At 44.0% G+C, this 72,089-nt stretch overlaps 3 long non-coding RNA genes across 5 annotated transcripts; all 3 read left to right on the top strand.

The window, feature by feature from the left end:
• The first annotated feature begins 2,733 nt into the window (after positions 1-2,733).
• Positions 2,734-10,555, top strand: LOC119265272. 2 transcript variants are annotated; one of them, XR_005131548.1, is made up of 10 exons: positions 2,734-2,794; positions 6,677-6,772; positions 6,948-7,090; positions 7,177-7,260; positions 7,364-7,507; positions 8,048-8,241; positions 8,345-8,504; positions 8,691-8,819; positions 9,206-9,503; positions 10,395-10,555. It is a non-coding gene; the product is annotated as an uncharacterized LOC119265272 (long non-coding RNA). The 2 variants fall into 2 exon arrangements; XR_005131547.1 differs by having other exon boundaries at positions 9,206-10,555.
• A 9,690-nt stretch (positions 10,556-20,245) lies between these two features.
• On the top strand, positions 20,246-28,682 carry LOC119265270. Its single transcript, XR_005131546.1, has 11 exons — positions 20,246-20,306; positions 24,406-24,501; positions 24,676-24,818; positions 24,899-24,982; positions 25,086-25,229; positions 25,768-25,961; positions 26,065-26,224; positions 26,414-26,542; positions 26,929-27,226; positions 28,118-28,184; positions 28,348-28,682. It is a non-coding gene; the product is annotated as an uncharacterized LOC119265270 (long non-coding RNA).
• Positions 28,683-38,146: 9,464 nt separating this feature from the next.
• LOC119265269 lies at positions 38,147-46,433 on the top strand. Of its 2 annotated transcripts, XR_005131545.1 has the most exons (11): positions 38,147-38,184; positions 42,358-42,453; positions 42,621-42,763; positions 42,856-42,939; positions 43,043-43,186; positions 43,727-43,920; positions 44,024-44,183; positions 44,370-44,498; positions 44,885-45,182; positions 45,869-45,935; positions 46,099-46,433. It is a non-coding gene; the product is annotated as an uncharacterized LOC119265269 (long non-coding RNA). The 2 variants fall into 2 exon arrangements; XR_005131544.1 differs by lacking the exons at positions 45,869-45,935; positions 46,099-46,433 and having other exon boundaries at positions 44,885-45,361.
• Positions 46,434-72,089: the final 25,656 nt, after the last annotated feature.

Genomic DNA, 72,089 nt, shown 5'->3' with positions numbered 1-72,089 from the left:
CTACCCAGAGAAAACAGCAGAAGAAGGTCTCCAGTGGTGGCGTGACAACAAGAAGAGCCGTACTGTTGATCACAGCTGGCCGCCAGAATTCTTGCGTGAGGCTTGTAACGAAGTACCCTTCAACCTCACATACTGGACAACTGGATTTTTCCGGAACGGTGCTAATGAACACCTCAAACCAGGGACACCGACAAAGGAAACATTAGCACAAAGTCTCCAGTGGTGGTGGGAGTTGAAGCTGAGAGAGCCATAGAAGCGTAAGAAAAAATGTCACACAAGCACACACCATAGACACATTCAGACACCCCTCTGACACACAAACAATGCACACACACCCCTCTGACACACAAACACACACCACTAAAACACACACACCATAGACACACTCAGACACCCCTCTGACACACAAACACACACCACTAAAACACACACACCATAGACACACTCAGACACCCCTCTGACACACAAACACACACCACTAAAACACACACACCAAAGACACACTCAGACACCCCTCTGACACACAAACACACACCACTAAAACACACACACCATAGACACACTGACACCCCTCTGACACACAAACACACACCACTAAAACACACACACCATAGACACATTCAGACACCCCTCTGACACTGAAACACACACACACACATACATATCACTGACACACACAGACACAAACATCAACAAAAAAAAATCAATAAAATGTGAAAAAGAAAAAAAAAAGACTTTTTCTTAATTAAAGAAAATTTAAAAAAAGAAATTTTCTCAATTTCAACATCTGATGGGTAGTACTTTCATTGAAATACAGAATTTAAATGATGTGCACATCATTTCATTTTTTTTTTTTTGCATTTTTGCACAGCGACCCAACTTTTTTGGAAATAAGGTTAGTTAACACAGAGTATCCCAGATGTATCTAAATAAATACTGTGAACTTTGCAATTCAACCACATTTTAAAAAAAGTTCTTAAAAATATACACAAAAAGGCTTCAATGTTTGGACAAAAAAAAAATGTTACTTTTATTATTGTTGCTTATTAGTGGGACAGTATTAGAAGTGTTCAATTAGAATTGGCTTAAAGAGTAAGTTTGGTAGATTGGGATGGAGCCATTCAGCCATATCCTCCACTGACATCATTGCCATCATATCTCTGGAAAATGGTCATTTCTAGATAATCCAGCTGTTTCAACTAGTCATTATGACTTAAGTAACTGTTTTCCAGAAGTGCTTATTTGTAGGGTGCTATTTTCTTTCTTTTTTCTTTTTTTAATTCCCAGGCCAACATTCCTTGGCCACACCACCGTCCCCCTTTTCCAAGGGACATATTATTATTATTTCTTTTTCACGTTAATAACAAAGTCACAGCTCTTCATTTATTAATGATCATACAGATATAAGGTGGTGTGGCACCACAACCACCCAAACACCCCCCCCCCACCACCCTCACCCACCCCTAGATTTGAGCAAAACACCACCACACCACACCACCGTCCCCCTTTTCCAAGGGACATATTATTATTATTTCTTTTTCACGTTAATAACAAAGTCACAGCTCTTCATTTATTAATGATCATACAGATATAAGGTGATGTGGCACCACAACCACCCAAACAACCCCCCCACCACCCTCACCCACCCCTAGATTTGAGCAAAACAAAAAAACAAAAGACAAAAAAGTAAAGAGAGGATGAAATAACAATAATAGTAATAAGCATAAGAAGAATGATAACAATAACACTTAACAATGGACAAACTGGACATACAGGACAGACAAATGCAGAAACTTAACAATGGAACTATCCCAGCGGTCATCGGGCGGAAGGCAGCTATCAATATATTGTAAAAATTGTGACCAGGTTTCCTTGAAAGATTATGTGTTATTTTTGAAATTTGCTGTAAGTCTCTCCAGGTTACAGTGATCCGTTCGGAGGTTCAGCCAAAGCTTTATTGAAATTTGGGTTCTGTCCTTCCAGTTCAGCAGTATAGCTTTTTTAGTAATGGAAAGTGGAATGAAATATAAAGGATTTGAGGTGATTGGGTGGTGAAAGTGAGGAAAGGTCATTAAGTAGCGCTACAATGAGACATAAAGGGATGACCAGGCCTGTCCATGACCTCTGACCAAAACTGCTGGATCGGGGGACCATTCCAGAAGGCGTGATAACTACTATCTGTTAAAGCTGGACGATGTTGGCATTTATCACTGTGCCTGAATTAGTTTAGAGGCTGTAATGTATATTCTGGGAAGGCTTTGATATTGAATTAGTTGGAGTTTTGAATATATATATATATATGGAGATTTTTCGCTGTTATACATATGAATTACATTGAATAACCTGCGTGTGTTCTCTGAGGACTGTCTCCCTTTGATGAATCTGATTGATAAAGCTTTACTTATGATTTGTATGTCTGAATCGATCAGTGAAATGGGACGGTAGCTGGAGCAATCGTGGATTTTTTATGTGGTATTAAGATAAGTGTGAGGAGTATTCATATGATAGGGTATGGATGTATTTTCGGACATTTCTGAGATTACTTTTAAAAAGAGTGGTGAAATAAGAGGCCTGAATTGTCTGGAAAATTCTGCTGGCTAAAAAATGCTGGGTTATTTAAACAACCCAAAAAATATGGGTTATTTTTCCGTTTGTTGGGTCTGCAGTGCGGACGTCTAAAGGGAACGTACACGTAACGGAACTCCCCGGACGCCCGTTTCCCGCCTGTTTCCCGCCTACGCCGCTTCCCTCCCGCTGGAAGAGGCACCGGCAGCCGGACCACAGCCGAAAGAAAGTAAGTTGCTAAACTGATTAATCTTAAATTTGCCCCAAAATATTGATTATAAGCTAGTTACCAGATATCTTAATTAATTTTCTCTCACGAATTGAGGTAAAAAAAAAAAAAAAAAACGTATTACGAGCATTAGCATGTTAGCTATGCTAGTTAGCTAATATGCTAACTGACGTAAGCTTTACGCAATACTTATAATATATTTTTTATTTAACCTCAATTTGTGAGGGAAAATTAGACGTTAGGCGGTTTGCCTGAGGTAAAATAACAGTTCCACGCAACAACTGTCCTGCGAACGAGTGGTGACCGACGTTTTAGCTAGCTAACCTACCGTTAGCTAGGAGGCTAACGGAATAAAACAGTGGAGTACCCACGAGCATCGAACTATTTCTAAACCACATTTTCTTCAAACACAGTCTTTACATACCACAGAAAATACTAGTGTGCTTTTTTTTGACAATTTACCGTTTTATAAGGGACACAGACGTTGTGAGGCGGCGGCTATTAGTTAGCTTACACATAGCTAGGTTAGCTAGCTACATTGTTCAAGATTCAAGAGTTTTATTGTCAGGAGCGGAGCAGAGCAGAGCAGGCAGTACTCTTAAGAGAATAAAAAAAGAAAATATAAGAATAACTAAAAAACAGTTGTAAAAGGTAAAAGCAAAAAAGTGTACAGCGTGTGCAAACTTGAAATAAAATTAAAGTTACATGTGCGTATGTACAAATAAGTGGAGCAGCTGTTCATAAAGTGCATCAAGTGACAGATGTAAACAATAAACAATATTACTCTGTGCAGTAATAGATGTAAACAGTGTTGTTCTAACAGCAGCAGTGCAGTGTAGGTAAGGTGCAGATGTTGAGTCCAAGGTTAAATCAGTTCAGATTGGGAGGGGGAAGAGGTAGTTTCATTAAAAGAAACGGGTTTCACATACCGAACATGTCCTTTATTTTTCCGCTATTACTCTTCTTTTACTTTCAGTGCCTCTCTGTGGTTTCAGTGAATGAAATAAGGAATGAAGTAAGTGTAAGTTATATTAGCTGAAGCTTAATGATTGGTTAGCTTGCTTTTATCATAGCCATTTTGATGTCCTTATTGATAGCCAGCTATTCTTCATCATCGCCCATTTATGGTGTTGGGTTAGAAGCTGTTGGATTTTTTTTTTCTTCCCCTTTTTTTTTCTTCTTTTCAATATAGACAGTAGACTCAACCAATCAGGATATAGGACGAAAGCGGCCCCACCCTTTCTCTGCTTGGTCCGCTGTAACTCCGGCTAGTTTCAGTGTTGTGTGTGTGTGTGTGTAAAACGAGGGGCAACATGGCGAAACTGAAGCGGCAGAAAGGGGGTGCGGAGAAGTTACATGCGAAGAGACTCTGTAGGTGCTGCAAAATGTGCTAAGGTCACAGACATGTTCACTGCTTAGCCTCCACGTCCTCTGTGAAAGCAGTGCTCCAGCAACAGCAGGTTGTAGGTGAAGACAGCAGCGTGCAGGGAGAAGAGTCCCTAGAGATATCATGATAAAGAGATATCATGCATGACATTCTGGAAGGAATTAGAGGATATCAAGTCAAGTTTGTTCTCAGTTCCCTCATTGAGCAAAAGCTTATAACCCTAGATCAGATCAACTACAGACTTACAAGTTTTGATTATGGGTTCATTGACAGTCATAACAAGCCGTCCCCTATTAAATCACATGAGCTCAAAAACCCAGATGGAGCTCTCAGGTAGACTGCATCACAGACCTGGTGTCTGTTAAGATTACTTCCTCTTGTCATCGGTGACCTTATCCCAGAGGGCAACCAATACTGGGAGTTGCTTCTTCTTTTACTGAGTTGCATGGAGTTCGTTTTTTCTCCATCATTAACCAGAAGCATCAATTCTCTTAGGTTACCTCATCCAGGAGCACCACAGTCTTCTGGAGCTTTACCCTGGTAGGCACCTAAAACCAAAACATCACTCTATGGTCCATTATCCTGGTGCAATCAGGAAGTTAGGCCCTGTGGTTCTGTTGTGGGCTATGCGATTTGAGACCAAGCATGGCTTTTTCAAAAGACTCAGTCATGTTACTTGTAACTTTCGCAACATCTGCAAAACAGTGGCTTACAGGCATCAGATGCTGCTGTGCTACCACCTCCTCTCGGGTAATTTGCTCAGCCACAACTTAGAAGTTGGTCCAGGATGCACAGATCTGTTGGGCTGTGTTGATGGATATGACAGCATCAAGCACAAGTTTGAAATGCCGCTTTTCACTGAAGTGTATGTTCCATCTTGGGTGAGATGGAGGGGCACTGAATATAGGCCTGGAATGTCTCTTCTAGTCTCTCACGCTTGTGATGGTGAGCCTCAGTTTGCTATGGTAGAGCGCATTGTATCCGTGGAGTCCTCTGTCAAACTGATTGTGAGGAAGTATGATACAGTAGGATTGGAAAGACACTATTTTTCTTACAGTGTGTCTCCTGGATCTGAGCTTGATGTGGTTGATGTGAACTGTCTTGATGATCACCACCCTCTCCATTTTGCAAGGTCCTATAAAGAGGGCGATGATAATCGCTATGTTTCTCTGCGTTACAGACCATTCGAGACTTTTTCCTTCACTGTAATTTTTTAAAAAACTGTTTTTTAGGCATTTCAGTTTTTGACCATGTACCATTACCCTTTGCATTTTTCCTTTGAAGACATACATTGCCCCATCTGTACTCTTGTTATACATTGTGCACAATAACACAAGTTGTCCTTAAACGTTTATTTTTATTTATTTATTTTGATACAGTATAGCAGTATGTGGTGGCACTGTTCTGAAGTTCAGAACAATTTTTATAATATATATGATATGCTCATCCTGTGCTACATTACGGTCTTCACGTTAGTAAAAAGGTAGCAAGCTGAAATGTGAGGTCCTAATGAAGAATGGACATGTATTTGGAAAATCTTTTTATGTAATAACTGTTCCCAAACTACATGAAATTGTAAATGGTTTCCATTAAAAATCTTACAGGTCTTATAACCTACTCTGCTTTTATAAACTAACCCATAAGCCTCCTAGCAGGTTTAGGTAAGTTGACATTTTTGAAGGAGCAGTTTTAAAGGAAAATTTTGAATTTAGTCGGCTACACTTTTAGTTTTGATAGCTTTTATGGAAGCAGAGCTTACAAGTCTTAAATTGATACCTCATCAGTTAGTATTGTTCAAACTACATGCCTAAATCAGTTGCGTCAAACCATGTCAAGTTGTTAAGTAATCTCTAATATGCTTCTGAACATAGTTTCTGACTGTTATCTGTATTTCATAATGAAACCGTAACCCCAGTTTTGACACCCAACCTGTCTTTACTTTTGTCCTTTTTTATGGTGGTTTAACCCTAAGTTAGGGAGTCACTGGTTATATTCTTTCTTGTTTGATAGCACATTAACTTTGTAGTAGGCCTGAGTGATGTCGGTCTGAAAAATAATTAGCAAAAGTTTTGATTTCAAAAGTGTATGTGTGTGTGTGTGTGTGTATATATATGTATGTGTGTGTGTGTATATATATATATATATATATATATATATATATATATATATATATATATATATATATATATATATATATATATATATACACACACACACACACACACACACACACACACACCACCTCTGCAGCATCTTCATTGTGTCAGTTGTTAGTCACTGCTGATATCTGAATACACCGACCTATTGCCTAAACCTACTTCATAATGCAGATCTAAAGATGTTATATTCAGTCACCAAACATGTCAATTTAATATTGGACAAATAATCAAATATTTTTTTTCAGAGATTTCAGTTATCTTCATTGAGCATGTATTGCCTTTCACCAGTTTTGCTCTTTAACACATGAGACTAATTTTATTTGGTTGTCTCTAAAGGAAATGCAACTTGAGCTGGTTGAAAATGGCCCATCAGCAGGACCATCACTGGACCAGCAGCATAAAGCCATGTCTTCAGGACAAGGGGGAACGTTTGTATGTGGTGTTGTTGTTGTTGTTGTTGTTGTTGTTGTTGTCTTTAGGTGGTTTTTTTTTTTAACTTTGGCCTTGTGCCATCCCCATAAGGTATTCACAAAAGACTGAAAAGTTGAATGGGATATTTGTGCTCCCTATCTTTTTTTTTTTTTTTTTCCCCCTTCTATCTTCCCAGAAAATTAGGGAGGCCCTCGAGAAAACACCGGAGAGTAGAGAGATAATGTGCAGTCTTGACACCAAACGGTGCATCTCGCTCAAGCAGAGGAGGTCTATGGTTAGAATCCTAGTGTCACATCTCATGGAGCGGTTCGGAGAGACGTGAGTGTACTGTTTTGACTGATGTTGTGTGACGTGTGTGTGTGTGTGTGTGTATGTGTGTAAATACATCTGATATCTGTTTACAGTCCAGCATTGGAAACAAGGAAAACCTGGCCTCATCTTTAGTGACGGAATTTCCGTATCTAAGGGATCAGCATGGGAACGGCAATGTAAGTGCCAGTAAAAATCAAAGCACACCGGACTTTGTGTGTGTATTATGTGGTTATTTTAGGTCTGACATGTCAAAGAATATTTGAATTTTTTTTTTTAAAGGAGGCGTGGTATAGTCCAGGTCGAACTCACAGACCAGCAACTGGCTTCGTTGAAGAGCGTTTAAGAAATGTACGGAAGAGGCTCCGTAGTGGAAAGTGCAGACCTAGCCCTGTGGAGAACCCTGTAACTAATTGGTATTGCCAGGTACATGCACAAACAGGTTATCATACCAAGAAAGGTTTTGGGTAACTTGTCTTGCTGATTTTAATGTGATCCTCTATTAGACAGTATTGTCATTACGGCATGATCACTGTAGAATGGCTGGTGCGTTTTGGAAAATCAAACAGTTTGTGACTTGCCATTTATGCTACAGTTCACATGTTTGGTTCTGCTGTTAAGTTTTCATTAAAGTACACTGATTAGCCATAACTTCAGAACCACCTGTCAAGGGGAGAGAGGTCAAGACAGGAAAAGAATAGTCAGTTCTTGTTGGAAGCAGGAAACATGGGCGAGCGTAAGGATCTGAGCCATTAATTGCTGTAAAGATTAATACTAGCTAATATAGCTGATTTGTGTAAACCTACAAATTTAGTTTCAGGTGAATGTGTAGAATGTCATTATTTTATCACATTGTATAACACATGACTTTGAAGGATTTCCTGCTTCCAGTCAGGAAATAACGCAAGATAATTTGTGGTGTCTACTTCAAACAGTGAAGGCGTTGTCTTTCTCTGCATAATACAGAGACTGAAATATCTGATGAGAGGGCAGTGGCGATGACGGAGTGGTTAAGAAATAACATCCGACCCCTTAACCAAGTAGAAGAATACATGAAGCAGACAGCCATCCACAGAGCTAAGCGGATAAGGGAGCATGGGTCAAAGACAGTGGAGGAGGTCAAAAAAGAGCATCCACGTCTTTTGGATACTCCAGGAATGGTAGGATATGCAAAGTCAGAATGCACTTGATAGTAAGTCAGAATTACTGAATGTTATCTGTAATTTACTTGGAAAAGTAATTAAATGAAAATTATGTCTGCAGATTGCTCAGGACTTTGCCATTCTACACCCAGCCTGTGCTGGGAAACTTGGATAACTGGCAGAAAAGTGGATGCCCGTTTTCAGAGACAGAAATTTATGGTTTGCTAGCCAGGAGAAGCAAGCTTCTGGAATTCTTTCAAGACTGGATTCTGTGTGTGCAGGTAGTCTTCACAGTGGATACTATGTTAAAAAAATTAGTACACAACATTTTAGTGAACATGTAAATCAGAGAATACATTTTACTATCACGTGAGAGAAAAAATGGAAAGAAGTAGTTTTACAGCTGGCAGGTTAGAACATGTAACCACAAAAGATTCTTATTCCTAATAAGAGATTCTTGTTTCCAGATGCGCAAGGTGACAGGGCTGTGAGATTATTGCCAGTAGTCCTACCAGCTTCTGTCTATAGGATTCTGCCGGAAGACCTTCCGTCTGAGCTGTGAAGAGACAAGAAAGTCATTCATTGATCTACAGCCTGTAAGTTGAGAGATATAAATCTGGTAATATTCTGCTCTGTTGTAATTACACACCTACCTCTAAACTAAGTAGTTAGTTGTCTCTGATCACAGTTGGGATGTCTCAGCCTTAAGTGGTTCCAGACATATTTTGGTAGATCAGGTTATTGGCTGTATCCTGCCCAACGTCTGATACTTTTAGTTTATTATTTGTGCTCCATTTTCACCGCTGACTTTCATCTAGATGTGAGCCTGTAAAGAGAGTGCGGCGCTATTAAAGGCTAAGCACCACATTTGGACAGCCCTGGTGATTTCATATTGTTTTGGATACTGAAAATATATGAACATGACTTAAAATGAAATTCGCTGCTTAATTTTTCTTTAAAATTGACTCTTTTAATTAAACAGACGGAAAAAACCTGAGCTCGCTGCGGAAATTCCTGAGCGGTACCGTGTGACGTCACTGGTGGACAACAGTGAACAGCGCCGCAGTACAACAGCATTATGACTGACTGGGACTGAGGATTTTCCAGCGCTGGTTCTTCAGATTCTGATGATAATTTGAAAGAGCTGTAATGTAGAAATAGACCACCTTATCACTTAGTCCTGAGACTTTTAGTCAAACCACACCCACAAAAGCAGCTCATCCTGAGTGTAAACAGTATCATGACAACAGCCTAGCAACCAGCTAAACTCAAATATAGAGGTACAGTTATTGTCGTAAAATTTGCTGGTTTGCTTACACCTCCATATTGTTGGAACAGCGCCAGTTTTAAGATCCAGTTGAAAAAAGTCACATTTTATTAGCAGTCTACCTCAATTTAACAGCATTTTTAACTGTTTCTCACTATGCTGAGGTTTTTATTTTTCTGTTGGGGGTGTCCCAATGATGTGTGTTTTAAGGCGTTCTTTGTATTTGATATAAACTACCCCCGACAGTGTTCTTCAGACTGTTGTTTATGAGCTACCAGGTCATGAATCTCCCTCCATAAGACTCTTGCGGGCATTTATTTTTGCCACAGATCAGTGACAGCTCCCAGAATGACGCCATGTGTGTTACCTCTTTTTATTTTATTAATTTCTCAAGCAAAAGAAAATTTGTTATTGAATAAGGTTGCTTGTAATTGTTGTTGCTGCTGTTATTGTTATTATTGTTGTCATTGAGAAATGTGCTTTTATATTTATTTTATATATATATGCTCACTATGCTGAGGTTTTTATTTTTCTGTTGGGGGTGTCCCATGTCAAGACAACTAATTGAATTCATATCGATTTGTTGTAGCAGTTGTAAACAATATCAAATGCATGCATATAAAAAGAAATGCATCACTAAAAGGTGTCACATTAAAAGCTAAGAAGCAGTACTGTAGTATTCAGTAGACTAACAGGTTTCTCTCTAGACTAAATTCTATGGTTGTTACATATGCAAACATTGGATGTCAGCTGATGCTCAGTGTTACAATAATCAGTTTCAAATTGAAGGACAGAAAGCTTAGATCAGGACATCCCTGTTCAAAGTGGATTATTTCAGCATGTTAGAATTAAGGTGTAAAATTAAAGTACTAATTCTATGTTTCAATTTTCATGTTTACAACAGATTGGGACTAATATGGTGGAATACGTGTCCGAGGCCACAAGACCATACCCATTCGTTTTGGCTCTAGGTGCGTACCAACATACCAGTGTGTAGTATTTCCATGTACAATGCCGGTTTCATGTGTGTTGGTTTTTGTTTTTGACTTTTATTTATAATCATTTAGATTCTTAATATTTGTTTACTCTGTTTTGCTCTCCCCTTGCTGCTGTAACTACATGGGACTAATAAAGGATTATCATAAGTGATGATCAGCGTTGTTCCCAGTGTTTTGCGGTCATCAATGGACAAGCTATGGAGCAGAGCACACTCGTGGGAGCCGTTGATGTGTGTTTTAAGGCGTTCTTTGTATTTGATATAAACTACCCCCGACAGTGTTCTTCAGACTGTTGTTTGAGCTACCAGGTCATGAATCTCCCTCCTTAAGACTCTTGCGGGCATTTATTTTTGCCACAGATCAGTGACAGCTCCCAGAATGACGCCATGTGTGTTACCTCTTTTTATTTTATTAATTTCTCAAGCAAAAGAAAATTTGTTATTGAATAAGGTTGCTTGTAATTGTTGTTGCTGCTGTTATTGTTATTATTGTTGTCATTGAGAAATGTGCTTTTTATATATATATATATATATATATATATATATATATATATATATATATATATATATATATATATATATATATATATATAATTATATATATATATATATATATATATATATATAAATTATTGTTGGTGCTTAAAAGTGGTATTTTTTTTTTAAGTGTAAGAATATACTTTACATATTATATGTGTTAAAATAATGTCTAAATTATACATTTAAAAGTAATCACAGTACAACCCAAACTTTTGGTTCATTTAACCCAGCATTCTAGTTAAAATTACATTGCATTTAGGTTAAATGCTTGACCCAAAAATGCTGGGTCACATTAATAACCCAATGTACTGGGTCAATTCTACCCAATGCCGTGTTTGTCCAATATTGACCCAGCGCTGGGTTGTGAAAATAACCCAATTTGGGTCAATTTCAACCCAATGTTATTTAGGGTACTTCTCTGTGAGAAAGCAAACAGTAGGTTTAAAGATTGAGATTTACCCCCCACCGCTGCTGTACCAGCGCTGCGCTCCGAACAGAGTTCGGCTCTTTTCGCCTGTCAGTACTTACGGCGGAAATGCCCGAAGTCATGCACGATTTCATGAGTGGTTGGACGCTGCAGAATCTGCCTAGCAACCAATACGCACTTTGGTCACGTTCGGGCCAATAATTTTAAAGAAACGAGACAGAAACGTCACCTGTGAAGTTTTATTCAATGGAATTGTATAAAAACAGACACGAACTGATTATATGAATGACGCAATCGCGAGATAAAGCACTAATCACACAGATCTGATGTCCAAACACAGCTTAGATGGTCTTGCCAACCGATTTAATGGGGAAACGGACATATGACCACGGCCTCATATGAATGGGTGACAAGTGTTTTTATTACACAGACGGGAAAATGAACGAATGAATGAGTGTAGGGGAAACCGACGCGTGGGGAATACGTGATGTTACCTTACAGCAGTGCATCTAAAACGCTGTTTAATAGTCGCCAAACTCGCCGGTGTAACTGAGCTGTCAGCGCTGCTCCTCCGCCCCGGCTCGGTTCCGCTAGCCTAGCCTAATTAGCAGCGTTCATTCGGGAAACCAGTAACTACGCTGGACTGTAGCTCCTCCCTCACTGGTCAGCATGACTCAGCAGAATGTTGTTTGGAGTTCGGATGTCATCAGGACGTGACGTCATAATGTGTATGTGTGACGTCATAAAGGACCAGAGGTTATAAATAGGGGTGCACGGCTGGTTTCACATCATTCTGTTCATACATGTGACGAGATGAGCTGCCTCTGGAGCTGGTGCTGCCGAGGCCGGGAGTCCGACTCGGACTCGGACTCGGTCAGCAAGGTGAACGAGGAACAGCAGGGTGAGAAGAGGAAGAAAGGAAAGAGGAGGAGGGGGAGGACATGGAGGGAAGTCAAAAAAGGGGAAGAACAGGTGGTGGAGGAAGAGGCCCACGCCCTGGGCCTGCCAGTAGGTCCCACGTCCAGCCTTGAAAGCTTTTCGGCTGAGACGCTGGAGGCCACGGCACCTCCACCACAAGGTAGCCTCACTAAAGAGGAAGATGCAGCAATCCAGCATTTCCTGAACACGCTGCTGGATCAGGTCGGCATGCGTATGGAGCTGCTGCTGAAAGCTGAGACTGTGCAGACTACGGTGGCTAATGAAGCGGCTGCTGAAGCCACCAACACAGCCATGAACGACATTCTAGAGGGGACTGAGGAGAAACAGCTGGGTGATCTAGTGAGCTCCAACGATGACACAGTCATCAGAGAGCTACTGGACGTCCTGTTTGATGATGCCCTGTCGGCAAGTCTCCAGCCTCTCGAAAATGAAGTCATGGAAACCAGCATGGATAAGACTGTGGAGGCCACGGCACCTCCAGCACAAGGTAGCCTCACTAAAGAGGAAGATGCAGCAATCCTGCATTTCCTGAACACGCTGCTGGATGAGGTCGGGATGCGCATGGAGCAGCTGCTGAAAGCTGAGACTGTGCAGACTACGGTGGCTAATGAAGCGGCTGCTGAAGCCACCAACACAGCCATGAACAGCATTCTAGAGGGGACTGAGGAGAAACAGCTGGATGATCTAGCGAGCTCCAACAATGACACAGTCATCAGTGAGCTCCTGGACGTCCTGTTTGATGATGCCCTGTCGGCAAGTCTCCAGCCTCTCGAAAATGAAGTTATGGACCCCAGCATGGATAAGACTGTGGAGGACAATCTGGAGACACATCTGGATCATCTAGTGAGCTCCAATAATGCTGTAGCTGATGCCAACAGAGAGCTCCTAGAGATCATGCAAGATGAAGCCCTGTCGGCGAGTCTCCAGCCTCTGAAGATGTCTGCCAGTGAACATCTCGACCTCAAAGACGCTTCATATGGTGATGTACAGCCTCTGGACGTAAAGACAAGCGACCCTCCTGAGGAGGCCAAAAAGAGAAAAACCAGGAGAGGAACAAGGGGAAAAGGGCGGAAGATCAACTACAACAAAGAGAATCCTCCAAACAACAAAGCAGATGGACAGAGAAGCTCTTCTGGAAAGACCAACAACCAGAAGAAAGGCGGTCCTGAATGCAGGGAGGTTGTCCGCCCCGGTCCTGAACGCAGGGAGGTTGTCCGCCCCGGTCCTGGACGCGGTGAGGCTGTTCGCCCCGGTCCTGGACGCGGTGAGGCTCTCCGCCCCGGTCCTGGACGCGGTGAGGCTCTCCGCCCCGGTCCTGGACGCGGTGAGGCTCTCCGCCCCGGTCCTGGACGCGGTGAGGCTGTCCGCCCCGGTCCTGGACGCGGGGAGGCTGTCCGCCCCGGTCCTGGACGCGGGGAGGCTGTCCGTCCCGGTCCTGAACGCGGGGAGGCTGTCCGTCCCGGTCCTGAACGCAGGGAGGCTGTCCGTCCCGGTCCTGAACGCAGGGAGGCTGTCTGTCCCAGAGTGGTCAATTCAAAGCGTGATGGTGTACCTGTTCACGTCCCACGCACACGGACATTCTGGAAGACAGCCTACCCAGAGAAAACAGCAGAAGGTCTCCAGTGGTGGCGTGACAACAAGAAGAGCCGTACTGTTGATCACAGCTGGCCGCCAGAATTCTTGCGTGAGGCTTGTAACGAAGTACCCTTCAACCTCACATACTGGACAACTGGATTTTTCCGGAACGGTGCTAATGAACACCTCAAACCAGGGACACCGACAAAGGAAACATTAGCACAAAGTCTCCAGTGGTGGTGGGAGTTGAAGCTGAGAGAGCCATAGAAGCATAAGAAAAAATGTCACACAAGCACACACCATAGACACATTCAGACACCCCTCTGACACACAAACACATGCACACACACCCCTCTGACACACAAACACACACCACTAAAACACACACACCATAGACACATTCAGACACCCCTCTGACACACAAACACATGCACACACACCCCTCTGACACACAAACACACACCACTAAAACACACACACCATAGACACACTCAGACACCCCTCTGACACTGAAACACACACACACACACACACACACACACATATCACTGACACACACAGACACAAACATCAACAAAAAAATCAATAAAATGTGAAAAAGAAAACAAAAGACTCCTAGCACCTTCTTTGCCTACCTGTGTAAAATGATCAAGTTGTAAGTCGCTCTGGATAAGAGCGTCAGCCAAATGCCGTAAATGTAAGACAGCTATTCTCCAGCTTCTTTCTGGAATTTTCCCATTCCACATTAAATGGTGCGGCAAATAACCCAATTTGGGTCAATTTCAACCCAATGTTTTTTAGGGTACTTCTCTGTGAGAAAGCAAACAGTAGGTTTAAAGATTGAGATTTACCCCCCACCCCACCCCACCGCTGCTGTAACAGCGCTGCGCTCCAAACAGAGTTCGGCTCTTTTCGCCTGTCAGTACTTAGGGCGGAAATACCCGAAGTCATGCACGATTTCATGATTGGTTGGACGCTGCAGAATCTGCCTAGCAACCAATACGCACTTTGGTCACGTTCGGGCCAATAATTTTAAAGAAACGAGACAGAAACGTCACCTGTGAAGTTTTATTCAATGGAATTGTATAAAAACAGACACGAACTGAATATATGAATGACGCAATCGCGAGATAAAGCACTAATCACACAGATCTGATGTCCAAACACAGCTTAGATGGTCTTGCCAACCGATTTAATGGGGAAACGGACATATGACCACGGCCTCATATGAATGGGTGACAAGTGTTTTTATTACACAGACGGGAAAATGAACGAATGAATGAGTGTAGGGGAAACCGACGCGTGGGGAATAGGTGATGTTACCTTACAGCAGTGCATCTAAAACGCTGTTTAATAGTCGCCAAACTCGCCGGTGTAACTGAGCTGTCAGCGCTGCTCCTCCGCCCCGGCTCGGTTCCGCTAGCCTAGCCTAATTAGCAGCGTTCATTCGGGAAACCAGTAACTACGCTGGACTGTAGCTCCTCCCTCACTGTTCAGCATGACTCAGCAGAATGTTGTTTGGAGTTCGGATGTCATCAGGACGTGACGTCATAATGTGTATGTGTGACGTCATAAAGGACCAGAGGTTATAAATAGGGGTGCACGGCTGGTTTCACATCATTCTGTTCATACATGTGACGAGATGAGCTGCCTCTGGAGCTGGTGCTGCCGAGGCCGGGAGTCCGACTCGGACTCGGACTCGGTCAGCAAGGTGAACGAGGAACAGCAGGGTGAGAAGAGGAAGAAAGGAAAGAGGAGGAGGGGGAGGACATGGAGGGAAGTCAAAAAAGGGGAAGAACAGGTGGTGGAGGAAGAGGCCCACGCCCTGGGCCTGCCAGTAGGTCCCACGTCCAGCCTTGAAAGCTTTTCGGCTGAGACGCTGGAGGCCACGGCACCTCCACCACAAGGTAGCCTCACTAAAGAGGAAGATGCAGCAATCCAGCATTTCCTGAACACGCTGCTGGATCAGGTCGGCATGCGTATGGAGCTGCTGCTGAAAGCTGAGACTGTGCAGACTACGGTGGCTAATGAAGCGGCTGCTGAAGCCACCAACACAGCCATGAACGACATTCTAGAGGGGACTGAGGAGAAACAGCTGGGTGATCTAGTGAGCTCCAACGATGACACAGTCATCAGAGAGCTACTGGACGTCCTGTTTGATGATGCCCTGTCGGCAAGTCTCCAGCCTCTCGAAAATGAAGTCATGGAAACCAGCATGGATAAGACTGTGGAGGCCACGGCACCTCCAGCACAAGGTAGCCTCACTAAAGAGGAAGATGCAGCAATCCTGCATTTCCTGAACACGCTGCTGGATGAGGTCGGGATGCGCATGGAGCAGCTGCTGAAAGCTGAGACTGTGCAGACTACGGTGGCTAATGAAGCGGCTGCTGAAGCCACCAACACAGCCATGAACAGCATTCTAGAGGGGACTGAGGAGAAACAGCTGGATGATCTAGTGAGCTCCAACGATGACACAGTCATCAGTGAGCTCCTGGACGTCCTGTTTGATGATGCCCTGTCGGCAAGTCTCCAGCCTCTCGAAAATGAAATTATGGACCCCAGCATGGATAAGACTGTGGAGGACAATCTGGAGACACATCTGGATCATCTAGTGAGCTCCAATAATGCTGTAGCTGATGCCAACAGAGAGCTCCTAGAGATCATGCAAGATGAAGCCCTGTCGGCGAGTCTCCAGCCTCTGAAGATGTCTGCCAGTGAACATCTCGACCTCAAAGACGCTTCATATGGTGATGTACAGCCTCTGGACGTAAAGACAAGCGACCCTCCTGAGGAGGCCAAAAAGAGAAAAACCAGGAGAGGAACAAGGGGAAAAGGGCGGAAGATCAACTACAACAAAGAGAATCCTCCAAACAACAAAGCAGATGGACAGAGAAGCTCTTCTGGAAAGACCAACAACCAGAAGAAAGGCGGTCCTGAATGCAGGGAGGTTGTCCGCCCCGGTCCTGAACGCAGGGAGGTTGTCCGCCCCGGTCCTGGACGCGGTGAGGCTGTTCGCCCCGGTCCTGGACGCGGTGAGGCTCTCCGCCCCGGTCCTGGACGCGGTGAGGCTGTCCGCCCCGGTCCTGGACGCGGGGAGGCTGTCCGCCCCGGTCCTGGACGCGGTGAGGCTGTCCGTCCCGGTCCTGGACGCGGGGAGGCTGTCCGCCCCGGTCCTGGACGCGGTGAGGCTGTCCGTCCCGGTCCTGGACGCGGTGAGGCTGTCCGCCCCGGTCCTGGACGCGGTGAGGCTGTCCCTCCCGGTCCTGGACGCGGTGAGGCTGTCCGCCCCGGTCCTGGACGCGGTGAGGCTGGACGCGGTGAGGCTGTCCGTCCCGGTGCTGGACGCGGTGAGGCTGTCCGCCCCGGTCCTGGACGCGGTGAGGCTGTGCGTCCCGGTGCTGGACGCGGTGAGGCTGTCCGCCCCGGTCCTGGACGCGGTGAGGCTGTCCGCCCCGGTCCTGGACGCAGGGAGGCTGTCCGTCCCGGTCCTGAACGCAGGGAGGCTGTCTGTCCCAGAGTGGTCAATTCAAAGCGTGATGGTGTACCTGTTCACGTCCCACGCACACGGACATTCTGGAAGACAGCCTACCCAGAGAAAACAGCAGAAGAAGGTCTCCAGTGGTGGCGTGACAACAAGAAGAGCCGTACTGTTGATCACAGCTGGCCGCCAGAATTCTTGCGTGAGGCTTGTAACGAAGTACCCTTCAACCTCACATACTGGACAACTGGATTTTTCCGGAACGGTGCTAATGAACACCTCAAACCAGGGACACCGACAAAGGAAACATTAGCACAAAGTCTCCAGTGGTGGTGGGAGTTGAAGCTGAGAGAGCCATAGAAGCGTAAGAAAAAATGTCACACAAGCACACACCATAGACACATTCAGACACCCCTCTGACACACAAACACATGGACACACACCCCTCTGACACACAAACACACACCACTAAAACACACACACCATAGACACACTCAGACACCCCTCTGACACACAAACACACACCACTAAAACACACACACCATAGACACACTCAGACACCCCTCTGACACACAAACACATGCACACACACCCCTCTGACACACAAACACACACCACTAAAATACACACACCATAGACACACTCAGACACCCCTCTGACACACAAACACACACCACTAAAACACACACACCATAGACACACTCAGACACCCCTCTGACACACAAACACACACCACTAAAAGACACACACCAAAGACACACTCAGACACCCCTCTGACACACAAACACACACCACTAAAACACACACACCATAGACACACTGACACCCCTCTGACACACAAACACACACCACTAAAACACACACACCATAGACACATACAGACACCCCTCTGACACTGAAACACACACACACACATACATATCACTGACACACACAGACACAAACATCAACAAAAAAAAATCAATAAAATGTGAAAAAGAAAAAAAAAAAGACTTTTTCTTAATTAAAGAAAATTTAAAAAAAGAAATTTTCTCAATTTCAACATCTGATGGGTAGTACTTTCATTGAAATACAGAATTTAAATGATGTGCACATCATTTCATTTTTTTTTTTTTTGCATTTTTGCACAGCGACCCAACTTTTTTGGAAATAAGGTTAGTTAACACAGAGTATCCCAGATGTATCTAAATAAGTACTGTGAACTTTGCAATTCAACCACATTTTAAAAAAAGTTCTTAAAAATATACACAAAAAGGCTTCAATGTTTGGACAAAATAAAAAATGTTACTTTTATTATTGTTGCTTATTAGTGGGACAGTATTAGAAGTGTTCAATTAGAATTGGCTTAAAGAGTAAGTTTGGTAGATTGGGATGGAGCCATTCAGCCATATCCTCCACTGACATCATTGCCATCATATCTCTGGAAAATGGTCATTTCTAGATAATCCAGCTGTTTCAACTAGTCATTATGACTTAAGTAACTGTTTTCCAGAAGTGCTTATTTGTAGGGTGCTATTTTCTTTCTTTTTTCTTTTTTTAATTCCCAGGCCAACATTCCTTGGCCACACCACCGTCCCCCTTTTCCAAGGGACATATTATTATTATTTCTTTTTCACGTTAATAACAAAGTCACAGCTCTTCATTTATTAATGATCATACAGATATAAGGTGGTGTGGCACCACAACCACCCAAACACCCCCCCCACCACCCTCACCCACCCCTAGATTTGAGCAAAACAAAAAAACAAAAGACAAAAAAGTAAAGAGAGGATGAAATTACAATAATAGTAATAAGCATAAGAAGAATGATAACAATAACACTTAACAATGGACAAACTGGACATACAGGACAGACAAATGCAGAAACTTAACAATGGAACTATCCCAGCGGTCATCGGGCGGAAGGCAGCTATCAATATATTGTAAAAATTGTGACCAGGTTTCCTTGAAAGATTATGTGTTATTTTTGAAATTTGCTGTAAGTCTCTCCAGGTTACAGTGATCCGTTCGGAGGTTCAGCCAAAGCTTTATTGAAATTTGGGTTCTGTCCTTCCAGTTCAGCAGTATAGCTTTTTTAGTAATGGAAAGTGGAATGAAATATAAAGGATTTGAGGTGATTGGGTGGTGAAAGTGAGGAAAGGTCATTAAGTAGCGCTACAATGAGACATAAAGGGATGACCAGGCCTGTCCATGACCTCTGACCAAAACTGCTGGATCGGGGGACCATTCCAGAAGGCGTGATAACTACTATCTGTTAAAGCTGGACGATGTTGGCATTTATCACTGTGCCTGAATTAGTTTAGAGGCTGTAATGTATATTCTGGGAAGGCTTTGATATTGAATTAGTTGGAGTTTTGAATATATATATATATATATATGGAGATTTTTCGCTGTTATACATATGAATTACATTGAATAACCTGCGTGTGTTCTCTGAGGACTGTCTCCCTTTGATGAATCTGATTGATAAAGCTTTACATATGATTTGTATGTCTGAATTGATCAGTGAAATGGGACGGTAGCTGGAGCAATCGTGGATTTTTTATGTGGTATTAAGATAAGTGTGAGGAGTATTCATATGATAGGGTATGGATGTATTTTCGGACATTTCTGAGATTACTTTTAAAAAGAGTGGTGAAATAAGAGGCCTGAATTGTCTGGAAAATTCTGCTGGCTAAAAAATGCTGGGTTATTTAAACAACCCAAAAAATCTGGGTTATTTTTCCGTTTGTTGGGTCTGCAGTGCGGACGTCTAAAGGGAACGTACACGTAACGGAACTCCCCGGACGCCCGTTTCCCGCCTACGCCGCTTCCCTCCCGCTGGAAGAGGCACCGGCAGCCGGACCACAGCCGAAAGAAAGTAAGTTGCTAAACTGATTAATCTTAAATTTGCCCCAAAATATTGATTATAAGCTAGTTACCAGATATCTTAATTAATTTTCTCTCACGAATTGAGGTAAAAAAAAAAAAAAAAAAACGTATTACGAGCATTAGCATGTTAGCTATGCTAGTTAGCTAATATGCTAACTGACGTAAGCTTTACGCAATACTTATAATATATTTTTTATTTAACCTCAATTTGTGAGGGAAAATTAGACGTTAGGCGGTTTGCCTGAGGTAAGATAACAGTTCCACGCAACAACTGTCCTGCGAACGAGTGGTGACCGACGTTTTAGCTAGCTAACCTACCGTTAGCTAGGAGGCTAACGGAATAAAACAGTGGAGTACCCACGAGCATCGAACTATTTCTAAACCACATTTTCTTCAAACACAGTCTTTACATACCACAGAAAATACTAGTGTGCTTTTTTTTTTGACAATTTACCGTTTTATAAGGGACACAGACGTTGTGAGGCGGCGGCTATTAGTTAGCTTACACATAGCTAGGTTAGGGTTAGGGTTAGGGTACATTGCTACATTACTACTAGCTACATTGTTCAAGATTAAAGAGTTTTATTGTCAGGAGCATAGCAGAGCAGGCAGTACTCTTAAGAGAATAAAAAAAGAAAATATAAGAATAACTAAAAAACAGTTGTAAAAGGTAAAAGCAAAAAAGTGTACAGCGTGTGCAAACTTGAAATAAAATTAAAGTTACATGTGCGTATGTACAAATAAGTGGAGCAGCTGTTCATAAAGTGCATCAAGTGACAGATGTAAACAATAAACAATATTACTCTGTGCAGTAATAGATGTAAACAGTGTTGTTCTAACAGCAGCAGTGCAGTGTAGGTAAGGTGCAGATGTTGAGTCCAAGGTTAAATCAGTTCAGATTGGGAGGGGGAAGAGGTAGTTTCATTAAAAGAAACGGGTTTCACATACCGAACATGTCCTTTATTTTTCCGCTATTACTCTTCTTTTAATTTCAGTGCCTCTCTGTGGTTTCAGTGAATGAAATAAGGAATGAAGTAAGTGTAAGTTATATTAGCTGAAGCTTAATGATTGGTTAGCTTGCTTTTATCATAGCCATTTTGATGTCCTTATTGATAGCCAGCTATTCTTCATCATCGCCCATTTATGGTGTTGGGTTAGAAGGCGTGATGGAATTCCCTGGCTGGCTAATGATTTTAAAAACATCGAGGGCTGCACATTTTCATCTTACTTTAATACGTTTCATTGTTGTCAGCCTGTTTTTGTCCGTCACTGCAAATGAGTTGAAACTGTGCTTTTGAAGAGGCAGAGGCAGGGCTGGACAGGTAATCTGGCGTACCGGGCTTTTGCCCGGTGGCCGACAGTCCTCAGGGCCAAAGCTGTTGGATTTTTTTTTTCTTCCCCTTTTTTTTTCTTCTTTTCAATATAGACAGTAGACTCAACCAATCAGGATATAGGACGAAAGCGGCCCCACCCTTTCTCTGCGTGGTCCGCTGTAACTCCGGCTAGTTTCAGTGTTGTGTGTGTGTGTGTGTAAAACGAGGGGCAACATGGCGAAACTGAAGCGGCAGAAAGGGGGTGCGGAGAAGTTACATGCGAAGAGACTCTGTAGGTGCTGCAAAATGTGCTAAGGTCACAGACATGTTCACTGCTTAGCCTCCGCGTCCTCTGTGAAAGCAGTGCTCCAGCAACAGCAGGTTGTAGGTGAAGACAGCAGCGTGCAGGGAGAAGAGTCCCTAGAGATATCATGATAAAGAGATATCATGCATGACATTCTGGAAGGAATTAGAGGATATCAAGTCAAGTTTGTTCTCAGTTCCCTCATTGAGCAAAAGCTTATAACCCTAGATCAGATCAACTACAGACTTACACGTTTTGATTATGGGTTCATTGACAGTCATAACAAGCCGTCCCCTATTAAATCACATGAGCTCAAAAACCCAGATGGAGCTCTCAGGTAGACTGCATCACAGACCTGGTGTCTGTTAAGATTACTTCCTCTTGTCATCGGTGACCTTATCCCAGAGGGCAACCAATACTGGGAGTTGCTTCTTCTTTTACTGAGTTGCATGGAGTTCGTTTTTTCTCCATCATTAACCAGAAGCATCAATTCTCTTAGGTTACCTCATCCAGGAGCACCACAGTCTTCTGGAGCTTTACCCTGGTAGGCACCTAAAACCAAAACATCACTTTATGGTCCATTATCCTGGTGCAATCAGGAAGTTAGGCCCTGTGGTTCTGTTGTGGGCTATGCGATTTGAGACCAAGCATGGCTTTTTCAAAAGACTCAGTCATGTTACTTGTAACTTTCGCAACATCTGCAAAACAGTGGCTTACAGGCATCAGATGCTGCTGTGCTACCACCTCCTCTCGGGTAATTTGCTCAGCCACAACTTAGAAGTTGGTCCAGGATGCACAGATCTGTTGGGCTGTGTTGATGGATATGACAGCATCAAGCACAAGTTTCAAATGCCGCTTTTCACTGAAGTGTATGTTCCATCTTGGGTGAGATGGAGGGGCACTGAATATAGGCCTGGAATGTCTCTTCTAGTCTCTCACGCTTGTGATGGTGAGCCTCAGTTTGCTATGGTAGAGCGCATTGTATCCGTGGAGTCCTCTGTCAAACTGATTGTGAGGAAGTATGATACAGTAGGATTGGAAAGACACTATTTTTCTTACAGTGTGTCTCCTGGATCTGAGCTTGATGTGGTTGATGTGAACTGTCTTGATGATCACCACCCTCTCCATTTTGCAAGGTCCTATAAAGAGGGCGATGATAATCGCTATGTTTCTCTGCGTTACAGACCATTCGAGACTTTTTCCTTCACTGTAATTTTTTAAAAAACTGTTTTTTAGGCATTTCAGTTTTTGACCATGTACCATTACCCTTTGCATTTTTCCTTTGAAGACATACATTGCCCCATCTGTACTCTTGTTATACATTGTGCACAATAACACAAGTTGTCCTTAAACGTTTATTTTTATTTATTTATTTTGATACAGTATAGCAGTATGTGGTGGCACTGTTCTGAAGTTCAGAACAATTTTTATAATATATATGATATGCTCATCCTGTGCTACATTACGGTCTTCACGTTAGTAAAAAGGTAGCAAGCTGAAATGTGAGGTCCTAATGAAGAATGGACATGTATTTGGAAAATCTTTTTATGTAATAACTGTTCCCAAACTACATGAAATTGTAAATGGTTTCCATTAAAAATCTTACAGGTCTTATAACCTACTCTGCTTTTATAAACTAACCCATAAGCCTCCTAGCAGGTTTAGGTAAGTTGACATTTTTGAAGGAACAGTTTTAAAGGAAAATTTTGAATTTAGTCGGCTCCACTTTTAGTTTTGATAGCTTTTATGGAAGCAGAGCTTACAAGTCTTAAATTGATACCTCAGCAGTTAGTATTGTTCAAACTACATGCCTAAATCAGTTGCGTCAAACCATGTCAAGTTGTTAAGTAATCTCTAATATGCTTCTGAACATAGTTTCTGACTGTTATCTGTATTTCATAATGAAACCGTAGCCCCAGTTTTGACACCCAACCTGTCTTTACTTTTGTCCTTTTTTATGGTGGTTTAACCCTAAGTTAGGGAGTCACTGGTTATATTCTTTCTTGTTTGATAGCACATTAACTTTGTAGTAGGCCTGAGTGATGTCGGTCTGAAAAATAATTAGCAAAAGTTTTGATTTCAAAAGTGTATGTGTGTGTGTGTGTGTGTGTATATATATGTATATATATATGTGTGTATATGTGTGTATATATATATATATATATATATATATATATATATATATATATATATAGACACACACACACACACACACCACCTCTGCAGCATCTTCATTGTGTCAGTTGTTAGTCACTGCTGATATCTGAATACACCGACCTATTGCCTAAACCTACTTCATAATGCAGATCTAAAGATGTTATATTCAGTCACCAAACATGTCAATTTAATATTGGACAAATAATCAAATATTTTTTTTCAGAGATTTCAGTTATCTTCATTGAGCATGTATTGCCTTTCACCAGTTTTGCTCTTTAACACATGAGACTAATTTTATTTGGTTGTCTCTAAAGGAAATGCAACTTGAGCTGGTTGAAAATGGCCCATCAGCAGGACCATCACTGGACCAGCAGCATAAAGCCATGTCTTCAGGACAAGGGGGAACGTTTGTATGTGGTGTTGTTGTTGTTGTTGTTGTTGTTGTTGTCTTTAGGTTGTTTTTTTTTTTTAACTTTGGCCTTGTGCCATCCCCATAAGGTATTCACAAAAGACTGAAAAGTTGAATGGGATATTTGTGCTCCCTATCTTTTTTTTTTTTTTTTTTCCCCCTTCTATCTTCCCAGAAAATTAGGGAGGCCCTCGAGAAAACACCGGAGAGTAGAGAGATAATGTGCAGTCTTGACACCAAACGGTGCATCTCGCTCAAGCAGAGGAGGTCTATGGTTAGAATCCTAGTGTCACATCTCATGGAGCGGTTCGGAGAGACGTGAGTGTACTGTTTTGACTGATGTTGTGTGACGTGTGTGTGTGTGTATGTGTGTAAATACATCTGATATCTGTTTACAGTCCAGCATTGGAAACAAGGAAAACCTGGCCTCATCTTTAGTGACGGAATTTCCGTATCTAAGGGATCAGCATGGGAACGGCAATGTAAGTGCCAGTAAAAATCAAAGCACACCGGACTTTGTGTGTGTATTATGTGGTTATTTTAGGTCTGACATGTCAAAGAATATTTGAATTTTTTTTTTTAAAGGAGGCGTGGTATAGTCCAGGTCGAACTCACAGACCAGCAACTGGCTTCGTTGAAGAGCGTTTAAGAAATGTACGGAAGAGGCTCCGTAGTGGAAAGTGCAGACCTAGCCCTGTGGAGAACCCTGTAACTAATTGGTATTGCCAGGTACATGCACAAACAGGTTATCATACCAAGAAAGGTTTTGGGTAACTTGTCTTGCTGATTTTAATGTGATCCTCTATTAGACAGTATTGTCATTACGGCATGATCACTGTAGAATGGCTGGTGCGTTTTGGAAAATCAAACAGTTTGTGACTTGCCATTTATGCTACAGTTCACATGTTTGGTTCTGCTGTTAAGTTTTCATTAAAGTACACTGATTAGCCATAACTTCAGAACCACCTGTCAAGGGGAGAGAGGTCAAGACAGGAAAAGAATAGTCAGTTCTTGTTGGAAGCAGGAAACATGGGCGAGCGTAAGGATCTGAGCCATTAATTGCTGTAAAGATTAATACTAGCTAATATAGCTGATTTGTGTAAACCTACAAATTTAGTTTCAGGTGAATGTGTAGAATGTCATTATTTTATCACATTGTATAACACATGACTTTGAAGGATTTCCTGCTTCCAGTCAGGAAATAACGCAAGATAATTTGTGGTGTCTACTTCAAACAGTGAAGGCGTTGTCTTTCTCTGCATAATAGAGACTGAAATATCTGATGAGAGGGCAGTGGCGATGACGGAGTGGTTAAGAAATAACATCCGACCCCTTAACCAAGTAGAAGAATACATGAAGCAGACAGCCATCCACAGAGCTAAGTGGATAAGGGAGCATGGGTCAAAGACAGTGGAGGAGGTCAAAAAAGAGCATCCACGTCTTTTGGATACTCCAGGAATGGTAGGATATGCAAAGTCAGAATGCACTTGATAGTAAGTCAGAATTACTGAATGTTATCTGTAATTTACTTGGAAAAGTAATTAAATGAAAATTATGTCTGCAGATTGCTCAGGACTTTGCCATTCTACACCCAGCCTGTGCTGGGAAACTTGGATAACTGGCAGAAAAGTGGATGCCCGTTTTCAGAGACAGAAATTTATGGTTTGCTAGCCAGGAGAAGCAAGCTTCTGGAATTCTTTCAAGACTGGATTCTGTGTGTGCAGGTAGTCTTCACAGTGGATACTATGTTAAAAAAATTAGTACACAACATTTTAGTGAACATGTAAATCAGAGAATACATTTTACTATCACGTGAGAGAAAAAATGGAAAGAAGTAGTTTTACAGCTGGCAGGTTAGAACATGTAACCACAAAAGATTCTTATTCCTAATAAGAGATAACTCTTGTTTCCAGATGCGCAAGGTGACAGGGCTGTGAGATTATTGCCAGTAGTCCTACCAGCTTCTGTCTATAGGATTCTGCCGGAAGACCTTCCGTCTGAGCTGTGAAGAGACAAGAAAGTCATTCATTGATCTACAGCCTGTAAGTTGAGAGATATAAATCTGGTAATATTCTGCTCTGTTGTAATTACACACCTACCTCTAAACTAAGTAGTTAGTTGTCTCTGATCACAGTTGGGATGTCTCAGCCTTAAGTGGTTCCAGACATATTTTGGTAGATCAGGTTATTGGCTGTATCCTGCCCAACGTCTGATACTTTTAGTTTATTATTTGTGCTCCATTTTCACCGCTGACTTTCATCTAGATGTGAGCCTGTAAAGAGAGTGCGGCGCTATTAAAGGCTAAGCACCACATTTGGACAGCCCTGGTGATTTCATATTGTTTTGGATACTGAAAATATATGAACATGACTTAAAATGAAATTCGCTGCTTAATTTTTCTTTAAAATTGACTCTTTTAATTAAACAGACGGAAAAAACCTGAGCTCGCTACGGAAATTCCTGAGCGGTACCGTGTGACGTCACTGGTGGACAACAGTGAACAGCGCCGCAGTACAACAGCATTATGACTGACTGGGACTGAGGATTTTCCAGCGCTGGTTCTTCAGATTCTGATGATAATTTGAAAGAGCTGTAATGTAGAAATAGACCACCTTATCACTTAGTCCTGAGACTTTTAGTCAAACCACACCCACAAAAGCAGCTCATCCTGAGTGTAAACAGTATCATGACAACAGCCTAGCAACCAGCTAAACTCAAATATAGAGGTACAGTTATTGTCGTAAAATTTGCTGCTTTGCTTACACCTCCATATTGTTGGAACAGCGCCAGTTTTAAGATCCAGTTGAAAAAAGTCACATTTTATTAGCAGTCTACCTCAATTTAACAGCATTTTTAACTGTTTCTCACTATGCTGAGGTTTTTATTTTTCTGTTGGGGGTGTCCCAATGATGTGTGTTTTAAGGCGTTCTTTGTATTTGATATAAACTACCCCCGACAGTGTTCTTCAGACTGTTGTTTATGAGCTACCAGGTCATGAATCTCCCTCCATAAGACTCTTGCGGGCATTTATTTTTGCCACAGATCAGTGACAGCTCCCAGAATGACGCCATGTGTGTTACCTCTTTTTATTTTATTAATTTCTCAAGCAAAAGAAAATTTGTTATTGAATAAGGTTGCTTGTAATTGTTGTTGCTGCTGTTATTGTTATTATTGTTGTCATTGAGAAATGTGCTTTTATATTTATTTTATATATATATGCTCACTATGCTGAGGTTTTTATTTTTCTGTTGGGGGTGTCCCATGTCAAGACAACTAATTGAATTCATATCGATTTGTTGTAGCAGTTGTAAACAATATCAAATGCATGCATATAAAAAGAAATGCATCACTAAAAGGTGTCACATTAAAAGCTAAGAAGCAGTACTGTAGTATTCAGTAGACTAACAGGTTTCTCTCTAGACTAAATTCTATGGTTGTTACATATGCAAACATTGGATGTCAGCTGATGCTCAGTGTTACAATAATCAGTTTCAAATTGAAGGACAGAAAGCTTAGATCAGGACATCCCTGTTCAAAGTGGATTATTTCAGCATGTTAGAATTAAGGTGTAAAATTAAAGTACTAATTCTATGTTTCAATTTTCATGTTTACAACAGATTGGGACTAATATGGTGGAATACGTGTCCGAGGCCACAAGACCATACCCATTCGTTTTGGCTCTAGGTGCGTACCAACATACCAGTGTGTAGTATTTCCATGTACAATGCCGGTTTCATGTGTGTTGGTTTTTGTTTTTGACTTTTATTTATAATCATTTAGATTCTTAATATTTGTTTACTCTGTTTTGCTCTCCCCTTGCTGCTGTAACTACATGGGACTAATAAAGGATTATCATAGGTGATGATCAGCGTTGTTCCCAGTGTTTTGCGGTCATCAATGGACAAGCTATGGAGCAGAGCACACTCGTGGGAGCCGTTGATGTGTGTTTTAAGGCGTTCTTTGTATTTGATATAAACTACCCCCGACAGTGTTCTTCAGACTGTTGTTTATGAGCTACCAGGTCATGAATCTCCCTCCTTAAGACTCTTGCGGGCATTTATTTTTGCCACAGATCAGTGACAGCTCCCAGAATGACGCCATGTGTGTTACCTCTTTTTATTTTATTAATTTCTCAAGCAAAAGAAAATTTGTTATTGAATAAGGTTGCTTGTAATTGTTGTTGCTGCTGTTATTGTTATTATTGTTGTCATTGAGAAATGTGCTTTTTATATATATATATATATATATATATACATATATATAAATTATTGTTGGTGCTTAAAAGTGGTATTTTTTTTTTAAGTGTAAGAATATATAATATGTAAAGTATGTGTTAAAATAATGTCTAAATTATACATTTAAAAGTAATCACAGTACAACCCAAACTTTTGGTTCATTTAACCCAGCATTCTAGTTAAAATTACATTGCATTTAGGTTAAATGCTTGACCCAAAAATGCTGGGTCACATTAATAACCCAATGTACTGGGTCAATTCTACCCAATGCCGTGTTTGTCCAATATTGACCCAGCGCTGGGTTGTGAAAATAACCCAATTTGGGTCAATTTCAACCCAATGTTATTTAGGGTACTTCTCTGTGAGAAAGCAAACAGTAGGTTTAAAGATTGAGATTTACCCCCCACCCCACCCCACCGCTGCTGTACCAGCGCTGCGCTCCGAACAGAGTTCGGCTCTTTTCGCCTGTCAGTACTTACGGCGGAAATGCCCGAAGTCATGCACGATTTCATGAGTGGTTGGACGCTGCAGAATCTGCCTAGCAACCAATACGCACTTTGGTCACGTTCGGGCCAATAATTTTAAAGAAACGAGACAGAAACGTCACCTGTGAAGTTTTATTCAATGGAATTGTATAAAAACAGACACGAACTGATTATATGAATGACGCAATCGCGAGATAAAGCACTAATCACACAGATCTGATGTCCAAACACAGCTTAGATGGTCTTGCCAACCGATTTAATGGGGAAACGGACATATGACCACGGCCTCATATGAATGGGTGACAAGTGTTTTTATTACACAGACGGGAAAATGAACGAATGAATGAGTGTAGGGGAAACCGACGCGTGGGGAATACGTGATGTTACCTTACAGCAGTGCATCTAAAACGCTGTTTAATAGTCGCCAAACTCGCCGGTGTAACTGAGCTGTCAGCGCTGCTCCTCCGCCCCGGCTCGGTTCCGCTAGCCTAGCCTAATTAGCAGCGTTCATTCGGGAAACCAGTAACTACGCTGGACTGTAGCTCCTCCCTCACTGTTCAGCATGACTCAGCAGAATGTTGTTTGGAGTTCGGATGTCATCAGGACGTGACGTCATAATGTGTATGTGACGTCATAAAGGACCAGAGGTTATAAATAGGGGTGCACGGCTGGTTTCACATCATTCTGTTCATACATGTGACGAGATGAGCTGCCTCTGGAGCTGGTGCTGCCGAGGCCGGGAGTCCGACTCGGACTCGGACTCGGTCAGCAAGGTGAACGAGGAACAGCAGGGTGAGAAGAGGAAGAAAGGAAAGAGGAGGAGGGGGAGGACATGGAGGGAAGTCAAAAAAGGGGAAGAACAGGTGGTGGAGGAAGAGGCCCACGCCCTGGGCCTGCCAGTAGGTCCCACGTCCAGCCTTGAAAGCTTTTCGGCTGAGACGCTGGAGGCCACGGCACCTCCACCACAAGGTAGCCTCACTAAAGAGGAAGATGCAGCAATCCAGCATTTCCTGAACACGCTGCTGGATCAGTTCGGCATGCGTATGGAGCTGCTGCTGAAAGCTGAGACTGTGCAGACTACGGTGGCTAATGAAGCGGCTGCTGAAGCCACCAACACAGCCATGAACGACATTCTAGAGGGGACTGAGGAGAAACAGCTGGGTGATCTAGTGAGCTCCAACGATGACACAGTCATCAGAGAGCTACTGGACGTCCTGTTTGATGATGCCCTGTCGGCAAGTCTCCAGCCTCTCGAAAATGAAGTCATGGAAACCAGCATGGATAAGACTGTGGAGGCCACGGCACCTCCAGCACAAGGTAGCCTCACTAAAGAGGAAGATGCAGCAATCCTGCATTTCCTGAACACGCTGCTGGATGAGGTCGGGATGCGCATGGAGCAGCTGCTGAAAGCTGAGACTGTGCAGACTACGGTGGCTAATGAAGCGGCTGCTGAAGCCACCAACACAGCCATGAACAGCATTCTAGAGGGGACTGAGGAGAAACAGCTGGATGATCTAGCGAGCTCCAACGATGACACAGTCATCAGTGAGCTCCTGGACGTCCTGTTTGATGATGCCCTGTCGGCAAGTCTCCAGCCTCTCGAAAATGAAGTTATGGACCCCAGCATGGATAAGACTGTGGAGGACAATCTGGAGACACATCTGGATCATCTAGTGAGCTCCAATAATGCTGTAGCTGATGCCAACAGAGAGCTCCTAGAGATCATGCAAGATGAAGCCCTGTCGGCGAGTCTCCAGCCTCTGAAGATGTCTGCCAGTGAACATCTCGACCTCAAAGACGCTTCATATGGTGATGTACAGCCTCTGGACGTAAAGACAAGCGACCCTCCTGAGGAGGCCAAAAAGAGAAAAACCAGGAGAGGAACAAGGGGAAAAGGGCGGAAGATCAACTACAACAAAGAGAATCCTCCAAACAACAAAGCAGATGGACAGAGAAGCTCTTCTGGAAAGACCAACAACCAGAAGAAAGGCGGTCCTGAATGCAGGGAGGTTGTCCGCCCCGGTCCTGAACGCAGGGAGGTTGTCCGCCCCGGTCCTGGACGCGGTGAGGCTGTTCGCCCCGGTCCTGGACGCGGTGAGGCTCTCCGCCCCGGTCCTGGACGCGGTGAGGCTGTCCGCCCCGGTCCTGGACGCGGTGAGGCTGTCCGCCCCGGTCCTGGACGCGGGGAGGCTGTCCGCCCCGGTCCTGGACGCGGTGAGGCTGTCCGCCCCGGTCCTGGACGCGGGGAGTCTGTCCGTCCCGGTCCTGAACGCAGGGAGGCTGTCCGTCCCGGTCCTGAACGCAGGGAGGCTGTCTGTCCCAGAGTGGTCAATTCAAAGCGTGATGGTGTACCTGTTCACGTCCCACGCACACGGACATTCTGGAAGACAGCCTACCCAGAGAAAACAGCAGAAGGTCTCCAGTGGTGGCGTGACAACAAGAAGAGCCGTACTGTTGATCACAGCTGGCCGCCAGAATTCTTGCGTGAGGCTTGTAACGAAGTACCCTTCAACCTCACATACTGGACAACTGGATTTTTCCGGAACGGTGCTAATGAACACCTCAAACCAGGGACACCGACAAAGGAAACATTAGCACAAAGTCTCCAGTGGTGGTGGGAGTTGAAGCTGAGAGAGCCATAGAAGCATAAGAAAAAATGTCACACAAGCACACACCATAGACACATTCAGACACCCCTCTGACACACAAACACATGCACACACACCCCTCTGACACACAAACACACACCACTAAAACACACACACCATAGACACATTCAGACACCCCTCTGACACACAAACACATGCACACACACCCCTCTGACACACAAACACACACCACTAAAACACACACACCATAGACACACTCAGACACCCCTCTGACACTGAAACACACACACACACACACACACACATATCACTGACACACACAGACACAAACATCAACAAAAAAATCAATAAAATGTGAAAAAGAAAACAAAAGACTCCTAGCACCTTCTTTGCCTACCTGTGTAAAATGATCAAGTTGTAAGTCGCTCTGGATAAGAGCGTCAGCCAAATGCCGTAAATGTAAGACAGCTATTCTCCAGCTTCTTTCTGGAATTTTCCCATTCCACATTAAATGGTGCGGCAAATAACCCAATTTGGGTCAATTTCAACCCAATGTTTTTTAGGGTACTTCTCTGTGAGAAAGCAAACACTAGGTTTAAAGATTGAGATTTACCCCCCACCCCACCCCACCGCTGCTGTAACAGCGCTGCGCTCCAAACAGAGTTCGGCTCTTTTCGCCTGTCAGTACTTAGGGCGGAAATACCCGAAGTCATGCACGATTTCATGATTGGTTGGACGCTGCAGAATCTGCCTAGCAACCAATACGCACTTTGGTCACGTTCGGGCCAATAATTTTAAAGAAACGAGACAGAAACGTCACCTGTGAAGTTTTATTCAATGGAATTGTATAAAAACAGACACGAACTGAATATATGAATGACGCAATCGCGAGATAAAGCACTAATCACACAGATCTGATGTCCAAACACAGCTTAGATGGTCTTGCCAACCGATTTAATGGGGAAACGGACATATGACCACGGCCTCATATGAATGGGTGACAAGTGTTTTTATTACACAGACGGGAAAATGAACGAATGAATGAGTGTAGGGGAAACCGACGCGTGGGGAATACGTGATGTTACCTTACAGCAGTGCATCTAAAACGCTGTTTAATAGTCGCCAAACTCGCCGGTGTAACTGAGCTGTCCGCGCTGCTCCTCCGCCCCGGCTCGGTTCCGCTAGCCTAGCCTAATTAGCAGCGTTCATTCGGGAAACCAGTAACTACGCTGGACTGTAGCTCCTCCCTCACTGTTCAGCATGACTCAGCAGAATGTTGTTTGGAGTTCGGATGTCATCAGGACGTGACGTCATAATGTGTATGTGTGACGTCATAAAGGACCAGAGGTTATAAATAGGGGTGCACGGCTGGTTTCACATCATTCTGTTCATACATGTGACGAGATGAGCTGCCTCTGGAGCTGGTGCTGCCGAGGCCGGGAGTCCGACTCGGACTCGGACTCGGTCAGCAAGGTGAACGAGGAACAGCAGGGTGAGAAGAGGAAGAAAGGAAAGAGGAGGAGGGGGAGGGGGAGGACATGGAGGGAAGTCAATAAAGGGGAAGAACAGGTGGTGGAGGAAGAGGCCCACGCCCTGGGCCTGCCAGTAGGTCCCACGTCCAGCCTTGAAAGCTTTTCGGCTGAGACGCTGGAGGCCACGGCACCTCCACCACAAGGTAGCCTCACTAAAGAGGAAGATGCAGCAATCCAGCATTTCATGAACACGCTGCTGGATCAGGTCGGCATGCGTATGGAGCTGCTGCTGAAAGCTGAGACTGTGCAGACTACGGTGGCTAATGAAGCGGCTGCTGAAGCCACCAACACAGCCATGAACGACATTCTAGAGGGGACTGAGGAGAAACAGCTGGGTGATCTAGTGAGCTCCAACGATGACACAGTCATCAGAGAGCTACTGGACGTCCTGTTTGATGATGCCCTGTCGGCAAGTCTCCAGCCTCTCGAAAATGAAGTCATGGAAACCAGCATGGATAAGACTGTGGAGGCCACGGCACCTCCAGCACAAGGTAGCCTCACTAAAGAGGAAGATGCAGCAATCCTGCATTTCCTGAACACGCTGCTGGATGAGGTCGGGATGCGCATGGAGCAGCTGCTGAAAGCTGAGACTGTGCAGACTACGGTGGCTAATGAAGCGGCTGCTGAAGCCACCAACACAGCCATGAACAACATTCTAGAGGGGACTGAGGAGAAACAGCTGGATGATCTAGCGAGCTCCAACAATGACACAGTCATCAGTGAGCTCCTGGACGTCCTGTTTGATGATGCCCTGTCGGCAAGTCTCCAGCCTCTCGAAAATGAAGTTATGGACCCCAGCATGGATAAGACTGTGGAGGACAATCTGGAGACACATCTGGATCATCTAGTGAGCTCCAATAATGCTGTAGCTGATGCCAACAGAGAGCTCCTAGAGATCATGCAAGATGAAGCCCTGTCGGCGAGTCTCCAGCCTCTGAAGATGTCTGCCAGTGAACATCTCGACCTCAAAGACGCTTCATATGGTGATGTACAGCCTCTGGACGTAAAGACAAGCGACCCTCCTGAGGAGGCCAAAAAGAGAAAAACCAGGAGAGGAACAAGGGGAAAAGGGCGGAAGATCAACTACAACAAAGAGAATCCTCCAAACAACAATGCAGATGGACAGAGAAGCTCTTCTGGAAAGACCAACAACCAGAAGAAAGGCGGTCCTGAATGCAGGGAGGTTGTCCGCCCCGGTCCTGAACGCAGGGAGGTTGTCCGCCCCGGTCCTGGACGCGGTGAGGCTGTTCGCCCCGGTCCTGGACGCGGTGAGGCTCTCCGCCCCGGTCCTGGACGCGGTGAGGCTGTCCGCCCCGGTCCTGGACGCGGGGAGGCTGTCCGCCCCGGTCCTGGACCCGGTGAGGCTGTCCGTCCCGGTCCTGGACGCGGGGAGGCTGTCCGCCCCGGTCCTGGACGCGGTGAGGCTGTCCGTCCCGGTCCTGGACGCGGTGAGGCTGTCCGCCCCGGTCCTGGACGCGGTGAGGCTGTCCGCCCCGGTCCTGGACGCGGTGAGGCTGTCCCTCCCGGTCCTGGACGCGGTGAGGCTGGACGCCCCGGTCCTGGACGCGGTGAGGCTGGACGCGGTGAGGCTGTCTGTCCCGGTGCTGGACGCGGTGAGGCTGTCCGCCCCGGTCCTGGACGCGGTGAGGCTGTGCGTCCCGGTGCTGGACGCGGTGAGGCTGTCCGCCCCGGTCCTGGACGCGGTGAGGCTGTCCGCCCCGGTCCTGGACGCGGTGAGGCTGTCCGCCCCGGTCCTGGACGCAGGGAGGCTGTCCGTCCCGGTCCTGAACGCAGGGAGGCTGTCTGTCCCAGAGTGGTCAATTCAAAGCGTGATGGTGTACCTGTTCACGTCCCACGCACACGGACATTCTGGAAGACAGCCTACCCAGAGAAAACAGCAGAAGAAGGTCTCCAGTGGTGGCGTGACAACAAGAAGAGCCGTACTGTTGATCACAGCTGGCCGCCAGAATTCTTGCGTGAGGCTTGTAACGAAGTACCCTTCAACCTCACATACTGGACAACTGGATTTTTCCGGAACGGTGCTAATGAACACCTCAAACCAGGGACACCGACAAAGGAAACATTAGCACAAAGTCTCCAGTGGTGGTGGGAGTTGAAGCTGAGAGAGCCATAGAAGCGTAAGAAAAAATGTCACACAAGCACACACCATAGACACATTCAGACACCCCTCTGACACACAAACACATGCACACACACCCCTCTGACACACAAACACACACCACTAAAACACACACACCATAGACACACTCAGACACCCCTCTGACACACAAACACACACCACTAAAACACACACACCATAGACACACTCAGACACCCCTCTGACACACAAACACATGCACACACACCCCTCTGACACACAAACACACACCACTAAAATACACACACCATAGACACACTCAGACACCCCTCTGACACACAAACACACACCACTAAAACACACACACCATAGACACACTCAGACACCCCTCTGACACACAAACACACACCACTAAAACACACACACCATAGACACACTCAGACACCCCTCTGACACACAAACACACACCACTAAAACACACACACCATAGACACATTCAGACACCCCTCTGACACTGAAACACACACACACACATACATATCACTGACACACACAGACACAAACATCAACAAAAAAAAATCAATAAAATGTGAAAAAGAAAAAAAAAGAAGACTTTTTCTTAATTAAAGAAAATTTAAAAAAAGAAAATTTCTTAATTTCAACATCTGATGGGTAGTACTTTCATTGAAATACAGAATTTAAATGATGTGCACATGATTGCATTTTTTTTTTTTTGCATTTTTGCACAGCGACCCAACTTTTTTGGAAATAAGGTTAGTTAACACAGAGTATCCCAGATGTATCTAAATAAGTACTGTGAACTTTGCAATTCAACCACATTTTAAAAAAAGTTCTTAAAAATATACACAAAAAGGCTTCAATGTTTGGACAAAATAAAAAATGTTACTTTTATTATTGTTGCTTATTAGTGGGACAGTATTAGAAGTGTTCAATTAGAATTGGCTTAAAGAGTAAGTTTGGTAGATTGGGATGGAGCCATTCAGCCATATCCTCCACTGACATCATTGCCATCATATCTCTGGAAAATGGTCATTTCTAGATAATCCAGCTGTTTCAACTAGTCATTATGACTTAAGTAACTGTTTTCCAGAAGTGCTTATTTGTAGGGTGCTATTTTCTTTCTTTTTTCTTTTTTTAATTCCCAGGCCAACATTCCTTGGCCACACCACCGTCCCCCTTTTCCAAGGGACATATTATTATTTCTTTTTCACGTTAATAACAAAGTCACAGCTCTTCATTTATTAATGATCATACAGATATAAGGTGGTGTGGCACCACAACCACCCAAACACCCCCCCCACCACCCTCACCCACCCCTAGATTTGAGCAAAACACCACCACACCACCATCCCCCTTTTCCAAGGGACATATTATTATTTCTTTTTCACGTTAATAACAAAGTCACAGCTCTTCATTTATTAATGATCATACAGATATAAGGTGATGTGGCACCACAACCACCCAAACACCCCCCCCCCCACCACCCTCACCCACCCCTAGATTTGAGCAAAACAAAAAAACAAAAGACAAAAAAGTAAAGAGAGGATGAAATAACAATAATAGTAATAAGCATAAGAAGAATGATAACAATAACACTTAACAATGGACAAACTGGACATACAGGACAGACAAATGCAGAAACTTAACAATGGAGCTATCCCAGCGGTCATCGGGCGGAAGGCAGCTATCAATATACTGTAAAAATTGTGACCAGGTTTCCTTGAAAGATTATGTGTTATTTTTGAAATTTGCTGTAAGTCTCTCCAGGTTACAGTGATCCGTTCGGAGGTTCAGCCAAAGCTTTATTGAAATTTGGGTTCTGTCCTTCCAGTTCAGCAATATAGCTTTTTTAGTAATGGAAAGTGGAATGAAATATAAAGGATTTGAGGTGATTGGGTGGTGAAAGTGAGGAAAGGTCATTAAGTAGCGCTACAATGGGACATAAAGGGATGACCAGGCCTGTCCATGACCTCTGACCAAAACTGCTGGATCGGGGGACCATTCCAGAAGGCGTGATAACTACTATCTGTTAAAGCTGGACGATGTTGGCATTTATCACTGTGCCTGAATTAGTTTAGAGGCTGTAATGTATATTCTGGGCTTTGATATTGAATTAGTTGGAGTTTTGAATATATATATATATATATATATATATATATATATATATATATATATATATATATGGAGATTTTTCGCTGTTATACATATGAATTACATTGAATAACCTGCGTGTGTTCTCTGAGGACTGTCTCCCTTTGATGAACCTGGTTTGATCTGTGACCGATTCCAATCTGATTGATAAAGCTTTACTTATGATTTGTATGTCTGAATTGATCAGTGAAATGGGACGGTAGCTGGAGCAATCGTGGATTTTTTTATGTGGTATTAAGATAAGTGTGAGGAGTATTCATATGATAGGGTATGGATGTATTTTCGGACATTTCTGAGATTACTTTTAAAAAGAGTGGTGAAATAAGAGGCCTGAATTGTCTGGAAAATTCTGCTGGCTAAAAAATGCTGGGTTATTTAAACAACCCAAAAAATATGGGTTATTTTTCCGTTTGTTGGGTCTGCAGTGCGGACGTCTAAAGGGAACGTACACGTAACGGAACTCCCCGGACGCCCGTTTCCCGCCTGTTTCCCGCCTACGCCGCTTCCCTCCCACTGGAAGAGGCACCGGCAGCCGGACCACAGCCGAAAGAAAGTAAGTTGCTAAACTGATTAATCTTAAATTTGCCCCAAAATATTGATTATAAGCTAGTTACCAGATATCTTAATTAATTTTCTCTCACGAATTGAGGTAAAAAAAAAAAACGTATTACGAGCATTAGCATGTTAGCTATGCTAGTTAGCTAATATGCTAACTGACGTAAGCTTTACGCAATACTTATAATATATTTTTTATTTAACCTCAATTTGTGAGGGAAAATTAGACGTTAGGCGGTTTGCCTGAGGTAAAATAACAGTTCCACGCAACAACTGTCCTGCGAACGAGTGGTGACCGACGTTTTAGCTAACTAACCTACCGTTAGCTAGGAGGCTAACGGAATAAAACAGTGGAGTACCCACGAGCATCGAACTATTTCTAAACCACATTTTCTTCAAACCACAGTCTTTACATACCACAGAAAATACTAGTGTGCTTTTTTTTGACAATTTACCGTTTTATAAGGGACACAGACGTTGTGAGGCGGCGGCTATTAGTTAGCTTACACATAGCTAGGTTAGGGTTAGGGTTAGGGTACATTGCTACATTACTACTAGCTACATTGTTCAAGATTAAAGAGTTTTATTGTCAGGAGCATAGCAGAGCAGGCAGTACTCTTAAGAGAATAAAAAAAGAAAATATAAGAATAACTAAAAAAACAGTTGTAAAAGGTAAAAGCAAAAAAGTGTACAGGGTGTGCAAACTTGAACTAAAATTAAAGTTACATGTGCGTATGTACAACTAAGTGGAGCAGCTGTTCATAAAGTGCATCAAGTGACAGATGTAAACAATAAACAATATTACTCTGTGCAGTAATAGATGTAAACAGTGTTGTTCTAACAGCAGCAGTGCAGTGTAGGTAAGGTGCAGATGTTGAGTCCAAGGTTAAATCAGTTCAGATTGGGAGGGGGAAGAGGTAGTTTCATTAAAAGAAACGGGTTTCACATACCGAACATGTCCTTTTATTTTTCCGCTATTACTCTTCTTTTACTTTCAGTGCCTCTCTGTGGTTTCAGTGAATGAAATAAGGAATGAAGTAAGTGTAAGTTATATTAGCTGAAGCTTAATGATTGGTTAGCTTGCTTTTATCATAGCCATTTTGATGTCCTTATTGATAGCCAGCTATTCTTCATCATCGCCCATTTATGGTGTTGGGTTAGAAGGCGTGATGGAATTCCCTGGCTGGCTAATGATTTTAAAAACATCGAGGGCTGCACATTTTCATCTTACTTTAATACGTTTCATTGTTGTCAGCCTGTTTTTGTCCGTCACTGCAAATGAGTTGAAACTGTGCTTTTGAAGAGGCAGAGGCAGGGCTGGACAGGTAATCTGGCGTACCGGGCTTTTGCCCGGTGGCCGACAGTCCTCAGGGCCAAAGCTGTTGGATTTTTTTTTTTTCTTCCTCTTTTTTTTTCTTCTTTTCAATATAGACAGTAGACTCAACCAATCAGGATATAGGACGAAAGCGGCCCCACCCTTTCTCTGCATGGTCCGCTGTAACTCCGGCTAGTTTCAGTGTTGTGTGTGTGTGTGTGTGTAAAACGAGGGGCAACATGGCGAAACTGAAGCGGCAGAAAGGGGGTGCGGAGAAGTTACACGCGAAGAGACTCTGTAGGTGCTGCAAAATGTGCTAAGGTCACAGACATGTTCACTGCTTAGCCTCCGCGTCCTCTGTGAAAGCAGTGCTCCAGCAACAGCAGGTTGAAGGTGAAGACAGCAGCGTGCAGGGAGAAGAGTCCCTAGAGATATCATGATATAGAGATATCATGCATGACATTCTGGAAGGAATTAGAGGATATCAAGTCAAGCTTGTTCTCAGTTCCCTCATTGAGCAAAAGCTTATAACCCTAGATCAGATCAACTACAGACTTACAAGTTTTGATTATGGGTTCATTGACAGTCATAACAAGCCGTCCCCTATTAAATCACATGAGCTCAAAAACCCAGATGGAGCTCTCAGGTAGACTGCATCACAGACCTGGTGTCTGTTAAGATTACTTCCTCTTGTCATCGGTGACCTTATCCCAGAGGGCAACCAATACTGGGAGTTGCTTCTTCTTTTACTGAGTTGCATGGAGTTCGTTTTTTCTCCATCATTAACCAGAAGCATCAATTCTCTTAGGTTACCTCATCCAGGAGCACCACAGTCTTCTGGAGCTTTACCCTGGTAGGCACCTAAAACCAAAACATCACTTTATGGTCCATTATCCTGGTGCAATCAGGAAGTTAGGCCCTGTGGTTCTGTTGTGGGCTATGCGATTTGAGACCAAGCATGGCTTTTTCAAAAGACTCAGTCATGTTACTTGTAACTTTCGCAACATCTGCAAAACAGTGGCTTACAGGCATCAGATGCTGCTGTGCTACCACCTCCTCTTGGGTAATTTGCTCAGCCACAACTTAGAAGTTGGTCCAGGATGCACAGATCTGTTGGGCTGTGTTGATGGATATGACAGCATCAAGCACAAGTTTGAAATGCCGCTTTTCACTGAAGTGTATGTTCCATCTTGGGTGAGATGGAGGGGCACTGAATATAGGCCTGGAATGTCTCTTCTAGTCTCTCACGCTTGTGATGGTGAGCCTCAGTTTGCTATGGTAGAGCGCATTGTATCCGTGGAGTCCTCTGTCAAACTGATTGTGAGGAAGTATGATACAGTAGGATTGGAAAGACACTATTTTTCTTACAGTGTGTCTCCTGGATCTGAGCTTGATGTGGTTGATGTGAACTGTCTTGATGATCACCACCCTCTCCATTTTGCAAGGTCCTATAAAGAGGGCGATGATAATCGCTATGTTTCTCTGCGTTACAGACCATTCGAGACTTTTTCCTTCACTGTAATTTTTTAAAAAACTGTTTTTTAGGCATTTCAGTTTTTGACCATGTACCATTACCCTTTGCATTTTTCCTTTGAAGACATACATTGCCCCATCTGTACTCTTGTTATACATTGTGCACAATAACACAAGTTGTCCTTAAACGTTTATTTTTATTTATTTATTTTGATACAGTATAGCAGTATGTGGTGGCACTGTTCTGAAGTTCAGAACAATTTTTATAATATATATGATATGCTCATCCTGTGCTACATTACGGTCTTCACGTTAGTAAAAAGGTAGCAAGCTGAAATGTGAGGTCCTAATGAAGAATGGACATGTATTTGGAAAATCTTTTTATGTAATAACTGTTCCCAAACTACATGAAATTGTAAATGGTTTCCATTAAAAATCTTACAGGTCTTATAACCTACTCTGCTTTTATAAACTAACCCATAAGCCTCCTAGCAGGTTTAGGTAAGTTGACATTTTTGAAGGAGCAGTTTTAAAGGAAAATTTTGAATTTAGTCGGCTCCACTTTTAGTTTTGATAGCTTTTATGGAAGCAGAGCTTACAAGTCTTAAATTGATACCTCAGCAGTTAGTATTGTTCAAACTACATGCCTAAATCAGTTGCGTCAAACCATGTCAAGTTGTTAAGTAATCTCTAATATGCTTCTGAACATAGTTTCTGACTGTTATCTGTATTTCATAATGAAACCGTAGCCCCAGTTTTGACACCCAACCTGTCTTTACTTTTGTCCTTTTTTATGGTGGTTTAACCCTAAGTTAGGGAGTCACTGGTTATATTCTTTCTTGTTTGATAGCACATTAACTTTGTAGTAGGCCTGAGTGATGTCGGTCTGAAAAATAATTAGCAAAAGTTTTGATTTCAAAAGTGTATGTGTGTGTGTGTGTGTATATATATATGTATATATATATGTGTGTGTGTGTATATATATATATATATATATATATATATATATATATATATATATATATATATATATATATATATATATATATATATATATATACATACATACATACACACACACACACACACACACACACACACACACACACACACACACACACACACACCACCTCTGCAGCATCTTCATTGTGTCAGTTGTTAGTCACTGCTGATATCTGAATACACCGACCTATTGCCTAAACCTACTTCATAATGCAGATCTAAAGATGTTATATTCAGTCACCAAACATGTCAATTTAATATTGGACAAATAATCAAATATTTTTTTTCAGAGATTTCAGTTATCTTCATTGAGCATGTATTGCCTTTCACCAGTTTTGCTCTTTAACACATGAGACTAATTTTATTTGGTTGTCTCTAAAGGAAATGCAACTTGAGCTGGTTGAAAATGGCCCATCAGCAGGACCATCACTGGACCAGCAGCATAAAGCCATGTCTTCAGGACAAGGGGGAACGTTTGTATGTGGTGGTGTTGTTGTTGTTGTTGTTGTCTTTAGGTTTTTTTTTTTTTTTAACTTTGGCCTTGTGCCATCCCCATAAGGTATTCACAAAAGACTGAAAAGTTGAATGGGATATTTGTGCTCCCTATCTTTTTTTTTTTTTTTTTCCCCCTTCTATCTTCCCAGAAAATTAGGGAGGCCCTCGAGAAAACACCGGAGAGTAGAGAGATAATGTGCAGTCTTGACACCAAACGGTGCATCTCGCTCAAGCAGAGGAGGTCTATGGTTAGAATCCTAGTGTCACATCTCATGGAGCGGTTCGGAGAGACGTGAGTGTACTGTTTTGACTGATGTTGTGTGACGTGTGTGTGTGTGTGTGTGTGTGTGTATGTGTGTAAATACATCTGATATCTGTTTACAGTCCAGCATTGGAAACAAGGAAAACCTGGCCTCATCTTTAGTGACGGAATTTCCGTATCTAAGGGATCAGCATGGGAACGGCAATGTAAGTGCCAGTAAAAATCAAAGCACACCGGACTTTGTGTGTGTATTATGTGGTTATTTTAGGTCTGACATGTCAAAGAATATTTGAATTTTTTTTTTTAAAGGAGGCGTGGTATAGTCCAGGTCGAACTCACAGACCAGCAACTGGCTTCGTTGAAGAGCGTTTAAGAAATGTACGGAAGAGGCTCCGTAGTGGAAAGTGCAGACCTAGCCCTGTGGAGAACCCTGTAACTAATTGGTATTGCCAGGTACATGCACAAACAGGTTATCATACCAAGAAAGGTTTTGGGTAACTTGTCTTGCTGATTTTAATGTGATCCTCTATTAGACAGTATTGTCATTACGGCATGATCACTGTAGAATGGCTGGTGCGTTTTGGAAAATCAAACAGTTTGTGACTTGCCATTTATGCTACAGTTCACATGTTTGGTTCTGCTGTTAAGTTTTCATTAAAGTACACTGATTAGCCATAACTTCAGAACCACCTGTCAAGGGGAGAGAGGTCAAGACAGGAAAAGAATAGTCAGTTCTTGTTGGAAGCAGGAAACATGGGCGAGCGTAAGGATCTGAGCCATTAATTGCTGTAAAGATTAATACTAGCTAATATAGCTGATTTGTGTAAACCTACAAATTTAGTTTCAGGTGAATGTGTAGAATGTCATTATTTTATCACATTGTATAACACATGACTTTGAAGGATTTCCTGCTTCCAGTCAGGAAATAACGCAAGATAATTTGTGGTGTCTACTTCAAACAGTGAAGGCGTTGTCTTTCTCTGCATAATACAGAGACTGAAATATCTGATGAGAGGGCAGTGGCGATGACGGAGTGGTTAAGAAATAACATCCGACCCCTTAACCAAGTAGAAGAATACATGAAGCAGACAGCCATCCACAGAGCTAAGTGGATAAGGGAGCATGGGTCAAAGACAGTGGAGGAGGTCAAAAAAGAGCATCCACGTCTTTTGGATACTCCAGGAATGGTAGGATATGCAAAGTCAGAATGCACTTGATAGTAAGTCAGAATTACTGAATGTTATCTGTAATTTACTTGGAAAAGTAATTAAATGAAAATTATGTCTGCAGATTGCTCAGGACTTTGCCATTCTACACCCAGCCTGTGCTGGGAAACTTGGATAACTGGCAGAAAAGTGGATGCCCGTTTTCAGAGACAGAAATTTATGGTTTGCTAGCCAGGAGAAGCAAGCTTCTGGAATTCTTTCAAGACTGGATTCTGTGTGTGCAGGTAGTCTTCACAGTGGATACTATGTTAAAAAAATTAGTACACAACATTTTAGTGAACATGTAAATCAGAGAATACATTTTACTATCACGTGAGAGAAAAAATGGAAAGAAGTAGTTTTACAGCTGGCAGGTTAGAACATGTAACCACAAAAGATTCTTATTCCTAATAAGAGATTCTTGTTTCCAGATGCGCAAGGTGACAGGGCTGTGAGATTATTGCCAGTAGTCCTACCAGCTTCTGTCTATAGGATTCTGCCGGAAGACCTTCCGTCTGAGCTGTGAAGAGACAAGAAAGTCATTCATTGATCTACAGCCTGTAAGTTGAGAGATATAAATCTGGTAATATTCTGCTCTGTTGTAATTACACACCTACCTCTAAACTAAGTAGTTAGTTGTCTCTGATCACAGTTGGGATGTCTCAGTCTTAAGTGGTTCCAGACATATTTTGGTAGATCAGGTTATTGGCTGTATCCTGCCCAACGTCTGATACTTTTAGTTTATTATTTGTGCTCCATTTTCACCTCTGACTTTCATCTAGATGTGAGCCTGTAAAGAGAGTGCGGCGCTATTAAAGGCTAAGCACCACATTTGGACAGCCCTGGTGATTTCATATTGTTTTGGATACTGAAAATATATGAACATGACTTAAAATGAAATTCGCTGCTTAATTTTTCTTTAAAATTGACTCTTTTAATTAAACAGACGGAAAAAACCTGAGCTCGCTACGGAAATTCCTGAGCGGTACCGTGTGACGTCACTGGTGGACAACAGTGAACAGCGCCGCAGTACAACAGCATTATGACTGACTGGGACTGAGGATTTTCCAGCGCTGGTTCTTCAGATTCTGATGATAATTTGAAAGAGCTGTAATGTAGAAATAGACCACCTTATCACTTAGTCCTGAGACTTTTAGTCAAACCACACCCACAAAAGCAGCTCATCCTGAGTGTAAACAGTATCATGACAACAGCCTAGCAACCAGCTAAACTCAAATATAGAGGTACAGTTATTGTCGTAAAATTTGCTGGTTTGCTTACACCTCCATATTGTTGGAACAGCGCCAGTCTTAAGATCCAGTTGAAAAAAGTCACATTTTATTAGCAGTCTACCTCAATTTAACAGCATTTTTAACTGTTTCTCACTATGCTGAGGTTTTTATTTTATTAATTTCTCAAGCAAAAGAAAATTTGTTATTGAATAAGGTTGCTTGTAATTGTTGTTGCTGCTGTTATTGTTATTATTGTTGTCATTGAGAAATGTGCTTTTATATTTATTTTATATATATATGCTCACTATGCTGAGGTTTTTATTTTTCTGTTGGGGGTGTCCCATGTCAAGACAACTAATTGAATTCATATCGATTTGTTGTAGCAGTTGTAAACAATATCAAATGCATGCATTTAAAAAGAAATGCATCACTAAAAGGTGTCACATTAAAAGCTAAGAAGCAGTACTGTAGTATTCAGTAGACTAACAGGTTTCTCTCTAGACTAAATTCTATGGTTGTTACATATGCAAACATTGGATGTCAGCTGATGCTCAGTGTTACAATAATCAGTTTCAAATTGAAGGACAGAAAGCTTAGATCAGGACATCCCTGATCAAAGTGGATTATTTCAGCATGTTAGAATTAAGGTGTAAAATTAAAGTACTAATTCTATGTTTCAATTTTCATGTTTACAACAGATTGGGACTAATATGGTGGAATACGTGTCCGAGGCCACAAGACCATACCCATTCGTTTTGGCTCTAGGTGCGTACCAACATACCAGTGTGTAGTATTTCCATGTACAATGCCGGTTTCATGTGTGTTGGTTTTTGTTTTTGACTTTTATTTATAATCATTTAGATTCTTAATATTTGTTTACTCTGTTTTGCTCTCCCCTTGCTGCTGTAACTACATGGGACTAATAAAGGATTATCATAGGTGATGATCAGCGTTGTTCCCAGTGTTTTGCGGTCATCAATGGACAAGCTATGGAGCAGAGCACACTCGTGGGAGCCGTTGATGTGTGTTTTAAGGCGTTCTTTGTATTTGATATAAACTACCCCCGACAGTGTTCTTCAGACTGTTGTTTATGAGCTACCAGGTCATGAATCTCCCTCCTTAAGACTCTTGCGGGCATTTATTTTTGCCACAGATCAGTGACAGCTCCCAGAATGACGCCATGTGTGTTACCTCTTTTTATTTTATTAATTTCTCAAGCAAAAGAAAATTTGTTATTGAATAAGGTTGCTTGTAATTGTTGTTGCTGCTGTTATTGTTATTATTGTTGTCATTGAGAAATGTGCTTTTTATATATATATATATATATACATATATATAAATTATTGTTGGTGCTTAAAAGTGGTATTTTTTTTTTTAAGTGTAAGAATATATAATATGTAAAGTATGTGTTAAAATAATGTCTAAATTATACATTTAAAAGTAATCACAGTACAACCCAAACTTTTGGTTCATTTAACCCAGCATTCTAGTTAAAATTACATTGCATTTAGGTTAAATGCTTGACCCAAAAATGCTGGGTCACATTAATAACCCAATGTACTGGGTCAATTCTACCCAATGCCGTGTTTGTCCAATATTGACCCAGCGCTGGGTTGTGAAAATAACCCAATTTGGGTCAATTTCAACCCAATGTTTTTTAGGGTACTTCTCTGTGAGAAAGCAAACAGTAGGTTTAAAGATTGAGATTTACCCCCCACCGCTGCTGTACCAGCGCTGCGCTCCGAACAGAGTTCGGCTCTTTTCGCCTGTCAGTACTTACGGCGGAAATGCCCGAAGTCATGCACGATTTCATGAGTGGTTGGACGCTGCAGAATCTGCCTAGCAACCAATACGCACTTTGGTCACGTTCGGGCCAATAATTTTAAAGAAACGAGACAGAAACGTCACCTGTGAAGTTTTATTCAATGGAATTGTATAAAAACAGACACGAACTGATTATATGAATGACGCAATCGCGAGATAAAGCACTAATCACACAGATCTGATGTCCAAACACAGCTTAAATGGTCTTGCCAACCGATTTAATGGGGAAACGGACATATGACCACGGCCTCATATGAATGGGTGACAAGTGTTTTTATTACACAGACGGGAAAATGAACGAATGAATGAGTGTAGGGGAAACCGACGCGTGGGGAATAGGTGATGTTACCTTACAGCAGTGCATCTAAAACGCTGTTTAATAGTCGCCAAACTCGCCGGTGTAACTGAGCTGTCAGCGCTGCTCCTCCGCCCCGGCTCGGTTCCGCTAGCCTAGCCTAATTAGCAGCGTTCATTCGGGAAACCAGTAACTACGCTGGACTGTAGCTCCTCCCTCACTGGTCAGCATGACTCAGCAGAATGTTGTTTGGAGTTCGGATGTCATCAGGACGTGACGTCATAATGTGTATGTGTGACGTCATAAAGGACCAGAGGTTATAAATAGGGGTGCACGGCTGGTTTCACATCATTCTGTTCATACATGTGACGAGATGAGCTGCCTCTGGAGCTGGTGCTGCCGAGGCCGGGAGTCCGACTCGGACTCGGACTCGGTCAGCAAGGTGAACGAGGAACAGCAGGGTGAGAAGAGGAAGAAAGGAAAGAGGAGGAGGGGGAGGACATGGAGGGAAGTCAAAAAAGGGGAAGAACAGGTGGTGGAGGAAGAGGCCCACGCCCTGGGCCTGCCAGTAGGTCCCACGTCCAGCCTTGAAAGCTTTTCGGCTGAGACGCTGGAGGCCACGGCACCTCCACCACAAGGTAGCCTCACTAAAGAGGAAGATGCAGCAATCCAGCATTTCCTGAACACGCTGCTGGATCAGGTCGGCATGCGTATGGAGCTGCTGCTGAAAGCTGAGACTGTGCAGACTACGGTGGCTAATGAAGTGGCTGCTGAAGCCACCAACACAGCCATGAACGACATTCTAGAGGGGACTGAGGAGAAACAGCTGGGTGATCTAGTGAGCTCCAACGATGACACAGTCATCAGAGAGCTACTGGACGTCCTGTTTGATGATGCCCTGTCGGCAAGTCTCCAGCCTCTCGAAAATGAAGTCATGGAAACCAGCATGGATAAGACTGTGGAGGCCACGGCACCTCCAGCACAAGGTAGCCTCACTAAAGAGGAAGATGCAGCAATCCTGCATTTCCTGAACACGCTGCTGGATGAGGTCGGGATGCGCATGGAGCAGCTGCTGAAAGCTGAGACTGTGCAGACTACGGTGGCTAATGAAGCGGCTGCTGAAGCCACCAACACAGCCATGAACAGCATTCTAGAGGGGACTGAGGAGAAACAGCTGGATGATCTAGCGAGCTCCAACGATGACACAGTCATCAGTGAGCTCCTGGACGTCCTGTTTGATGATGCCCTGTCGGCAAGTCTCCAGCCTCTCGAAAATGAAGTTATGGACCCCAGCATGGATAAGACTGTGGAGGACAATCTGGAGACACATCTGGATCATCTAGTGAGCTCCAATAATGCTGTAGCTGATGCCAACAGAGAGCTCCTAGAGATCATGCAAGATGAAGCCCTGTCGGCGAGTCTCCAGCCTCTGAAGATGTCTGCCAGTGAACATCTCGACCTCAAAGACGCTTCATATGGTGATGTACAGCCTCTGGACGTAAAGACAAGCGACCCTCCTGAGGAGGCCAAAAAGAGAAAAACCAGGAGAGGAACAAGGGGAAAAGGGCGGAAGATCAACTACAACAAAGAGAATCCTCCAAACAACAAAGCAGATGGACAGAGAAGCTCTTCTGGAAAGACCAACAACCAGAAGAAAGGCGGTCCTGAATGCAGGGAGGTTGTCCGCCCCGGTCCTGAACGCAGGGAGGTTGTCCGCCCCGGTCCTGGACGCGGTGAGGCTGTTCGCCCCGGTCCTGGACGCGGTGAGGCTGTCCGTCCCGGTCCTGAACGCAGGGAGGCTGTCTGTCCCAGAGTGGTCAATTCAAAGCGTGATGGTGTACCTGTTCACGTCCCACGCACACGGACATTCTGGAAGACAGCCTACCCAGAGAAAACAGCAGAAGGTCTCCAGTGGTGGCGTGACAACAAGAAGAGCCGTACTGTTGATCACAGCTGGCCGCCAGAATTCTTGCGTGAGGCTTGTAACGAAGTACCCTTCAACCTCACATACTGGACAACTGGATTTTTCCGGAACGGTGCTAATGAACACCTCAAACCAGGGACACCGACAAAGGAAACATTAGCACAAAGTCTCCAGTGGTGGTGGGAGTTGAAGCTGAGAGAGCCATAGAAGCATAAGAAAAAATGTCACACAAGCACACACCATAGACACATTCAGACACCCCTCTGACACACAAACACATGCACACACACCCCTCTGACACACAAACACACACCACTAAAACACACACACCATAGACACATTCAGACACCCCTCTGACACACAAACACATGCACACACACCCCTCTGACACACAAACACACACCACTAAAACACACACACCATAGACACACTCAGACACCCCTCTGACACTGAAACACACACACACACACACATATCACTGACACACACAGACACAAACATCAACAAAAAAATCAATAAAATGTGAAAAAGAAAACAAAAGACTCCTAGCACCTTCTTTGCCTACCTGTGTAAAATGATCAAGTTGTAAGTCGCTCTGGATAAGAGCGTCAGCCAAATGCCGTAAATGTAAGACAGCTATTCTCCAGCTTCTTTCTGGAATTTTCCCATTCCACATTAAATGGTGCGGCAAATAACCCAATTTGGGTCAATTTCAACCCAATGTTTTTTAGGGTACTTCTCTGTGAGAAAGCAAACAGTAGGTTTAAAGATTGAGATTTACCCCCCACCCCACCCCACCGCTGCTGTAACAGCGCTGCGCTCCAAACAGAGTTCGGCTCTTTTCGCCTGTCAGTACTTAGGGCGGAAATACCCGAAGTCATGCACGATTTCATGATTGGTTGGACGCTGCAGAATCTGCCTAGCAACCAATACGCACTTTGGTCACGTTCGGGCCAATAATTTTAAAGAAACGAGACAGAAACGTCACCTGTGAAGTTTTATTCAATGGAATTGTATAAAAACAGACACGAACTGAATATATGAATGACGCAATCGCGAGATAAAGCACTAATCACACAGATCTGATGTCCAAACACAGCTTAGATGGTCTTGCCAACCGATTTAATGGGGAAACGGACATATGACCACGGCCTCATATGAATGGGTGACAAGTGTTTTTATTACACAGACGGGAAAATGAACGAATGAATGAGTGTAGGGGAAACCGACGCGTGGGGAATACGTGATGTTACCTTACAGCAGTGCATCTAAAACGCTGTTTAATAGTCGCCAAACTCGCCGGTGTAACTGAGCTGTCCGCGCTGCTCCTCCGCCCCGGCTCGGTTCCGCTAGCCTAGCCTAATTAGCAGCGTTCATTCGGGAAACCAGTAACTACGCTGGACTGTAGCTCCTCCCTCACTGTTCAGCATGACTCAGCAGAATGTTGTTTGGAGTTCGGATGTCATCAGGACGTGACGTCATAATGTGTATGTGTGACGTCATAAAGGACCAGAGGTTATAAATAGGGGTGCACGGCTGGTTTCACATCATTCTGTTCATACATGTGACGAGATGAGCTGCCTCTGGAGCTGGTGCTGCCGAGGCCGGGAGTCCGACTCGGACTCGGACTCGGTCAGCAAGGTGAACGAGGAACAGCAGGGTGAGAAGAGGAAGAAAGGAAAGAGGAGGAGGGGGAGGGGGAGGACATGGAGGGAAGTCAATAAAGGGGAAGAACAGGTGGTGGAGGAAGAGGCCCACGCCCTGGGCCTGCCAGTAGGTCCCACGTCCAGCCTTGAAAGCTTTTCGGCTGAGACGCTGGAGGCCACGGCACCTCCACCACAAGGTAGCCTCACTAAAGAGGAAGATGCAGCAATCCAGCATTTCCTGAACACGCTGCTGGATCAGGTCGGCATGCGTATGGAGCTGCTGCTGAAAGCTGAGACTGTGCAGACTACGGTGGCTAATGAAGCGGCTGCTGAAGCCACCAACACAGCCATGAACGACATTCTAGAGGGGACTGAGGAGAAACAGCTGGGTGATCTAGTGAGCTCCAACGATGACACAGTCATCAGAGAGCTACTGGACGTCCTGTTTGATGATGCCCTGTCGGCAAGTCTCCAGCCTCTCGAAAATGAAGTCATGGAAACCAGCATGGATAAGACTGTGGAGGCCACGGCACCTCCAGCACAAGGTAGCCTCACTAAAGAGGAAGATGCAGCAATCCTGCATTTCCTGAACACGCTGCTGGATGAGGTCGGGATGCGCATGGAGCAGCTGCTGAAAGCTGAGACTGTGCAGACTACGGTGGCTAATGAAGCGGCTGCTGAAGCCACCAACACAGCCATGAACAGCATTCTAGAGGGGACTGAGGAGAAACAGCTGGATGATCTAGCGAGCTCCAACGATGACACAGTCATCAGTGAGCTCCTGGACGTCCTGTTTGATGATGCCCTGTCGGCAAGTCTCCAGCCTCTCGAAAATGAAGTTATGGACCCCAGCATGGATAAGACTGTGGAGGACAATCTGGAGACACATCTGGATCATCTAGTGAGCTCCAATAATGCTGTAGCTGATGCCAACAGAGAGCTCCTAGAGATCATGCAAGATGAAGCCCTGTCGGCGAGTCTCCAGCCTCTGAAGATGTCTGCCAGTGAACATCTCGACCTCAAAGACGCTTCATATGGTGATGTACAGCCTCTGGACGTAAAGACAAGCGACCCTCCTGAGGAGGCCAAAAAGAGAAAAACCAGGAGAGGAACAAGGGGAAAAGGGCGGAAGATCAACTACAACAAAGAGAATCCTCCAAACAACAAAGCAGATGGACAGAGAAGCTCTTCTGGAAAGACCAACAACCAGAAGAAAGGCGGTCCTGAATGCAGGGAGGTTGTCCGCCCCGGTCCTGAACGCAGGGAGGTTGTCCGCCCCGGTCCTGGACGCGGTGAGGCTGTCCGCCCCGGTCCTGGACGCGGTGAGGCTGTCCGCCCCGGTCCTGGACGCGGTGAGGCTGTCCGCCCCGGTCCTGGACGCGGGGAGGCTGTCCGCCCCGGTCCTGGACCCGGTGAGGCTGTCCGTCCCGGTCCTGGACGCGGGGAGGCTGTCCGCCCCGGTCCTGGACGCGGTGAGGCTGTCCGTCCCGGTCCTGGACGCGGTGAGGCTGTCCGCCCCGGTCCTGGACGCGGTGAGGCTGTCCCTCCCGGTCCTGGACGCGGTGAGGCTGGACGCCCCGGTCCTGGACGCGGTGAGGCTGGACGCGGTGAGGCTGTCTGTCCCGGTGCTGGACGCGGTGAGGCTGTCCGCCCCGGTCCTGGACGCGGTGAGGCTGTGCGTCCCGGTGCTGGACGCGGTGAGGCTGTCCGCCCCGGTCCTGGACGCGGTGAGGCTGTCCGCCCCGGTCCTGGACGCGGTGAGGCTGTCCGCCCCGGTCCTGGACGCAGGGAGGCTGTCCGTCCCGGTCCTGAACGCAGGGAGGCTGTCTGTCCCAGAGTGGTCAATTCAAAGCGTGATGGTGTACCTGTTCACGTCCCACGCACACGGACATTCTGGAAGACAGCCTACCCAGAGAAAACAGCAGAAGAAGGTCTCCAGTGGTGGCGTGACAACAAGAAGAGCCGTACTGTTGATCACAGCTGGCCGCCAGAATTCTTGCGTGAGGCTTGTAACGAAGTACCCTTCAACCTCACATACTGGACAACTGGATTTTTCCGGAACGGTGCTAATGAACACCTCAAACCAGGGACACCGACAAAGGAAACATTAGCACAAAGTCTCCAGTGGTGGTGGGAGTTGAAGCTGAGAGAGCCATAGAAGCGTAAGAAAAAATGTCACACAAGCACACACCATAGACACATTCAGACACCCCTCTGACACACAAACACATGCACACACACCCCTCTGACACACAAACACACACCACTAAAACACACACACCATAGACACACTCAGACACCCCTCTGACACTGAAACACACACCACTAAAACACACACACCATAGACACACTCAGACACCCCTCTGACACACAAACACATGCACACACACCCCTCTGACACACAAACACACACCACTAAAATACACACACCATAGACACACTCAGACACCCCTCTGACACACAAACACACACCACTAAAACACACACACCATAGACACACTCAGACACCCCTCTGACACACAAACACACACCACTAAAACACACACACCATAGACACACTCAGACACCCCTCTGACACACAAACACACACCACTAAAACACACACACCATAGACACATTCAGACACCCCTCTGACACTGAAACACACACACACACATACATATCACTGACACACACAGACACAAACATCAACAAAAAAAAATCAATAAAATGTGAAAAAGAAAAAAAAAGAAGACTTTTTCTTAATTAAAGAAAATTTAAAAAAAGAAATTTTCTTAATTTCAACATCTGATGGGTAGTACTTTCATTGAAATACAGAATTTAAATGATGTGCACATGATTGCATTTTTTTTTTTTTGCATTTTTGCACAGCGACCCAACTTTTTTGGAAATAAGGTTAGTTAACACAGAGTATCCCAGATGTATCTAAATAAGTACTGTGAACTTTGCAATTCAACCACATTTTAAAAAAAGTTCTTAAAAATATACACAAAAAGGCTTCAATGTTTGGACAAAATAAAAAATGTTACTTTTATTATTGTTGCTTATTAGTGGGACAGTATTAGAAGTGTTCAATTAGAATTGGCTTAAAGAGTAAGTTTGGTAGATTGGGATGGAGCCATTCAGCCATATCCTCCACTGACATCATTGCCATCATATCTCTGGAAAATGGTCATTTCTAGATAATCCAGCTGTTTCAACTAGTCATTATGACTTAAGTAACTGTTTTCCAGAAGTGCTTATTTGTAGGGTGCTATTTTCTTTCTTTTTTCTTTTTTTAATTCCCAGGCCAACATTCCTTGGCCACACCACCGTCCCCCTTTTCCAAGGGACATATTATTATTTCTTTTTCACGTTAATAACAAAGTCACAGCTCTTCATTTATTAATGATCATACAGATATAAGGTGGTGTGGCACCACAACCACCCAAACACCCCCCCCACCACCCACACCCACCCCGAGATTTGAGCAAAACACCACCACACCACCATCCCCCTTTTCCAAGGGACATATTATTATTTCTTTTTCACGTTAATAACAAAGTCACAGCTCTTCATTTATTAATGATCATACAGATATAAGGTGATGTGGCACCACAACCACCCAAACACCCCCCCCCCCCCACCACCCTCACCCACCCCTAGATTTGAGCAAAACAAAAAAACAAAAGACAAAAAAGTAAAGAGAGGATGAAATAACAATAATAGTAATAAGCATAAGAAGAATGATAACAATAACACTTAACAATGGACAAACTGGACATACAGGACAGACAAATGCAGAAACTTAACAATGGAGCTATCCCAGCGGTCATCGGGCGGAAGGCAGCTATCAATATACTGTAAAAATTGTGACCAGGTTTCCTTGAAAGATTATGTGTTATTTTTGAAATTTGCTGTAAGTCTCTCCAGGTTACAGTGATCCGTTCGGAGGTTCAGCCAAAGCTTTATTGAAATTTGGGTTCTGTCCTTCCAGTTCAGCAGTATAGCTTTTTTAGTAATGGAAAGTGGAATGAAATATAAAGGATTTGAGGTGATTGGGTGGTGAAAGTGAGGAAAGGTCATTAAGTAGCGCTACAATGGGACATAAAGGGATGACCAGGCCTGTCCATGACCTCTGACCAAAACTGCTGGATCGGGGGACCATTCCAGAAGGCGTGATAACTACTATCTGTTAAAGCTGGACGATGTTGGCATTTATCACTGTGCCTGAATTAGTTTAGAGGCTGTAATGTATATTCTGGGCTTTGATATTGATTTAGTTTGAGTTTTGTATATATATATATATATATATATATATATATATATATATATATATATATATATATATATATATATATATATATGGAGATTTTTCGCTGTTATACATATGAATTACATTGAATAACCTGCGTGTGTTCTCTGAGGACTGTCTCCCTTTGATGAACCTGGTTTGATCTGTGACCGATTCCAATCTGATTGATAAAGCTTTACTTATGATTTGTATGTCTGAATTGATCAGTGAAATGGGACGGTAGCTGGAGCAATCGTGGATTTTTTTATGTGGTATTAAGATAAGTGTGAGGAGTATTCATATGATAGGGTATGGATGTATTTTCGGACATTTCTGAGATTACTTTTAAAAAGAGTGGTGAAATAAGAGGCCTGAATTGTCTGGAAAATTCTGCTGGCTAAAAAATGCTGGGTTATTTAAACAACCCAAAAAATATGGGTTATTTTTCCGTTTGTTGGGTCTGCAGTGCGGACGTCTAAAGGGAACGTACACGTAACGGAACTCCCCGGACGCCCGTTTCCCGCCTGTTTCCCGCCTACGCCGCTTCCCTCCCACTGGAAGAGGCACCGGCAGCCGGACCACAGCCGAAAGAAAGTAAGTTGCTAAACTGATTAATCTTAAATTTGCCCCAAAATATTGATTATAAGCTAGTTACCAGATATCTTAATTAATTTTCTCTCACGAATTGAGGTAAAAAAAAAAAACGTATTACGAGCATTAGCATGTTAGCTATGCTAGTTAGCTAATATGCTAACTGACGTAAGCTTTACGCAATACTTATAATATATTTTTTATTTAACCTCAATTTGTGAGGGAAAATTAGACGTTAGGCGGTTTGCCTGAGGTAAAATAACAGTTCCACGCAACAACTGTCCTGCGAACGAGTGGTGACCGACGTTTTAGCTAACTAACCTACCGTTAGCTAGGAGGCTAACGGAATAAAACAGTGGAGTACCCACGAGCATCGAACTATTTCTAAACCACATTTTCTTCAAACCACAGTCTTTACATACCACAGAAAATACTAGTGTGCTTTTTTTTGACAATTTACCGTTTTATAAGGGACACAGACGTTGTGAGGCGGCGGCTATTAGTTAGCTTACACATAGCTAGGTTAGGGTTAGGGTTAGGGTACATTGCTACATTACTACTAGCTACATTGTTCAAGATTAAAGAGTTTTATTGTCAGGAGCATAGCAGAGCAGGCAGTACTCTTAAGAGAATAAAAAAAGAAAATATAAGAATAACTAAAAAAACAGTTGTAAAAGGTAAAAGCAAAAAAGTGTACAGGGTGTGCAAACTTGAACTAAAATTAAAGTTACATGTGCGTATGTACAACTAAGTGGAGCAGCTGTTCATAAAGTGCATCAAGTGACAGATGTAAACAATAAACAATATTACTCTGTGCAGTAATAGATGTAAACAGTGTTGTTCTAACAGCAGCAGTGCAGTGTAGGTAAGGTGCAGATGTTGAGTCCAAGGTTAAATCAGTTCAGATTGGGAGGGGGAAGAGGTAGTTTCATTAAAAGAAACGGGTTTCACATACCGAACATGTCCTTTTATTTTTCCGCTATTACTCTTCTTTTACTTTCAGTGCCTCTCTGTGGTTTCAGTGAATGAAATAAGGAATGAAGTAAGTGTAAGTTATATTAGCTGAAGCTTAATGATTGGTTAGCTTGCTTTTATCATAGCCATTTTGATGTCCTTATTGATAGCCAGCTATTCTTCATCATCGCCCATTTATGGTGTTGGGTTAGAAGGCGTGATGGAATTCCCTGGCTGGCTAATGATTTTAAAAACATCGAGGGCTGCACATTTTCATCTTACTTTAATACGTTTCATTGTTGTCAGCCTGTTTTTGTCCGTCACTGCAAATGAGTTGAAACTGTGCTTTTGAAGAGGCAGAGGCAGGGCTGGACAGGTAATCTGGCGTACCGGGCTTTTGCCCGGTGGCCGACAGTCCTCAGGGCCAAAGCTGTTGGATTTTTTTTTTTTCTTCCTCTTTTTTTTTCTTCTTTTCAATATAGACAGTAGACTCAACCAATCAGGATATAGGACGAAAGCGGCCCCACCCTTTCTCTGCATGGTCCGCTGTAACTCCGGCTAGTTTCAGTGTTGTGTGTGTGTGTGTGTGTAAAACGAGGGGCAACATGGCGAAACTGAAGCGGCAGAAAGGGGGTGCGGAGAAGTTACACGCGAAGAGACTCTGTAGGTGCTGCAAAATGTGCTAAGGTCACAGACATGTTCACTGCTTAGCCTCCGCGTCCTCTGTGAAAGCAGTGCTCCAGCAACAGCAGGTTGAAGGTGAAGACAGCAGCGTGCAGGGAGAAGAGTCCCTAGAGATATCATGATATAGAGATATCATGCATGACATTCTGGAAGGAATTAGAGGATATCAAGTCAAGCTTGTTCTCAGTTCCCTCATTGAGCAAAAGCTTATAACCCTAGATCAGATCAACTACAGACTTACAAGTTTTGATTATGGGTTCATTGACAGTCATAACAAGCCGTCCCCTATTAAATCACATGAGCTCAAAAACCCAGATGGAGCTCTCAGGTAGACTGCATCACAGACCTGGTGTCTGTTAAGATTACTTCCTCTTGTCATCGGTGACCTTATCCCAGAGGGCAACCAATACTGGGAGTTGCTTCTTCTTTTACTGAGTTGCATGGAGTTCGTTTTTTCTCCATCATTAACCAGAAGCATCAATTCTCTTAGGTTACCTCATCCAGGAGCACCACAGTCTTCTGGAGCTTTACCCTGGTAGGCACCTAAAACCAAAACATCACTTTATGGTCCATTATCCTGGTGCAATCAGGAAGTTAGGCCCTGTGGTTCTGTTGTGGGCTATGCGATTTGAGACCAAGCATGGCTTTTTCAAAAGACTCAGTCATGTTACTTGTAACTTTCGCAACATCTGCAAAACAGTGGCTTACAGGCATCAGATGCTGCTGTGCTACCACCTCCTCTTGGGTAATTTGCTCAGCCACAACTTAGAAGTTGGTCCAGGATGCACAGATCTGTTGGGCTGTGTTGATGGATATGACAGCATCAAGCACAAGTTTGAAATGCCGCTTTTCACTGAAGTGTATGTTCCATCTTGGGTGAGATGGAGGGGCACTGAATATAGGCCTGGAATGTCTCTTCTAGTCTCTCACGCTTGTGATGGTGAGCCTCAGTTTGCTATGGTAGAGCGCATTGTATCCGTGGAGTCCTCTGTCAAACTGATTGTGAGGAAGTATGATACAGTAGGATTGGAAAGACACTATTTTTCTTACAGTGTGTCTCCTGGATCTGAGCTTGATGTGGTTGATGTGAACTGTCTTGATGATCACCACCCTCTCCATTTTGCAAGGTCCTATAAAGAGGGCGATGATAATCGCTATGTTTCTCTGCGTTACAGACCATTCGAGACTTTTTCCTTCACTGTAATTTTTTAAAAAACTGTTTTTTAGGCATTTCAGTTTTTGACCATGTACCATTACCCTTTGCATTTTTCCTTTGAAGACATACATTGCCCCATCTGTACTCTTGTTATACATTGTGCACAATAACACAAGTTGTCCTTAAACGTTTATTTTTATTTATTTATTTTGATACAGTATAGCAGTATGTGGTGGCACTGTTCTGAAGTTCAGAACAATTTTTATAATATATATGATATGCTCATCCTGTGCTACATTACGGTCTTCACGTTAGTAAAAAGGTAGCAAGCTGAAATGTGAGGTCCTAATGAAGAATGGACATGTATTTGGAAAATCTTTTTATGTAATAACTGTTCCCAAACTACATGAAATTGTAAATGGTTTCCATTAAAAATCTTACAGGTCTTATAACCTACTCTGCTTTTATAAACTAACCCATAAGCCTCCTAGCAGGTTTAGGTAAGTTGACATTTTTGAAGGAGCAGTTTTAAAGGAAAATTTTGAATTTAGTCGGCTCCACTTTTAGTTTTGATAGCTTTTATGGAAGCAGAGCTTACAAGTCTTAAATTGATACCTCAGCAGTTAGTATTGTTCAAACTACATGCCTAAATCAGTTGCGTCAAACCATGTCAAGTTGTTAAGTAATCTCTAATATGCTTCTGAACATAGTTTCTGACTGTTATCTGTATTTCATAATGAAACCGTAGCCCCAGTTTTGACACCCAACCTGTCTTTACTTTTGTCCTTTTTTATGGTGGTTTAACCCTAAGTTAGGGAGTCACTGGTTATATTCTTTCTTGTTTGATAGCACATTAACTTTGTAGTAGGCCTGAGTGATGTCGGTCTGAAAAATAATTAGCAAAAGTTTTGATTTCAAAAGTGTATGTGTGTGTGTGTGTGTATATATATATGTATATATATATGTGTGTGTGTATATATATATATATATATATATATATATATATATATATATATATATATATATATATATATATATATATATATATATATATACATACATACATACATACATACACACACACACACACACACACACACACACACACACACACACACACACACACACACCACCTCTGCAGCATCTTCATTGTGTCAGTTGTTAGTCACTGCTGATATCTGAATACACCGACCTATTGCCTAAACCTACTTCATAATGCAGATCTAAAGATGTTATATTCAGTCACCAAACATGTCAATTTAATATTGGACAAATAATCAAATATTTTTTTTCAGAGATTTCAGTTATCTTCATTGAGCATGTATTGCCTTTCACCAGTTTTGCTCTTTAACACATGAGACTAATTTTATTTGGTTGTCTCTAAAGGAAATGCAACTTGAGCTGGTTGAAAATGGCCCATCAGCAGGACCATCACTGGACCAGCAGCATAAAGCCATGTCTTCAGGACAAGGGGGAACGTTTGTATGTGGTGGTGTTGTTGTTGTTGTTGTTGTCTTTAGGTTTTTTTTTTTTTTTTAACTTTGGCCTTGTGCCATCCCCATAAGGTATTCACAAAAGACTGAAAAGTTGAATGGGATATTTGTGCTCCCTATCTTTTTTTTTTTTTTTTTCCCCCTTCTATCTTCCCAGAAAATTAGGGAGGCCCTCGAGAAAACACCGGAGAGTAGAGAGATAATGTGCAGTCTTGACACCAAACGGTGCATCTCGCTCAAGCAGAGGAGGTCTATGGTTAGAATCCTAGTGTCACATCTCATGGAGCGGTTCGGAGAGACGTGAGTGTACTGTTTTGACTGATGTTGTGTGACGTGTGTGTGTGTGTGTGTGTGTGTGTATGTGTGTAAATACATCTGATATCTGTTTACAGTCCAGCATTGGAAACAAGGAAAACCTGGCCTCATCTTTAGTGACGGAATTTCCGTATCTAAGGGATCAGCATGGGAACGGCAATGTAAGTGCCAGTAAAAATCAAAGCACACCGGACTTTGTGTGTGTATTATGTGGTTATTTTAGGTCTGACATGTCAAAGAATATTTGAATTTTTTTTTTTAAAGGAGGCGTGGTATAGTCCAGGTCGAACTCACAGACCAGCAACTGGCTTCGTTGAAGAGCGTTTAAGAAATGTACGGAAGAGGCTCCGTAGTGGAAAGTGCAGACCTAGCCCTGTGGAGAACCCTGTAACTAATTGGTATTGCCAGGTACATGCACAAACAGGTTATCATACCAAGAAAGGTTTTGGGTAACTTGTCTTGCTGATTTTAATGTGATCCTCTATTAGACAGTATTGTCATTACGGCATGATCACTGTAGAATGGCTGGTGCGTTTTGGAAAATCAAACAGTTTGTGACTTGCCATTTATGCTACAGTTCACATGTTTGGTTCTGCTGTTAAGTTTTCATTAAAGTACACTGATTAGCCATAACTTCAGAACCACCTGTCAAGGGGAGAGAGGTCAAGACAGGAAAAGAATAGTCAGTTCTTGTTGGAAGCAGGAAACATGGGCGAGCGTAAGGATCTGAGCCATTAATTGCTGTAAAGATTAATACTAGCTAATATAGCTGATTTGTGTAAACCTACAAATTTAGTTTCAGGTGAATGTGTAGAATGTCATTATTTTATCACATTGTATAACACATGACTTTGAAGGATTTCCTGCTTCCAGTCAGGAAATAACGCAAGATAATTTGTGGTGTCTACTTCAAACAGTGAAGGCGTTGTCTTTCTCTGCATAATACAGAGACTGAAATATCTGATGAGAGGGCAGTGGCGATGACGGAGTGGTTAAGAAATAACATCCGACCCCTTAACCAAGTAGAAGAATACATGAAGCAGACAGCCATCCACAGAGCTAAGTGGATAAGGGAGCATGGGTCAAAGACAGTGGAGGAGGTCAAAAAAGAGCATCCACGTCTTTTGGATACTCCAGGAATGGTAGGATATGCAAAGTCAGAATGCACTTGATAGTAAGTCAGAATTACTGAATGTTATCTGTAATTTACTTGGAAAAGTAATTAAATGAAAATTATGTCTGCAGATTGCTCAGGACTTTGCCATTCTACACCCAGCCTGTGCTGGGAAACTTGGATAACTGGCAGAAAAGTGGATGCCCGTTTTCAGAGACAGAAATTTATGGTTTGCTAGCCAGGAGAAGCAAGCTTCTGGAATTCTTTCAAGACTGGATTCTGTGTGTGCAGGTAGTCTTCACAGTGGATACTATGTTAAAAAAATTAGTACACAACATTTTAGTGAACATGTAAATCAGAGAATACATTTTACTATCACGTGAGAGAAAAAATGGAAAGAAGTAGTTTTACAGCTGGCAGGTTAGAACATGTAACCACAAAAGATTCTTATTCCTAATAAGAGATTCTTGTTTCCAGATGCGCAAGGTGACAGGGCTGTGAGATTATTGCCAGTAGTCCTACCAGCTTCTGTCTATAGGATTCTGCCGGAAGACCTTCCGTCTGAGCTGTGAAGAGACAAGAAAGTCATTCATTGATCTACAGCCTGTAAGTTGAGAGATATAAATCTGGTAATATTCTGCTCTGTTGTAATTACACACCTACCTCTAAACTAAGTAGTTAGTTGTCTCTGATCACAGTTGGGATGTCTCAGTCTTAAGTGGTTCCAGACATATTTTGGTAGATCAGGTTATTGGCTGTATCCTGCCCAACGTCTGATACTTTTAGTTTATTATTTGTGCTCCATTTTCACCTCTGACTTTCATCTAGATGTGAGCCTGTAAAGAGAGTGCGGCGCTATTAAAGGCTAAGCACCACATTTGGACAGCCCTGGTGATTTCATATTGTTTTGGATACTGAAAATATATGAACATGACTTAAAATGAAATTCGCTGCTTAATTTTTCTTTAAAATTGACTCTTTTAATTAAACAGACGGAAAAAACCTGAGCTCGCTACGGAAATTCCTGAGCGGTACCGTGTGACGTCACTGGTGGACAACAGTGAACAGCGCCGCAGTACAACAGCATTATGACTGACTGGGACTGAGGATTTTCCAGCGCTGGTTCTTCAGATTCTGATGATAATTTGAAAGAGCTGTAATGTAGAAATAGACCACCTTATCACTTAGTCCTGAGACTTTTAGTCAAACCACACCCACAAAAGCAGCTCATCCTGAGTGTAAACAGTATCATGACAACAGCCTAGCAACCAGCTAAACTCAAATATAGAGGTACAGTTATTGTCGTAAAATTTGCTGGTTTGCTTACACCTCCATATTGTTGGAACAGCGCCAGTCTTAAGATCCAGTTGAAAAAAGTCACATTTTATTAGCAGTCTACCTCAATTTAACAGCATTTTTAACTGTTTCTCACTATGCTGAGGTTTTTATTTTATTAATTTCTCAAGCAAAAGAAAATTTGTTATTGAATAAGGTTGCTTGTAATTGTTGTTGCTGCTGTTATTGTTATTATTGTTGTCATTGAGAAATGTGCTTTTATATTTATTTTATATATATATGCTCACTATGCTGAGGTTTTTATTTTTCTGTTGGGGGTGTCCCATGTCAAGACAACTAATTGAATTCATATCGATTTGTTGTAGCAGTTGTAAACAATATCAAATGCATGCATTTAAAAAGAAATGCATCACTAAAAGGTGTCACATTAAAAGCTAAGAAGCAGTACTGTAGTATTCAGTAGACTAACAGGTTTCTCTCTAGACTAAATTCTATGGTTGTTACATATGCAAACATTGGATGTCAGCTGATGCTCAGTGTTACAATAATCAGTTTCAAATTGAAGGACAGAAAGCTTAGATCAGGACATCCCTGATCAAAGTGGATTATTTCAGCATGTTAGAATTAAGGTGTAAAATTAAAGTACTAATTCTATGTTTCAATTTTCATGTTTACAACAGATTGGGACTAATATGGTGGAATACGTGTCCGAGGCCACAAGACCATACCCATTCGTTTTGGCTCTAGGTGCGTACCAACATACCAGTGTGTAGTATTTCCATGTACAATGCCGGTTTCATGTGTGTTGGTTTTTGTTTTTGACTTTTATTTATAATCATTTAGATTCTTAATATTTGTTTACTCTGTTTTGCTCTCCCCTTGCTGCTGTAACTACATGGGACTAATAAAGGATTATCATAGGTGATGATCAGCGTTGTTCCCAGTGTTTTGCGGTCATCAATGGACAAGCTATGGAGCAGAGCACACTCGTGGGAGCCGTTGATGTGTGTTTTAAGGCGTTCTTTGTATTTGATATAAACTACCCCCGACAGTGTTCTTCAGACTGTTGTTTATGAGCTACCAGGTCATGAATCTCCCTCCTTAAGACTCTTGCGGGCATTTATTTTTGCCACAGATCAGTGACAGCTCCCAGAATGACGCCATGTGTGTTACCTCTTTTTATTTTATTAATTTCTCAAGCAAAAGAAAATTTGTTATTGAATAAGGTTGCTTGTAATTGTTGTTGCTGCTGTTATTGTTATTATTGTTGTCATTGAGAAATGTGCTTTTTATATATATATATATACATATATATAAATTATTGTTGGTGCTTAAAAGTGGTATTTTTTTTTTTAAGTGTAAGAATATATAATATGTAAAGTATGTGTTAAAATAATGTCTAAATTATACATTTAAAAGTAATCACAGTACAACCCAAACTTTTGGTTCATTTAACCCAGCATTCTAGTTAAAATTACATTGCATTTAGGTTAAATGCTTGACCCAAAAATGCTGGGTCACATTAATAACCCAATGTACTGGGTCAATTCTACCCAATGCCGTGTTTGTCCAATATTGACCCAGCGCTGGGTTGTGAAAATAACCCAATTTGGGTCAATTTCAACCCAATGTTATTTAGGGTACTTCTCTGTGAGAAAGCAAACAGTAGGTTTAAAGATTGAGATTTACCCCCCACCGCTGCTGTACCAGCGCTGCGCTCCGAACAGAGTTCGGCTCTTTTCGCCTGTCAGTACTTACGGCGGAAATGCCCGAAGTCATGCACGATTTCATGAGTGGTTGGACGCTGCAGAATCTGCCTAGCAACCAATACGCACTTTGGTCACGTTCGGGCCAATAATTTTAAAGAAACGAGACAGAAACGTCACCTGTGAAGTTTTATTCAATGGAATTGTATAAAAACAGACACGAACTGATTATATGAATGACGCAATCGCGAGATAAAGCACTAATCACACAGATCTGATGTCCAAACACAGCTTAAATGGTCTTGCCAACCGATTTAATGGGGAAACGGACATATGACCACGGCCTCATATGAATGGGTGACAAGTGTTTTTATTACACAGACGGGAAAATGAACGAATGAATGAGTGTAGGGGAAACCGACGCGTGGGGAATAGGTGATGTTACCTTACAGCAGTGCATCTAAAACGCTGTTTAATAGTCGCCAAACTCGCCGGTGTAACTGAGCTGTCAGCGCTGCTCCTCCGCCCCGGCTCGGTTCCGCTAGCCTAGCCTAATTAGCAGCGTTCATTCGGGAAACCAGTAACTACGCTGGACTGTAGCTCCTCCCTCACTGGTCAGCATGACTCAGCAGAATGTTGTTTGGAGTTCGGATGTCATCAGGACGTGACGTCATAATGTGTATGTGTGACGTCATAAAGGACCAGAGGTTATAAATAGGGGTGCACGGCTGGTTTCACATCATTCTGTTCATACATGTGACGAGATGAGCTGCCTCTGGAGCTGGTGCTGCCGAGGCCGGGAGTCCGACTCGGACTCGGACTCGGTCAGCAAGGTGAACGAGGAACAGCAGGGTGAGAAGAGGAAGAAAGGAAAGAGGAGGAGGGGGAGGACATGGAGGGAAGTCAAAAAAGGGGAAGAACAGGTGGTGGAGGAAGAGGCCCACGCCCTGGGCCTGCCAGTAGGTCCCACGTCCAGCCTTGAAAGCTTTTCGGCTGAGACGCTGGAGGCCACGGCACCTCCACCACAAGGTAGCCTCACTAAAGAGGAAGATGCAGCAATCCAGCATTTCCTGAACACGCTGCTGGATCAGGTCGGCATGCGTATGGAGCTGCTGCTGAAAGCTGAGACTGTGCAGACTACGGTGGCTAATGAAGTGGCTGCTGAAGCCACCAACACAGCCATGAACGACATTCTAGAGGGGACTGAGGAGAAACAGCTGGGTGATCTAGTGAGCTCCAACGATGACACAGTCATCAGAGAGCTACTGGACGTCCTGTTTGATGATGCCCTGTCGGCAAGTCTCCAGCCTCTCGAAAATGAAGTCATGGAAACCAGCATGGATAAGACTGTGGAGGCCACGGCACCTCCAGCACAAGGTAGCCTCACTAAAGAGGAAGATGCAGCAATCCTGCATTTCCTGAACACGCTGCTGGATGAGGTCGGGATGCGCATGGAGCAGCTGCTGAAAGCTGAGACTGTGCAGACTACGGTGGCTAATGAAGCGGCTGCTGAAGCCACCAACACAGCCATGAACAGCATTCTAGAGGGGACTGAGGAGAAACAGCTGGATGATCTAGCGAGCTCCAACGATGACACAGTCATCAGTGAGCTCCTGGACGTCCTGTTTGATGATGCCCTGTCGGCAAGTCTCCAGCCTCTCGAAAATGAAGTTATGGACCCCAGCATGGATAAGACTGTGGAGGACAATCTGGAGACACATCTGGATCATCTAGTGAGCTCCAATAATGCTGTAGCTGATGCCAACAGAGAGCTCCTAGAGATCATGCAAGATGAAGCCCTGTCGGCGAGTCTCCAGCCTCTGAAGATGTCTGCCAGTGAACATCTCGACCTCAAAGACGCTTCATATGGTGATGTACAGCCTCTGGACGTAAAGACAAGCGACCCTCCTGAGGAGGCCAAAAAGAGAAAAACCAGGAGAGGAACAAGGGGAAAAGGGCGGAAGATCAACTACAACAAAGAGAATCCTCCAAACAACAAAGCAGATGGACAGAGAAGCTCTTCTGGAAAGACCAACAACCAGAAGAAAGGCGGTCCTGAATGCAGGGAGGTTGTCCGCCCCGGTCCTGAACGCAGGGAGGTTGTCCGCCCCGGTCCTGGACGCGGTGAGGCTGTTCGCCCCGGTCCTGGACGCGGTGAGGCTCTCCGCCCCGGTCCTGGACGCGGTGAGGCTGTCCGCCCCGGTCCTGGACGCGGTGAGGCTGTCCGCCCCGGTCCTGGACGCGGTGAGGCTCTCCGCCCCGGTCCTGGACGCGGTGAGGCTGTCCGCCCCGGTCCTGGACGCGGTGAGGCTGTCCGCCCCGGTCCTGGACGCGGGGAGGCTGTCCGCCCCGGTCCTGGACGCGGTGAGGCTGTCCGCCCCGGTCCTGAACGCGGGGAGGCTGTCCGTCCCGGTCCTGAACGCGGGGAGGCTGTCCGCCCCGGTCCTGGACGCGGTGAGGCTGTCCGCCCCGGTCCTGGACGCGGGGAGGCTCTCCGCCCCGGTCCTGGACGCGGTGAGGCTGTCCGCCCCGGTCCTGGACGCGGTGAGGCTCTCCGCCCCGGTCCTGGACGCGGTGAGGCTGTCCGCCCCGGTCCTGGACGCGGTGAGGCTGTCCGCCCCGGTCCTGGACGCGGTGAGGCTGTCCGCCCCGGTCCTGGACGCGGGGAGGCTGTCCGTCCCGGTCCTGAACGCAGGGAGGCTGTCCGTCCCGGTCCTGAACGCAGGGAGGCTGTCTGTCCCAGAGTGGTCAATTCAAAGCGTGATGGTGTACCTGTTCACGTCCCACGCACACGGACATTCTGGAAGACAGCCTACCCAGAGAAAACAGCAGAAGGTCTCCAGTGGTGGCGTGACAACAAGAAGAGCCGTACTGTTGATCACAGCTGGCCGCCAGAATTCTTGCGTGAGGCTTGTAACGAAGTACCCTTCAACCTCACATACTGGACAACTGGATTTTTCCGGAACGGTGCTAATGAACACCTCAAACCAGGGACACCGACAAAGGAAACATTAGCACAAAGTCTCCAGTGGTGGTGGGAGTTGAAGCTGAGAGAGCCATAGAAGCATAAGAAAAAATGTCACACAAGCACACACCATAGACACATTCAGACACCCCTCTGACACACAAACACATGCACACACACCCCTCTGACACACAAACACACACCACTAAAACACACACACCATAGACACATTCAGACACCCCTCTGACACACAAACACATGCACACACACCCCTCTGACACACAAACACACACCACTAAAACACACACACCATAGACACACTCAGACACCCCTCTGACACTGAAACACACACACACACACACACACACACACACACATATCACTGACACACACAGACACAAACATCAACAAAAAAATCAATAAAATGTGAAAAAGAAAACAAAAGACTCCTAGCACCTTCTTTGCCTACCTGTGTAAAATGATCAAGTTGTAAGTCGCTCTGGATAAGAGCGTCAGCCAAATGCCGTAAATGTAAGACAGCTATTCTCCAGCTTCTTTCTGGAATTTTCCCATTCCACATTAAATGGTGCGGCAAATAACCCAATTTGGGTCAATTTCAACCCAATGTTTTTTAGGGTACTTCTCTGTGAGAAAGCAAACAGTAGGTTTAAAGATTGAGATTTACCCCCCACCCCACCCCACCGCTGCTGTAACAGCGCTGCGCTCCAAACAGAGTTCGGCTCTTTTCGCCTGTCAGTACTTAGGGCGGAAATACCCGAAGTCATGCACGATTTCATGATTGGTTGGACGCTGCAGAATCTGCCTAGCAACCAATACGCACTTTGGTCACGTTCGGGCCAATAATTTTAAAGAAACGAGACAGAAACGTCACCTGTGAAGTTTTATTCAATGGAATTGTATAAAAACAGACACGAACTGAATATATGAATGACGCAATCGCGAGATAAAGCACTAATCACACAGATCTGATGTCCAAACACAGCTTAGATGGTCTTGCCAACCGATTTAATGGGGAAACGGACATATGACCACGGCCTCATATGAATGGGTGACAAGTGTTTTTATTACACAGACGGGAAAATGAACGAATGAATGAGTGTAGGGGAAACCGACGCGTGGGGAATACGTGATGTTACCTTACAGCAGTGCATCTAAAACGCTGTTTAATAGTCGCCAAACTCGCCGGTGTAACTGAGCTGTCCGCGCTGCTCCTCCGCCCCGGCTCGGTTCCGCTAGCCTAGCCTAATTAGCAGCGTTCATTCGGGAAACCAGTAACTACGCTGGACTGTAGCTCCTCCCTCACTGTTCAGCATGACTCAGCAGAATGTTGTTTGGAGTTCGGATGTCATCAGGACGTGACGTCATAATGTGTATGTGTGACGTCATAAAGGACCAGAGGTTATAAATAGGGGTGCACGGCTGGTTTCACATCATTCTGTTCATACATGTGACGAGATGAGCTGCCTCTGGAGCTGGTGCTGCCGAGGCCGGGAGTCCGACTCGGACTCGGACTCGGTCAGCAAGGTGAACGAGGAACAGCAGGGTGAGAAGAGGAAGAAAGGAAAGAGGAGGAGGGGGAGGGGGAGGACATGGAGGGAAGTCAATAAAGGGGAAGAACAGGTGGTGGAGGAAGAGGCCCACGCCCTGGGCCTGCCAGTAGGTCCCACGTCCAGCCTTGAAAGCTTTTCGGCTGAGACGCTGGAGGCCACGGCACCTCCACCACAAGGTAGCCTCACTAAAGAGGAAGATGCAGCAATCCAGCATTTCCTGAACACGCTGCTGGATCAGGTCGGCATGCGTATGGAGCTGCTGCTGAAAGCTGAGACTGTGCAGACTACGGTGGCTAATGAAGCGGCTGCTGAAGCCACCAACACAGCCATGAACGACATTCTAGAGGGGACTGAGGAGAAACAGCTGGGTGATCTAGTGAGCTCCAACGATGACACAGTCATCAGAGAGCTACTGGACGTCCTGTTTGATGATGCCCTGTCGGCAAGTCTCCAGCCTCTCGAAAATGAAGTCATGGAAACCAGCATGGATAAGACTGTGGAGGCCACGGCACCTCCAGCACAAGGTAGCCTCACTAAAGAGGAAGATGCAGCAATCCTGCATTTCCTGAACACGCTGCTGGATGAGGTCGGGATGCGCATGGAGCAGCTGCTGAAAGCTGAGACTGTGCAGACTACGGTGGCTAATGAAGCGGCTGCTGAAGCCACCAACACAGCCATGAACAGCATTCTAGAGGGGACTGAGGAGAAACAGCTGGATGATCTAGCGAGCTCCAACGATGACACAGTCATCAGTGAGCTCCTGGACGTCCTGTTTGATGATGCCCTGTCGGCAAGTCTCCAGCCTCTCGAAAATGAAGTTATGGACCCCAGCATGGATAAGACTGTGGAGGACAATCTGGAGACACATCTGGATCATCTAGTGAGCTCCAATAATGCTGTAGCTGATGCCAACAGAGAGCTCCTAGAGATCATGCAAGATGAAGCCCTGTCGGCGAGTCTCCAGCCTCTGAAGATGTCTGCCAGTGAACATCTCGACCTCAAAGACGCTTCATATGGTGATGTACAGCCTCTGGACGTAAAGACAAGCGACCCTCCTGAGGAGGCCAAAAAGAGAAAAACCAGGAGAGGAACAAGGGGAAAAGGGCGGAAGATCAACTACAACAAAGAGAATCCTCCAAACAACAAAGCAGATGGACAGAGAAGCTCTTCTGGAAAGACCAACAACCAGAAGAAAGGCGGTCCTGAATGCAGGGAGGTTGTCCGCCCCGGTCCTGAACGCAGGGAGGTTGTCCGCCCCGGTCCTGGACGCGGTGAGGCTGTTCGCCCCGGTCCTGGACGCGGTGAGGCTCTCCGCCCCGGTCCTGGACGCGGTGAGGCTGTCCGCCCCGGTCCTGGACGCGGGGAGGCTGTCCGCCCCGGTCCTGGACCCGGTGAGGCTGTCCGTCCCGGTCCTGGACGCGGGGAGGCTGTCCGCCCCGGTCCTGGACGCGGTGAGGCTGTCCGTCCCGGTCCTGGACGCGGTGAGGCTGTCCGCCCCGGTCCTGGACGCGGTGAGGCTGTCCCTCCCGGTCCTGGACGCGGTGAGGCTGGACGCCCCGGTCCTGGACGCGGTGAGGCTGGACGCGGTGAGGCTGTCTGTCCCGGTGCTGGACGCGGTGAGGCTGTCCGCCCCGGTCCTGGACGCGGTGAGGCTGTGCGTCCCGGTGCTGGACGCGGTGAGGCTGTCCGCCCCGGTCCTGGACGCGGTGAGGCTGTCCGCCCCGGTCCTGGACGCGGTGAGGCTGTCCGCCCCGGTCCTGGACGCAGGGAGGCTGTCCGTCCCGGTCCTGAACGCAGGGAGGCTGTCTGTCCCAGAGTGGTCAATTCAAAGCGTGATGGTGTACCTGTTCACGTCCCACGCACACGGACATTCTGGAAGACAGCCTACCCAGAGAAAACAGCAGAAGAAGGTCTCCAGTGGTGGCGTGACAACAAGAAGAGCCGTACTGTTGATCACAGCTGGCCGCCAGAATTCTTGCGTGAGGCTTGTAACGAAGTACCCTTCAACCTCACATACTGGACAACTGGATTTTTCCGGAACGGTGCTAATGAACACCTCAAACCAGGGACACCGACAAAGGAAACATTAGCACAAAGTCTCCAGTGGTGGTGGGAGTTGAAGCTGAGAGAGCCATAGAAGCGTAAGAAAAAATGTCACACAAGCACACACCATAGACACATTCAGACACCCCTCTGACACACAAACACATGCACACACACCCCTCTGACACACAAACACACACCACTAAAACACACACACCATAGACACACTCAGACACCCCTCTGACACACAAACACACACCACTAAAACACACACACCATAGACACACTCAGACACCCCTCTGACACACAAACACATGCACACACACCCCTCTGACACACAAACACACACCACTAAAATACACACACCATAGACACACTCAGACACCCCTCTGACACACAAACACACACCACTAAAACACACACACCATAGACACACTCAGACACCCCTCTGACACACAAACACACACCACTAAAACACACACACCATAGACACACTCAGACACCCCTCTGACACACAAACACACACCACTAAAACACACACACCATAGACACATTCAGACACCCCTCTGACACTGAAACACACACACACACATACATATCACTGACACACACAGACACAAACATCAACAAAAAAAAATCAATAAAATGTGAAAAAGAAAAAAAAAGAAGACTTTTTCTTAATTAAAGAAAATTTAAAAAAAGAAATTTTCTTAATTTCAACATCTGATGGGTAGTACTTTCATTGAAATACAGAATTTAAATGATGTGCACATGATTGCATTTTTTTTTTTTTGCATTTTTGCACAGCGACCCAACTTTTTTGGAAATAAGGTTAGTTAACACAGAGTATCCCAGATGTATCTAAATAAGTACTGTGAACTTTGCAATTCAACCACATTTTAAAAAAAGTTCTTAAAAATATACACAAAAAGGCTTCAATGTTTGGACAAAATAAAAAATGTTACTTTTATTATTGTTGCTTATTAGTGGGACAGTATTAGAAGTGTTCAATTAGAATTGGCTTAAAGAGTAAGTTTGGTAGATTGGGATGGAGCCATTCAGCCATATC

Source organism: Pygocentrus nattereri, chromosome 15 (assembly GCF_015220715.1).
Source record: "Pygocentrus nattereri isolate fPygNat1 chromosome 15, fPygNat1.pri, whole genome shotgun sequence".
In the NCBI taxonomy this organism is placed as follows: Eukaryota; Metazoa; Chordata; class Actinopteri; order Characiformes; family Serrasalmidae; genus Pygocentrus; species Pygocentrus nattereri.
This window is presented reverse-complemented; position numbering and strand designations above follow the sequence as displayed.